This window comes from Eupeodes corollae, chromosome X, assembly GCF_945859685.1.
Source record: "Eupeodes corollae chromosome X, idEupCoro1.1, whole genome shotgun sequence".
Lineage (NCBI taxonomy): Eukaryota > Metazoa > Arthropoda > Insecta > Diptera > Syrphidae > Eupeodes > Eupeodes corollae.
The window spans coordinates 230,364-302,452 of NC_079150.1; the positions used below are offsets into that span (position 1 = coordinate 230,364).

A 72,089-nucleotide genomic window follows, 5' to 3' on the forward strand; every position below is an offset into this window, starting at 1 on the left:
GACGTGCTTGCGATGCTATTGTATCTGAGATACTCGACATCAAAATTTTCAACAAAAAAGGAGTCACAAAATTTAATGTACGATTCACCGTTGAAAAGGTACTCCTTCCTACGTGCTTGCGATACTATTGTATCTGAGATACTCGACATCAAAATTTTTAACAAAAAAGTAGTCACAAAATTTAATGTTCGATACACCGTTGAAAAGGTACTCATTCCTACGTGCTTGCGATGCTATTGTATCTGAGATACTCGACATCAAAATTTTCAACAAAAAAGTAGTCACAAAATTTAATTTACGATGTACGTGCTTGCGATGCTATTGTATCTGAAATACTCGACATCAAAATTTTCAACAAAAAAGTAGGCACAAAATTTAATGTTCGTTGTACGTGCTTGCAATGCTATTGTATCTGAGATACTCGACATCAAAATTTTCAACAAAAAAGTAGTCACAAAATTTAATGTTCGATACACCGTTGAAAAGGTACTCCTTCCTACGTTCTTGCGATGCTATTGTATCTGAGATACTCGACATCAAAATTTTCAACAAAAATGTGGTCACAAAATTTAATGTACGATGTACGTGCTTGCGATGCTATTGTATCTGAGATACTCGACATCAAAATTTTCAACAAAAAAGTAGTCACAAAATTTAATGTACGATGTACGTGCTTGCGATGCTATTGTATCTGAGATACTCGACATCAAAATTTTCAACAAAAAAGTAGTCACACAATTTAAAGTACGATGTACGTGCTTGCGATGCTACTGTATCTGAGACACTCGACATCAAAATTTTCAACAAAAAAGTAGTCACAAAATTTAATGTTCGATACACCGTTGAAAAGGTACTCCTTCCTACGTGCTTGCGATGCTATTGTATCTGAGATACTCGACATCAAAATTTTCAACAAAAAAGTAGTCACAAAATTTAATGTACGATGTACGTGCTTGCGATGCTATTGTATCTGAGATACTCGACATCAAAATTTTCAACAAAAAAGTAGTCACAAAATTTATTGTACGATGACCGTGCTTGCGATGCTATTGTATCTGAGATACTCGACATCAAAATGTTCAACAAAAAAGTAGTCACAAAATTTAATGTACGATGTACGTCCTTGCGATGCTATTGTATCTGAGATACTCGACATCAAAATTTTCAACAAAAAAGTAGTCAACAAATTTAATGTTCGGTACACCGTTGAAAAGGTACTCCTTCCTACGTGCTTGCGATGCTATTGTATCTGAGATACTCGACATCAAAATTTTCAACAAAAAAGTAGTCACAAAATTTAAAGTACGATGTACGTGCTTGCGATGCTACTGTATCTGAGACACTCGACATCAAAATTTTCAACAAAAAAGTAGTCACAAAATTTAATGTTCGATACACCGTTGAAAAGGTACTCCTTCCTACGTGCTTGCGATGCTATTGTATCTGAGATACTCGACATCAAAATTTTCAACAAAAAAGTAGTCACAAAATTTAATGTACGATGTACGTGCTTGCGATGCTATTGTATCTGAGATACTCGACATCAAAATTTTCAACAAAAAAGTAGTCACAAAATTTATTGTACGATGAACGTGCTTGCGATGCTATTGTATCTGAGATACTCGACATCAAAATGTTCAACAAAAAAGTAGTCACAAAATTTAATGTACGATGTACGTCCTTGCGATGCTATTGTATCTGAGATACTCGACATCAAAATTTTCAACAAAAAAGTAGTCAACAAATTTAATGTTCGATACACCGTTGAAAAGGTACTCCTTCCTACGTGCTTGCGATGCTATTGTATCTGAGATACTCGACATCAAAATTTTCAACAAAAAAGTAGTCACAAAATTGAATGCACGATGTACGTGCTTGCGATGCTATTGTATCTGAAATACTTGACATCAAAATTTTCAACAAAAAAGTAGTCACAAAATTTAATGTTCAATACACCGTTGAAAAGGTACTCCTTCCTACGTGCTTGCGATGCTATTGTATCTGAGATACTCGACATCAAAATTTTCAACAAAAAAGTAGTCACAAAATTAAATGTACGATGTACGTGCTTGCGATGCTATTGTATCTGAGATACTCGACATCAGAATTTTCAACAAAAAAGTAGTCACAAAATTTAATGTACGATGTACGTGCTTGCGATGCTATTGTATCTGAGATACTCGACATCAAAATTTTCAACAAAAAAGTAGTCACAAAATTTAATGTTCAATACACCGTTGAAAAGGTACTCCTTCCTACGTGCTTGCGATGCTATTGTATCTGACATACTCCACATCAAAATTTTCAACAAAAAAGTAGTCACAAAATTTAATGTACGATGTTCGTGCTTGCGATGCTATTGTATCTGAGATACTCGACATCAAAATTTTCATCGAAAAGTAGTCACAAAATATAATGTTCGATACACCGTTGAAAAGGTACTCCTTCCTACGTGCTTGCGATGCTATTGTATCTGACATACTCGACATCAAAATTTTCAACAAAAAAGTAGTCACAAAATTTAATGAACGATGTACGTGCTTGCGATGCTATTGTATCTGAGATACTCGACATCAAAATTTTCAACAAACAAGTAGTCACAAAATTTAATGTACGATGTACGTGCTTGCGACGCTATTGTATCTGAGATACTCGACATCAAAATTTTCAACAAAAAAGTAGTCACAAAATTTAATGTTCGATACACCGTTGAAAAGGTACTCCTTCCTACGTGCTTGCGATGCTATTGTATCTGAGATACTCGACATCAAAATTTTCAACAAAAAAGTAGTCACAAAATTTAATGTTCGATACACCGTGTAAAAGGTACTCCTTCGTACGTGCTTGCGATGCTATTGTATCTGAGATACTCGACATCAAAATTTTCAACAAAAAAGTAGTCACAAAATTTAATGTACGATGTACGTGCTTGCGATGCTATTGTATCTGAGATACTCGACATCAAAATTTTCAACAAAAAAGTAGTCAAAAAATTTAATGTACGATGTACGTGCTTGCGATGCTATTGTATCTGAGATACTCGACATCAAAATTTTCAACAAAAAAGTAGTCACAAAATTTAATGTACGATGTACGTGCTTGCGGTGCTATTGTATCTGAGATACTCGACATCAAAATGTTCAACAAAAAAGTAGTCACAAAATTAAATTTACGATGGACGTGCTTGCGATGCTTTTGTATCTGAGATACTCGACATCAAAATTTTCAACAAAAAAGTAGTCACAAAATTTAATGTACGATGGACGTGCTTGCGATGCTATTGTATCTGAGATACTCGACATCAAAATTTTCAACAAAAAAGGAGTCACAAAATTTAATGTACGATTCACAGTTGAAAAGGTACTCCTTCCTACGTGCTTGCGATACTATTGTATCTGAGATACTCGACATCAAAATTTTTAACAAAAAAGTAGTCACAAAATTTAATGTTCGATACACCGTTGAAAAGGTACTCATTCCTACGTGCTTGCGATGCTATTGTATCTGAGATACTCGACATCAAAATTTTCAACAAAAAAGTAGTCACAAAATTTAATGTACGATGTACGTGCTTGCGATGCTATTGTATCTGAAATACTCGACATCAAAATTTTCACCAAAAAAGTAGGCACAAAATTTAATGTTCGCTGTACGTGCTTGCAATGCTATTGTATCTGAGATACTCGACATCAAAATTTTCAACAAAAAAGTAGTCACAAAATTTAATGTTCGATACACCGTTGAAAAGGTACTCCTTCCTACGTTCTTGCGATGCTATTGTATCTGAGATACTCGACATCAAAATTTTCAACAAAAAAGTAGTCACAAAATTTAATGTACGATGTACGTGCTTGCGATGCTATTGTATCTGAGATACTCGACATCAAAATTTTCAACAAAAAAGTAGTCACAAAATTTAATGTACGATGTACGTGCTTGCGATGCTATTGTATCTGAGATACTCGACATCAAAATTTTCAACAAAAAAGTAGTCACAAAATTTAATGTTCGATACACCGTTGAAAAGGTACTCCTTCCTACGTGCTTGCGATGCTATTGTATCTGAGATACTCGACATCAAAATTTTCAACAAAAAAGTAGTCACAAAATTTAAAGTACGATGTACGTGCTTGCGATGCTACTGTATCTGAGATACTCGACATCAAAATTTTCAACAAAAAAGTAGTCAAAAAATTTAATGTTCCATACACCGTTGAAAAGGTACTCCTTCCTACGTGCTTGCGATGCTATTGTATCTGAGATACTCGACGTCAAAATTTTCAACAAAAAAGTAGTCACAAAATTTAATGTACGATGTACGTGCTTGCGATGCTATTGTATCTGAGATACTCGACATCAAAATTTTCAACAAAAAAGTAGTCACAAAATTTAATGTACGATGTACGTGCTTGCGATGCTATTGTATCTGAGATACTCGACATCAAAATTTTCAACAAAAAAGTAGTCACAAAATTTAATGTTCGATACACCGTTGAAAAGGTACTCCTTCCTACGTTCTTGCGATGCTATTGTATCTGAGATACTCGACATCAAAATTTTCAACAAAAAAGTAGTCACAAAATTTAATGTACGATGTACGTGCTTGCGATGCTATTGTTTCTGAGATACTCGACATCAAAATTTTCAACAAAAAAGTAGTCACAAAATTTAATGTACGATGTACGTGCTTGCGATGCTATTGTATCTGAGATACTCGACATCAAAATTTTCAACAAAAAAGTAGTCACAAAATTTAATGTTCGATACACCGTTGAAAAGGTATTCCTTCCTACGTGCTTGCGATGCTATTGTATCTGAGATACTCGACATCAAAATTTTCAACAAAAAAGTAGTCACAAAATTTAAAGTACGATGTACGTGCTTGCGATGCTACTGTATCTGAGATACTCGACATTAAAATTTTCAACAAAAAAGTAGTCAAAAAATTTAATGTTCCATACACCGTTGAAAAGGTACTCCTTCCTACGTTCTTGCGATGCTATTGTATCTGAGATACTCGACATCAAAATTTTCAACAAAAAAGTAGTCACAAAATTTAATGTACGATGTACGTGCTTGCGATGCTATTGTATCTGAGATACTCGACATCAAAATTTTCAACAAAAAAGTAGTCACAAAATTTAATGTTCGATACACCGTTGAAAAGGTACTCCTTCCTACGTGCTTGCGATGCTATTGTATCTGACATACTCCACATCAAAATTTTCAACAAAAAAGTAGTCACAAAATTTAATGTACGATGTACGTGCTTGCGATGCTATTGTATCTGAGATACTCGACATCAAAATTTTCAACAAAAAAGTAGTCACAAAATTTAATGTACGATGAACGTGCTTGCGATGCTATTGTATCTGAGATACTCGACATCAAAATGTTCAACAAAAAAGTAGTCACAAAATTTAATGTACGATGTACGTGCTTGCGATGCTATTGTATCTGAGATACTCGACATCAAAATTTTCAACAAAAAAGTATTCACAAAATTTAATGTTCAATACACCGTTGAAAAGGTACTCCTTCCTACGTGCTTGCGATGCTATTGTATCTGAGATACTCGACATCAAAATTTTCAACAAAAAAGTAGTCACAAAATTTAATGTACGATGTACGTGCTTGCGATGCTATTGTATCTGAGATACTCGACATCAAAATTTTCAACGAAAAGTAGTCACAAAATTTAATGTTCGATACACCGTTGAAAAGGTACTCCTTCCTACGTGCTTGCGATGCTATTGTATCTGACATACTCGACATCAAAATTTTCAACAAAAAAGTAGTCACAAAATTTAATGAACGATGTACGTGCTTGCGATGCTATTGTATCTGAGATACTCGACATCAAAATTTTCAACAAAAAAGTAGTCAAAAAATTTAATGTACGATGTACGTGCTTGCGATGCTATTGTATCTGAGATACTCGACATCAAAATTTTCAACAAAAAAGTAGTCACAAAATTTAATGTACGATGTACGTGCTTGCGGTGCTATTGTATCTGAGATACTCGACATCAAAATGTTCAACAAAAAAGTAGTCACAAAATTAAATTTACGATGGACGTGCTTGCGATGCTATTGTATCTGAGATACTCTACATCAAAATTTTCAACAAAAAAGTAGTCACAAAATTTAATGTACGATGGACGTGCTTGCGATGCTATTGTATCTGAGATACTCGACATCAAAATTTTCAACAAAAAAGTAGTCACAAAATTTAATGTACGATGTACGTGCTTGCGATGCTATTGTATCTGAAATACTCGACATCAAAATTTTCAACAAAAAAGTAGGCACAAAATTTAATGTTCGTTGTACGTGCTTGCGATGCTATTGTATCTGAGATACTCGACATCAAAATTTTCAACAAAAAAGTAGTCACAAAATTTAATGTTCGATACACCGTTGAAAAGGTGCTCCTTCGTACGTTCTTGCGATGCTATTGTATCTGAGATACTCGACATCAAAATTTTCAACAAAAAAGTAGTCACAAAATTTAATGTACGATGTACGTGCTTGCGATGCTATTGTATCTGAGATACTCGACATCAAAATTTTCAACAAAAAAGTAGTGACAAAATTTAATGTACGATGTACGTGCTTGCGATGGTATTGTATCTGAGATACTCGACATCAAAATTTTCAACAAAAAAGTAGTCACAAAATTTAATGTTCGATACACCGTTGAAAAGGTACTCCTTCCTACGTGCTTGCGATGCTATTGTATCTGAGATACTCGACATCAAAATTTTCAACAAAAAAGTAGTCACAAAATTTAATGTTCGATACACCGTTGAAAAGGTACTCCTTCCTACGTGCTTGAGATGCTATTGTATCTGAGATACTCGACATCAAAATTTTCAACAAAAAAGTAGTCACAAAATTTAATGCTAATAAATCCATAGATCTCTGGAAAAAATTAAAAACCATGTTCGATGACTCAGGTTTTTCTCGAAGGATCAGTTTATTGCGAAATCTCATTTCAATTCGACTTGAGAACTCTGATTCTATGACCAGCTACGTCACTCAAATCATCGAGACTGGACAGAAGCTAAGAGGTACTGGGTTCGATATCAATGATGAGTGGATAGCAGCATTGATGTTAGCAGGCCTGCCAGAACGATTTGCTCCAATGATAATGGCGCTAGAACACTCTGGAACAACTTACACCACGGATTCCATAAAAACAAAGCTCTTGGATATGGAACCAGAAAGCGGTGGGGCTAAGGGTGGTGCTTTTGCGAGTAGAGGCTGGCAGCAGCGGGGTAAGAAGACTGGAAAGAACGAGTCATTCAGCAATTCGAACACCAAAATGATAAAATGCTATAAGTGCAAGCAAACAGGGCACTTCAAGAGTCAATGTCCAAATTCTTCGTTCGCAGACGGCAAACGAAAACAGTCCAATGCTTTTAGTGCTGTGTTTCTAAGTGGAAGATTTAGTAAGCACGATTGGTACGTCGACTCCGGTGCTAGCGCGCACATGACTGCAAATAAAGACTGGATTGAGAATCCCTCTTATCAGAGTCACATGCGAGAGATAATTGTTGCGAATGAATCAAAGGTACAAGTGTTGTGTGCTGGAGATGTTAAAATTACCACTATAGGCAATGAATGCTCTTACGATATCACTGTGCGTGACGTTTTGTGTGTTCCGTCACTTACAACCAACCTGTTATCAGTTAGTCAGCTGATAAAGAATGGAAACAAAGTTAGTTTTAAATGTGATGCTTGTTATATTTACAACCAGCAAAATGAGCTTGTTGCTTCAGCTAATTTATCAAATGGTGTGTACAAACTAAATATCAGCTCTTATAATTGCTTACTAACTTCGACTGTGGCTACTGCCGAGACCTGGCATAGACGATTAGGACATATAAACACAGTAGATATGAATAAGATGAAGAGCGGGGCTGTTGAAGGTATGTCATACTCGAGCAAGGCCTGCATAAGTAAGATGACATGCGCGGTGTGCTGTGAGGGAAAACAGTCAAGGTTGCCATTTTCCCATGTTGGTACTAGGAGTACTAACGTACTAGATGTAATACATGGAGATGTATGCGGTCCAATGGAGACAAAGTCCATCAGTGGATCGATCTATTTTCTTCTCCTTGTAGATGATTATAGTCGCATGGCTTTTGTTTACTTCTTAAAATCGAAAAGCGAAGTGTTTAAATGTTTCAAAGAATTCAAGGTAATGGTTGAAAACCAGAAGAGCAGACAGATTAAGGTGCTTAGAACGGATAATGGTGGTGAATTCTGTGGCAAGGAATTCGATGCTTTCTTGAGGAGCACAGGGATTATTCATCAGAAAACCAACCCGTATACTCCAGAACAAAATGGGCTTTGTGAAAGGCTCAACCGTACCGTCGTAGAGAAGGCAAGATGTTTGCTCTTTGATGCCAAGCTTGAGAAGAGATTTTGGGCGGAGGCCGTCAACACGTCAGTGTACTTGAGGAACAGGTCAATTTCCTCTGGTCTAGAAGATAAGACCCCGTTTGAGCTTTGGACTGGCTGTAAACCAGATGTGAGTAATCTGAGGATTTTTGGTAGCTGTGTGATGGTGCACGTTCCAAAAGAAACGAGACTTAAATGGGACAAGAAATCCAAAAAGCACATCCTTGTTGGATACTCAGAAAGTGTTAAAGGATACAGAGTATACAATCCTCAAAACAACAAAGTTACAACAAGCAGAGATGTTATCATAATGGAAGCTGCCGTTGAAGAAACTGCAAACGTATACATTGACGAAAAACAAATCCCGAACGAAGAAAATTCAGTTTCAGTGGGGGACTTAGAACCAAAAAACAACAAATCTGATGTCAAGCTTGAAGACGATGCATCACTCCAACACGAAGAGCAGGAGGAAGAAGATGCTTATAATTTCAATACGCCACAGCATTCACCGAATGACGCAAGCGATTCAGAAGATTCCTCTGAGATCCCGGAACCTGCAACTATTACAGATGAAACGCGACCAACTAGAACGAGGCGTGAACCTGAACGTTTTGGTTATACAAATATGTGTGTTGTAAATTCTCCAGGCACAGGTGGCTGCATAACGTTGAGTGAAGCTATGAATGGACCAGATAGGGAAAATTGGATGCGAGCGATGAAAGACGAGTTGATGTCTTTCTACGAAAACGATGCTTGGGAGCTGGTGGATGCACCTACAGATGCTACAATTGTGCAGTGTAAATGGGTCTTCAAAAAGAAAGTAGACTGTCAGAACGAGATTCGCTTTAGAGCACGATTGGTGGCGAAGGGGTATACCCAAAAACCAGGTATTGATTTTGATGAGACGTTTTCGCCAGTAGTTCGGCATTCAGCTTTAAGATTATTATTTGCTTTATCAACTAAACTAGATTTTGACATAAGACATTTAGATGTAAAAACTGCCTTCTTAAATGGTGTTCTTGAGGAAGATGTATATATGTATAAGCCGGAAGGTTTTGAAGTTTCAAGTTCCAAAAAGGTTTTAAAATTAAAAAAAGCCATATATGGCCTTAAACAATCCTCAAGAGCGTGGTATAAAAAGGTAGACGAGAATCTTGAAGCATTAGGTTATAAAAAGTCTAAATTAGAACCATGTTTATTTACAAAAATTGAAAAAGATTCTAAAACTATTGTGGCATTATATGTTGATGATTTTTTTTATTTTCTCAAATAATTCAAGTGAAACAAATAATTTGAAAAATGTTTTGAATACTAAATTTAATATAAAAGACTTAGGTCAAGTGAAACAATGTCTAGGAATGAGAGTTATTATTGATAAAAAACAAGGTGTTATAACATTAGATCAGGAACAGTATGTGCATGAGTTGTTGAATAGATTTAATATGTCTGATTCCAAGATTGCTTTAACTCCAATGGAGGCAAAATTAGATATATCTAAAGGAGATAAATGTGAATCTAAATTTCCATACCAACAACTTATTGGCAGCCTAATGTACTTATCTGTTTTGACCAGGCCAGACATTGCTTTTTCAGTAAGTTATTTAAGTCAATTTAATAATTGTTTTACAGAAATACATTGGAATTATGCTAAACGAATATTAAGATATTTACAAAAAACTAAAAATTTTGGATTAAAATATATAAACGGAAATGCAGATTTGGAAGGATTTGTAGATGCCGATTGGGCAAGTAACACAGTAGATAGGAAGTCATATACTGGTTATTGTTTCAAGTTAAATAATTCTGCAACTTCGTGGGAAAGTAGAAAGCAAAAAACAGTTGCCTTATCGAGTACTGAAGCCGAATATATGGCTATATCTGAAGCTTCTAAAGAAGCTATTTATTTAAGAAATTTACTCATTGAAATAACACAAAAAACATGTATTATAAAATTGTATAATGACAATCAGAGTGCACAGAAGTTGGCGGTGAATCCTATCTTTCATAATAGATCTAAACATATAGATGTAAGACATCATTTTGTAAGAGAAACTGTTGCAAACAAAATAATTGAAATTAGTTATTTGCCTACAGCTGATATGCCCGCTGATTTATTAACAAAAAGTTTATGCACTCAGAAACATTATGATTTTATTGAAAAATTAGGTATTATTGAATTGTAATCTTGATATAGTGGGGGTGTTATTTTTATATCAAAATTACCCCACAATACCCTATTTTATTTATTGCCATCTATGTATCAAATATGTATGTAAAACTTACAGTCAGTATTACCAACTTATACCAACTTATGTATTATACCAAATGTAAATACCTTTATCTATTATAATGAATACTTAACCTTACTTGTAATAAAGAAGTCTGTGAAGATTAACCAACGTGTTTTTTCATTAAAAAATATATTCAATTTCACTATCCTCTACAGAAGAGACCTTAAATTTGCATTTTAACCCTTCCCTCACATACATAGCAACGCCCCCTCCTCGGCAACGCACCCTATCTGAACGATACAACTTATAACCCGCTAATGAGCATAACTGGTTTTGGAGATGAAATCATATTTTAGTCGTAAAATTTTCTAGGTGACACATTTTTTTTTGATTTATAAAAAAAACGTTAATTGGATTTTTTTTCTTCAAAAATATAATTGTTTTGTATCAAGTAACAATATATAATATAAAATTTAATTTAAGTATCTAGCGTCATTAGTTCATGAGATATTTAGGTTTAACCAAAATTGTCACCTTTTTTTTATTCTGCTATGGTAAAAAAAACCGCCCACGCAATTTTCTTTAGAGCTGGTAAATGGTAACAAAATGGCTTTAAGAATCTTTTTTTACTCCACTTTGATTACATACATACATACATACATGTGTTTATCTTTTTTTCGTAACTCGATTTTTTTTAAAAATCTAATAGGTACGCCTCCAACTTATAATATATGTATGTACCTACCTACATACGTACCTACAAATCTCCATTTGAGCATATGAATACCTACCTCTATGTAATAAATAATTAGTACCTAGCAAACATTAAACTAAGCAATATACATACCTCCCTGCCCTTACTTACATATGTATGTATGTACATTTGCAATGCATACTTCGTAGTAAAGTTTAATTCGTCCATTATCCCAATAATGTTTTGAGAAAAAAAAAAGAAATTTAAAAATAAACCCAATCAAACTAATAACAAAATTGAAGAAAAACACAACAAAACTCACAAATTATCAACATCATTTTCATTTTATGAATGAGATAGAAATTTAAAAAAAATACATTTTCTGTAGCGAACGTGATTTGGCCTTGAATGCCACACTTCACAGACATACCTAAACAGTTTGTTGTTGTTGTTTTTCAATGCAAATAAAAGGAACAAAAATATTCCGTTATCATCCTCGACCATAACTTTCATATACAAAGACCATAATAAAATGTAAGTAAATTTCCCATAAAATTTAAATCTGTAAAATTGGGTGTTGTATTTGATAGACTGATAAAATGTTTCAATAACTCGCCGTGCGATACTAGCGACTTATGAGCAATTAGTGTCGCCATCTAGAGGAGGATTTGCCCGGTGTCCCTTCTATTTGTAATTATTCAATGGTACCTTTGTGTATATGAAAACCATAGTACTCTCATGGTGGAAGTCGAATAGGGCGGCATCTACATATTTTTTGTGGAACGTCTAGCGAAGACATTAATGGAGAAATCGATTGCAGTCGGGAGACTTTTAAATGTTATAATTTGCAATAGAGAAAGACTATAGTGAATTCACGAAAGTCTGAGAGTCTGAGTGCGAGGGGAATACTCACTTTGAAGATTTAAACTTCTTTATGCTTGATTTGAAAACAAACTATAAGAAAGGTTTAGGTGACCAAATTTAAAAAAAAAATATTTATTATCTGTTATTTCATAACAATACAAAACCTAGATATTTACTTGCCTATAATAGTTCTAGTTATAATTCCCTAATACAATCCTCAAATCATCAAAAATATAAAATCTCAACCAAGAATATAAAATTCCTTTCTCACACGAAATCGCAATTCACCTGCTTTTGTCTTATCATCTTAATATAGAAAGTCTACCGTTTTGCGTATGTAAAAATATAACCAAACCAAAGTACAAACGCAATGAAACGAATGAGTATTCCTTTTGCACTCAGACTTTCGTTAATTCACTATAGTCTTTCTCTATTGCAAATTATAACATTTATAAGTCTCCCGACTGCAATCGATTTCTCCATTAATGTCTTCGGCTAGACGTTCCACAAAAAATATATAGATGCCGCCCTATTCGACTTCCACCATGAGAGTACTTTGGTTTTCAGATACAAAGGTTTCTCCACTAGACGTTCCACAAAAAAAATATCTAGATGCCGCTCTATTCGACTTCCACCATCAAAGTGCTATGGTTTTCATATTGAAAGCCAGAAGTAGGAAATTCTTGTAAGTTTATTTATCAAAAGCAATGGTGTGTGATTAAACTATTTCGTTCTCATCGAATGCAAGGGATTTTATAAGCTTTTAAATTGGATTTTAAACATAAAAGCTTTTAATTTTGAAATAAATTATATCACTTCTACCACTCATTTTTAATGACAAATTAATATATAATTATTCAATGCTTTTACCATTAAATAATTACAAATAGAAGTGGACACGAACATTGCTCTAACGGCTATGTGACTTATGAGCATCCAGTGAGTGCCATTAGTAGCTTTAATATCATCTTGGTATATGAAAACTATAGTACTCTCATGGGCAGACATTTTTAGGGCGACCGGATGCTGAGCTGAGTCCTTGGCTCTAGAATCGAAATTGGAGAAATTCAGCGGGAGCAAGAGAAAAATATTATTTCCATTCCCATAAGCAGCCAGCAGAATAAGGGAGATCATTTATTTTCCACCCAAAATGTCTACACAATTTCCTTCATTCTATTTGAGTCTATCCTTGTATATGTTTTCATATACAAAGCCTCCATATGAAGGTCGATGAATTTGTGTTTGTTTTTTCTTTATATCAAGGGACTTCTATATGGAAAACGGCAAAGTAACCGAAAATGTCTCAATATTGTGTCTAATAAGGGGATGAATGAAATTTTTATATGCTTACATCAGCTGTTAAGGATCTTTTACGGATTTTTGTTTTTATTTACATTCATAAGGCTGCTTCTCCTTGTGTACGATCTTTGTGTATGAAAAATGGTTTGTATACGTATTGTGTATACAAAGCTACGATGCGATTTTTGTCGTGCAGATCTTTGTGAAGAAGAAGAATATGGGAGTAGTTATACGTTTGGTTATAGTTATGTATGTTTTGGCGAGTGGGGTATTTTTAACTTTCCATAGGAAGTTATTGTAATCGGTCCGATTTGTCGAATTGAAAATGTTTACATTTCTCAACGTTTCAAGGTCCCTAGATTCGAAATAAAAGGTTTTTAGAGAGATGTATTTGCGTGCGTGTATACGTTCGTAAAGTCTCTTTTGCTCTCCATAGCTGAAGAACCAGAAACAGAGTTATCGACTCCAAATAATTAAAAAAAAAATGCAGAAATGGTTCTAAAAAAATTGAGTGGGTGGTTTCCTTACGATAGCAATTTCAAAATGTTGGTTAACCCAAAATATCTTACGAACCAATAAAATATCTACAGATTATGGCTTTGAGCATACATAAGATACAGTTAGTATCTTATAAGAAATATTTCTTTCGACATTCAATTAATTTTTCAAAAAAATTCAACATCCCATTTTTTCATAAAAAAATAAAATCTATGAAAAATAGTTCACACACTTGGATGTCACATTTATAAAGCCCTTGAGTTCTTATTATGCATATGAAGTAAATCCTGTCCCCAAACCCGGTTTGAAAACCAATCATTTCACAATGTCTACACCACATTCTGGTATTCGGACAAAAGTGAATGCACAGTTATCCGCTCCACAGCCCGATTTGACAAACAATAATACCCCAACGTCATTCGACTTTTTCCAAAAGTTTTCTCCATCTCAGATTGCAGCTGTTCCTAAAGCACCAGCTAAAAAAAGTGTTTCTAAGCGCCGGGAAAAACTGCAATAATTACAAGATCTCCTTCCAAGGCGCAGCTGAAGGCTGAGTTCAAGAAGTGCAAGCCTCTTGTTATGAAAAAGAAAAAAGCCTTAATTTTGTTTTAAACTACCAGGAAGGAAGAATCTTTAGAAAGCGAGATGGGCGAAGAGTGTCTTCACTGTGGACATTTATACTCCTAGCTTATAAGAAGATGGGTTTCCTGCCGATCATACGGTAAGGGGGGAGGATGATGTTGACGATGAATCTAGACACATTTGCTCCCGTTGCAACCCAATCTAGCTTTGCGGCCGTCATTCTCCGCATGTGTCCATTGTGCCCCGGTACCAGGGTAAAATGAGTAAATTCAATCATTTACTTAAATTAATTTAACATACTGACCTATTTATTTTTCTAATGTATGCTAAGGAAAGTAAACACATTTTTGCAGTTTTTATAACAAGAAATCTTTAAGGGGCCCGTTCATGTCAGAGCTTTCCCTACTTTTTCCAAGAAAAAAGCTTCTTTTTGGTTATAAGAAATTTAATCTGCTCAGAGTTATTATTAAATGAATCAATTAACGCTTTTGTATTGTATTGCTAGAATAAAAAAAAAAACAATATGCAGTGTTAACTAGATTTTATCTATTTTTTATTGAGACATGTGTATATGTTGAATTTAACAAAATTAAAACCCTATATTTTTGATTCTTATTCGTCTCGTATTTTTTTCACTATAAACACAAGAGCACGATGTAACTATAAGACTATACTAATTCGTAGTAGAAATAAACGTAGCTTTTATTTTGTATTGTGTTTTTAAGTTCAAAACCGTTTTAAAGGCTTATGTACAATTCATTTTTTATATTTTGTTTAATGAAAAAGAACTGTAGATTTTAACTTACACATCCTTATTAACTTATTAAGATGGCGCTACAGTTCTGTGGAAAATAGGCCCTAAATAACAAACTTCTCCATCTAGCTCGATCCATAGCTGGATGTCTCCAGTTTCACCCTAAAAGTTGGGTAAGGTCACTTTTCATTTGTGCGCGCCAACTGATCCGCGGTCGTTCTCTACTGCGCTATCCTGTGGGTGTGGATTTAAAGACTTTCCGGGCTGGAGCATTGCTTACCATGCGCTCTACGTGACCCCGCCATCTTAGTCGTTGGACTTTTACCCTTCTGGCAGCCCGTACAGCTCGTCGTTCCATCTTCTCCATCACTCCCCTCCTATGCATTCGGGTACGTAGATCACACAAAGAACTTTCCTCTCGAAACGACCCGAAGTGCGTTCATCCGCTTTTGTCATAGTCCAGGCTTATTCACTGTATAGCACAACGGGGATGATGAGGTTATTAAACAGCGACACCTTCATCCCTTGAGAGAGGGCTGAAACAGCGGTTAGCAAGAGTTGTTTTTCGTTTGACCTAGCGGAGCCTATGTAGGTGAAGTCCTTAACTACCTCAAAGTTACGTCTGTCGATGATGTTTTGACCGAGACGTTAGTGTTGTAAGTCGTTTCTTGACGACAGCATTTACTTTGTTTTGCCCTCATTAACCGTTAAACCAATCTTTACCGCCTCTGCCTAAATGTCAATGTCATCAGCATATGCTAGTAATTGGACAAACTTTTGTAAGATAGTGCCTCAAGTGTTGACGTGGGAGCTCTGCACTATTCTTTCAATTATGATGTTAAAAAAATCACTAGACAGCGCATCACCTTGTCTAAAGCCGTTTTGACATCGAAAGGTTCTGTTAAGTTGGTTCCAACCTTTATGGAGCAGCGTGAATTCTCCATGGTCATCAATGCCAAAACTAGTAATAGCTCTATACAGTTCTGTACATGCGACCTTGAAATCGATGAAGAGATGGTAGGTATCGATTTGATGGTCTTGTGTTTTTCCCGGATCTGCCGTTATGTGAATATTTGATCGAGACTTTCCTGATCTAAAACCACACTGATAAAGACCTATCAGGTTAATGACGATCGGCTTTAGACGTTCACATATTACGGCAGAGAAGATTTTGTAAGCGATGTTAAGAAGACTGATGCCTCTATACGGTGCAAACAATACTGAGGTTCCATTTCATCTTTTTCCGACTATTTCTTACAGATAAGTTCATACATACTCCTAACCAAATTATCTCGAGCTGCTTTGAAATTTGAAAAGCTTGACATTGAAGCCATCTGCTTCAGCGGCTTTGTTAGACTTCAACTTAGATTTGGCTATCTTTACTTCGTATAATTCGGAGAGAAAGGATTGTTGGTTTTCGTAGTCCATGTTGAATCGATCATCCTGCCTGACAGCGGAATTTGGTTCGTCGTCGCCGTTATACAGTCTGCAGAAGTGGTCCTTCCGTTTTCTCAACATTGACTGCGGTTCCACTAAGATGTTTCCAGCTTCAGTTCGAGGTTTATGTAATTGTAAATTTCGTTTCACCTGCTCATAAGACTTTTGAACTTCATTCCTGCTTTTGAAACTCTCAACATCTTTGACCGCACGCTTCACATGCTTTCTCTTTTTGCTTCTGAGAAGTCGGTGGTTCTCTCGCCTTTTCTGCTTATAGAGCTCGTGAGCAGATCTCGTCCTTCTATGCAGCACCGCTTTGCGTGAATGTTGTTTAGCTACATTTTCTTGCGGACATTCCACATCAAACCAGGTGTTCCTTGTTGAGCACTTCGAGAGAGGTTACTTGTAACTTGTAGCAGTTCAACGTTGTATATTCTCCCAGCATCTCCCTGTTTGTCCTTGGGTGTGCAAAACCCGAAGTGCTCCCTTGGCTACAATTGGATGATAGCTCCTTGGAAAGTTCGGACATCCATAAGGTTAAAATTATGTCTAACGTCGATCGCAATATGGTCAGTATGGTTGACGGTAGATTGATCTGGAGAGCTCCAAGTTGCTTTGGGGATGTGGAGGTGTGAAAAACGCGTTCTGGCTACCATGGCATTTTTCCCTGCAGAAAAATCGACTAGCATGAATCCGATGTCGTAAATGTTGTCGTGCAGACTGTTTCTCCCGATTATTCCACCAAAGATGTCTTCTCTTCCTACCTTGGTATTAAAGTCGCCCAGGATAATTTAAATTTTAATTTTAGCCTTGATGTTGATAATAATGAGGTGCTCGTGATGCACCTATAGCTCAAATTTTGTTGACTTAGTCTGGCTCTAATGAAAAAACAGCATCCTAATAAGCGCAGTTGGTTTTCTCGGTAGCAGTCACCATAGTTAATATCGCAGTTTTTTTCCGGCCCATCTAATCGTATTTCCTGGATTCTGATCTGTTGATGGACCTAACATTCCACGTGTATATCCGACGTTCGTTGTGATCAATTCGTTTGCGTGGGTTGTCAACATTAAATCCGTCCGTATCCGAGGCTTGTTGGTGCTTTGCAACTGGGTTTTCTTCGTGTGGTCAGGAAGTCACCTTGACGCCTAAAGGACCAGTTCTTTAATTTAACTCCAAGGGCGAGAGCCGGCATAACCGCTCCTTACAGGGCTGGACTCGAATATGTCGTAGATTCCCTATAAGGTGTTCACTAGGTAGTTCAACCTAAGTGTACCGACAGACCAGGGTACCTTAGTGAAAGCAACCCTCCTCCCTCTCTCGTTTGCTACCCCCAACAACTTTCTACTTGGGTTTGAACCCAATCTCCAGTTGAGGTACTAGGCACCCGATATTCACCACGGGGAGGTGAGAGAGAGATAGACAGAGGTATGTTCTAAGAAAAATCTGTCTACACTTGTGTCCTCTTGAATACACATGTCTACCATTTACACTCAATCTGAAAGCATGAAATATTAACTGAAAAATAATATTCGCAATAACAAGAGGCAAAACACGATATTATAAGTGTTTTTGAAAAGAAGTTTACTTTTGTATGTTTGTTTTCAATTCTTCTTGTTTGCTTCTTATTTTCATTGGTTTTATTTTTGTTTCTGCTACAAAATATAAGAACACACTCTTTTGTTTAAAGTAAATATGATGATCTGCCTTATTAATTGTTGTAATCGGTCATTGGAAGTTGGCAGGGAAGAGTCCTTTACCTTGAGCGCCCTCTTTTTGTCTCATCAGTCAGATTTCTTCCTGAAATATTAAAAATGCTTACACATTAAAAGACATCAATTTCAATCTATAAAAAAGGTAATTTATAATATAAATTAAAAATTAAATTACAAGGAAACTTAAAACGAAACAAGAATTATTTAGGAATGAGTACGATAACTCAGGCGACAAGATGTTATAACGGATTTTTTAGAACAGCTACAAAAAAGCATTTTTCAAGTATACTTCTTAATTGAGGGCTTCAAGGGGAAAGCAGTTGACTTACGCGGTGCGAAATATTATCTAGTTGCGTTTCTCCTAAGTATGCTTGGAAATCCGTCGCTCTGGATGACGACGAATCGATTTTTTTATCTGGACAAGGCTTTCGCACAATTTATGGAGAGCATCGACGATGACAATGACATAGTTGGTGAGGGAGGCCAATCCCTTGAACGTCCTCGTTCTAAGAAATCTACTGGAGGACGAATTTGTCACGTTGTAAGTCAGCATGACGGAAGTAATACCTCACTAGGCGGAAGATTTTTTTCTCCAAAATAGATGTGCTGCCGTTGGTGGCATCGGGAGATTCCATTTCTCCTTTTTCAACATTTTCTTTGGCTTCATATTTTTCTGACGATTAAATTAGTTGCATATAATAAATATTTGTTAATAAATAAGTTTAAATGTTTGGTTCAATAATTCTCACTTGCATTTGCATTAACGCACTGCTTCAAGCATACAAAAAAAAACTCTTTTTTGAAAAGCTGAGTTCACCCCTGAGACGAAAGCCCATAACACTTTTCCATATGAAATGGACAGGAGAACTAAGACATGCTAAAATCCTCTATATGCAGCTAGATCGAAAGAGAAAAAACCCCATGAGTCTTTTCTCTTGGTAGATATATTTTTGACCATCATATACAATGATGAAAACCATACTAGTTATATGAGCAGAAACTTTAAGCTTTAAGGACTTTGATGACCGTAATCCTATCTGTCATTCTGATTTGCCTACAGCTGAAATGTCGATTAAGACGCACTCATCTACAGCTAATATCAGTATAACGCACACGCTCACAGCCAATATAATATCAAAGATTCATGACAATGTTGAAAAAGTATAAACTGAAGAACAACGAATTTTAAAGTGCTTACCTTACATTTAATGAACAAGAGTTGTGCAACAATTAGTTTATGAGGGAATATGTATTAAATCTGATTCAGAATGTGGGGATTTTAAACTAAATCGAAAAAGTATAAACTTCTGTTTCATTCTTTGTGTTTTCTTACATTATATTAATATATTTTCTTTATCTAAGCCTTCATAATGACGGGTCGATGGCTATTTTGTGTGTTTAAATGGTAAAAAGTGTGAATTGCAGTTGAAAGAGAAGAGGCTGGATAACCTACATATATGGGTTATTGGAGATAATAAAACGAAGGTTTCAGTTCTCTAAAAAAAATATTTATTCAAAAAAGCATTTAAAAAAAAGTCGCGGGAGCAGATGGCTTAAATGCCGCACTCTTTAAAGCAGCTGGAGATAATTTGGAGCATGCAACAACTTATCTGTAAGACATGGTGGGAAGAAAGCATGCCCGATGAATGGAAAATCAGTATTGTTTGCCCGATTCAGAAAAAAGGAGACCCTCTAACTGCACCATCTATGTCTACTTAACGTCGTCAACAACCTGTGGTCTTAGACCAGGAAAGCAAACTGTCGGTCAAATATTCTATTTACGGCAGATCGTGGAAAAAACCCAAGATCATCAAATCGACACCCGCCATCTCTTCATCGATTTTAAGGCCTCATATGACAGCATCTACAGGGAAGAGTTGTAAAGAGCCATGTCTAGTTTTGGCATCCCTGCCAATCTAAAAAAACACAAGCGCTGATATAAACCGAAGAATAACTCTTGCTAACCGCTGTTTCTTTGGGCTAGAAAGCGATTGACATTTATTTTATATAAGACAATCATCCCCGTTCTGCTATACGGTGCAGAAGCATGGACTATGACTAAAGCGGATGAAAGCACCTTCGGTCGTTTCGAGAGAAAAGTTTTTCGTGTGATCTACTGTCGCATAGAAGGGGAGTATAGGAGAAGATGGAACGACGAGCTGTAAGGGGCTTAGTGGAAAGTGAACGCACCCAACTTGGAGCGCGAAACTTGAGACATCTAGCTAGGGACCGAGCCATTGAGGATCAGAAGTATTTATATGTATAGAAACATTTTAATATTTAAAAATAATTTTTGCTTGGTCTTACAAAAGAAACTAAGACATTTGTTTTGGTTTTAAGAGCTATGGGTAAAATATATCTTTCAAGTTCATACCTATAACCAATTTAGAATAAACATATTCACATGTCATCTTAAACAAATTTATAGGACAAAGGCTGTAATACGACGCACACTGATAACTTTATATTGTTGCCCTTTAAAATTATTATTTTTTCTTGGAAAGAACTAAATTGTTATTTTCGGAACCTTGAAAAGTATCTATAAAAGTAATTTAGCAGATACTAATTTTCGTATATTGTTTTTTTTTTTGTAAGCCAGCGGAGGCAACAATAATTTTCGTAACATAAAATAAGTATAAAATATATACTCAAACTGTTAATTTGGTTTATGTTAAAATTGTACTAGATATCAAAAACGTTATTCTTCGTTGTATACAATTATTCTGGAGGTTCTTTTATTCATTGTAGTAGAATGAAGTACCCAAGCAAGCATCATCATTTCCAGGAATCTTGAAATGTGGAGAAATGTCAAACTCTTCAAATCGAACTAATTACAGTTACTTGGAATGATAACTTAAAACAATTTTTGTATTGTGGTATTGTCACCAAACAATACCAACTTGTACTAAAATAAGATCTGTTGCCAAAACCCAAAGGAAATTAATTATGTTTTATGCTTATGTAAAACAAAATTTTGTATAGCATTAGCACTTCTGTTGGATTAATAGCTTTCCAATACTCAAAGTATGTATATCAATTGCCTATAATTGTTGGAAAAATACTTATTATACCTAGCTGCCTTCAACATCAGAAGTTTATTTCAGGTCACCAAAGAACTTTAAAATTCAACTGCCCCACTGCTTACGCATAATATCTTCTTAAAACATTTGTTTTTACAAATAACCTAACTTTTAAAAATTTTCTAATATTTGGATAATATCAACCAACCGTATATAAAAGTTATAACATTCAAAATGATGAATCATGAACGGAGGTAAGCAAAAGATGATATAATAACTATTAAAAGAAACAGGCTGGGACTATTTTACGTTTTGGTTAAATTTTTTGTTTAAGGGTAGTTTCATTTTATTAGCATCTACAGTTAATCTGTTATTGCTGTGATCATTGAATTCCTTATAGCTAACTTGTTCCTGCTATCATTCTATTATCCAGCACGTACAATGATGGAAAAAATAATAGAAGCATGTTTTGTCTTCATTGTTTTTAAAAAATAAACAGGAGAGATAAAAACTATGCAGATGGATTTTTAATAATTCATTGCTAAATGCAACAATTTATGTTTTTAATGTAATAATGGGAAGTAGAACTTTGATTATTATGTTGTTTGACACTAGAAAAAATAATTGAAACAATATTAAAAAGTACTCTTCTTTTAGCGAGAAGAAGAAGAATACATGCTTCCAATATTTGCCCAATTGAATTCATCAATTTGGCAAATATCTCCACGGGTATGAAGTACCTTTCTTTTTGAATTTTTGACCACATCTCGTCTTGATTTTTGGCTTTGATATCTTCGATCCTTCGCTTTAAGATACCCCAAGTGAGCACAAAAGTGCTCAATTGAACTCCCATTTAATTCGCATATCCTTTTTAGTAAATGGAAGAATGACTTAATACTTTGTGTATTTTGAGTTAAATTCTTTGTTCTTTGACCTTTTTACATAAATTTTTCGATCGGAACCGAACAAATCAATTTTCGTTTAATCCGACCCCAAAAAGTTATTTCAATAAGAATGATTGAGGTGTTTATTTGCAAAAGCAAGTCACAAACATGCCACTTTTCTTGGACTCCTACCAGTCGGTTTCTTATTATTCTGTCACTGGTCCCTGTAATTCAGTTTTGAGTTCTCTTGAAGAAAAAATGGTTTCTTCTAGCATATTCTTACCAATAGCGTATCAAAAGGCGAAGACGTTTTTCTTTTTCTTCCTCTTGTTTCTTATTTTCGGCTTGAATGTAGAGATGTTAATACATTTTTCTCAACACAGTTTATGGTTTTTGCAATTTCATTCTTCGTTTTTCTTTACGTTGGATTAATAGTTTCTATTATTTTTTCCAGGTAAAATCATCATTGACCTCAAACTTTTTATAGTTAAGTGAAAAAAAGTTTCTTTCCAACAACAATTTTACCATTTAAGAGCATTATTAGATACCGCTAAAAAATATGTAGAAAGACTAAGGACAAAAGACTCAATTGGTAAATCTCGTTTGAGGTCTGGAGTATCTTTCCCTGTTTTATATAACTTAGCAATATAGAATTGTTTGTTTGTAAGAATTTGTTTTATAAAAACGGTATGGGTGGCTGAAAGTAATTTAAAATGTGTAAGTCTTAAAACGGAGTGTATTGCATTGCAGTTTGTTAACACTGCATCGGGGACAATCTCAGCACGTTTTGGTCGATTGTTATCAAGATCAACACTACACATAAAATTGACAAAAGCTAGCCGAAACTAATTGGACTAAAGTTGCAAAATTCAGATATAGTAATTTCCGCTAAATTGCATCCCACTTAATTGATTTTCCCGCTTAATTGACCGAAAAAAGCGCGAATGCTATAAACAATCCGCGACAACATGTAAGTTCTTATTCTTAAATAGTAACATTCTATACTCTTGCCAATAAAAAAAGGTTGTATATGAATAACAGGATGTTTAACTCATACTCTAACTACCAAGAAATTAAACTTAGTTGTGTTAAAGAAAAAATGTTCAGGGTACAAATCAAAAGGTCTACCATCAACACCGTATTATAAATAAGAGAAAAAACTCGGACCTCGTCCCTTCATGCATAGAAATAACGGATAACGATAACATTTGATATAATGGGTAGTTTTTTAAAGGCTATAAGAAAGTTTTTGTAAAAAAAAGACATACAATTCAGAAAAAATAATGAAATCTTAATTTATATCGATATTACGGTCTATATAATTTAATGTTTGAAGATTATTTCATGCAAATGTTGACCTTAACTGCTTCTAAAATGGTCCATCCGCTTAGTCCAATTTTGGCATACCCTTTCCAACATTGCGGCCGGTATCTCACAAATAAATGCTTTATTTTGCGTCAATTGAAGCGAACTTGTCTGTATAGACATGAGCTTTAACATAGCCCAACAAAAAATAGTCTAAAAGCATTAAATCACACGATCTAGGCGGCCAATTGACCGGTCCCGAACGTGAAATAAAATGTTCACCGAACTCGCCTCTCAATAAGTCCTTTAAGAGAAAAAGACAGTTTTTAAAAAAATATATCTAAACTTTATTGAAACCTTATTTTAACAGTATCAGAATCAGAACTAAAAACTATATTAATGGTTGGAGTAGACGAAACCATGTCAAATCGAAAATTCTGCTTATTTACGTACCCATTCAGTCAAAAATGAGCTTCGGCGCTCGCTGGAAGAAGCGCGCGATAACCTTTCTTAAAAGAGCACGAATTTTGATACTAAAATTCAATAAAATGTATTTAAGATTTATTATAATTGTAGAGTAATGGCTTTTGAAAATGATATAATTTATGAGTGTATACATATTTTCTTGAGGTTTTAAGTTGACTTTTATAGCTCTTCGGACTTAACGAGGGAAATAATCCCCCCTCCCCCAATAGTAGGAAATGCTTCCATAAATCCCCTCTAAAAAAGACCGTTATTATATTTTGGCGCCAAAGTTATGGTACTCTCCCCATAGTCCCCAAAGATATTCTTAATAGCGAATTCTAAACGTGTACAAATATTTCCGTTCTTTTTCAGTTATGCCTTGTTCACAGTCTTACCAACAAATTATCACTTTAATTTGTTTTCAATACAAAAACAAAAATCTGCTGAAGTATCCAAATATCACCCTTAAAATCCTATAACTTTATTTTTGTTACTTGTGACAAAAAAATAGAAACATATTTATTCTAAAATATTTAATAACATAGTTTAATTAACTAATTAAGTTTAGATTAAAATATGCATTCCGCTAGACTGGCGGGGCCGTCAGTTACAGATTTTAATTTAATCATATATTTAATAAAAATGTTACAATGTATATACTGATGGAATCGATATTAAGATATAATAATAAATATATATGATCTATCGTCGATGAAGTTAATTAAATAAGAACAAAAATGATCTTTAGTAAATATAACGAATTTTTATATACGATAAGATTTTTTAATTGTTCCTTAACCAAGCGAGACATCTAAGTCTAAATTGTTCTACAAAAAAAATCTTAATCAACCTGAATATGTATTTCGGCTCATAGCTTTCTGTCCTATTCCAATCGCGCAGCATATATTCATTAACTTTTAACCAATGATCAAGTCATAAATAAACCATAAAGCATATACAGATTCATTCTTGAAGCAAAGATTTCATCTACAGATTTGTTAGTAATTTAACGATATGTATTTACAAAAATAGTAGCTTATCTGTTAAAACAATTGAAAATAAAAATAAAAAAATTTTAATGAATGTCATGAAAGAAAGAACAAACGTTCAGCTTTTTAAGAAGAAACCTTGAATGAAAGGTCACCAATTTGATATTGAATTGCCTTTGCATTCCTTAAAATCGTCTCTGATTCCTTCTATTTTTACGCATTTAAAAAGTGCAAGGCTTAGCAAAAGTTTTCTTTCTTTCAAAATTGATTATTTCCTTAATACAAAAACTTTTAAGATCTTAGTAAAAAAAGGAATCTACTCTTTAAAGTAAATTTGGCTTGTTAGATCTAGAATTGAGATTTTAACATGAATTTCAATAATATAAAAGTCCCAAAAAAACAGCAAAAGTGACACTTTCGTTAAATTAACGACTAATTAAAGACCTGGAGCAACACTATGTTTCTCCCCAACTTATTTTTTTTACCTTTATTATTTTTTTATTTTATTTTTAGAGAGGTAGCATTATGTACCTAAATGCATCTATATGCTATAATTTAAGAAACAAGCTATTTCTTTCTTCAATTTTTAAGTTTTCTTGACTCCTAATTTTCTGGCATCAGCTCCAATTTACGTGTAAGCACACTGAAAATAATATTGAGAGTATAAGCTCCCAGATATTGCGTCAGAAAAAAATACGCAAAAAAAAGCCAGGCAATTGTTTATATTAAATTTTGTATTTTTTTCTTAGGAAAAAAATATCAAATTCGTCTGGCAAAATTTTTCAATTTTGGCTTTTGAATTTGAATGCAAATTTTTGAAACGTGTCATAAATGAATATTATTTGATTTTTTGACCTTTTTTCTTTTTTGCTTTCTTGTTATTGTAGCCTGGCTCAATTTCTAAAATTTCTGCATGAAATGCACCTTTTTTTTTAAATTTTTAATAGTTCAATCTTAAAACTATCTAAGACAAAAAATTCATAAAACTAGTCTAATTAACCATAACTTACAACTAACTTACTGGCCCCATACGGACCTCTAAGTTAAGCTATAACACTTAATACTAATGCATTTTGGCCCTAAGATCTTTTTTACTTCAATTAAATTTTATTTATTTATAATTTGAAAAAAAAAAACTAACTAACTTAAAATAAAGTCCTTAATATAAAACTTAAAGCTAACTTAAACTACCTATAAACTAGTTAAAACTAGAACAGCCACAACAGCAAATCTAACTATCTAACATTTTTTGTTTTTCTTTTTTACTTTTTTTCAAAAAAAAATTTTTTTTAAATAAGTATGTAAGCCGGCCAAGGCTTAAAACCCCATCCCAACTATCCGCCAAAAAAACCTCTACACTATTGTATGTTAGGTTTTAAGAAGAGAATATATATACAAACAACATTTTTGGAATCTTGGAAGTATTTCATCGACGAAGTTAAATACTAAGTTAGACATTGCTTTATTTTACAACAGTACTCTAAGAGAATATAGTAATTGTCACTTTAGAAATTGAAATAGTAAATATAAAGTTAAGACGTTTATTTTAATTTTGTCAGCGTCATTTACAAAACATTTTTAAGCGGTGCCCAAAAACTTCTCTTTCTATTTAATGTGTAACTCCCCCACTATTAAAAATCTGGATCTGACCTTGCCCATTCTTTGATTCATAAAAGGCTTAGTAGAAAACTACATAACTAAAATTAAGATTTAATCACTTCAAGAAGTGTGCAATCGAAGAAGTTGGAACACTTCAAAAAGTACACAATCTAAAGAAAGCTTTGATTTGTGCAAAAAAAATATAGATATAAATTTAAAAACAATTAACCAAGAGTTAGCTGTGAACTTATACATGTGTAGTTGTTTCTCAAATTGAATAGGTAAGGTTAGGTTAAAGTGGCTGTCCGTGATGGAATAGGATACACTTAGGCACTTAGGCACCACCTTGTGGTGTCCCTCTACTAAAGAATCTTCCGGCAAAAGAGTTGCCAAGTTTTGAAGTAATTATTGTGAGTCAATATTAAATGAATCAACTCCCCAAGCGAATTCTCTACTTTTAGAGATGTTAGTGCAAATGTGCTTAAATTGTTTTTAACAAAAGATGCTTTTTGATATGTGATTACAACACGAACTTATACGGATAGATTTGGATTCATCCCCGAACCCGGCCATCACTAACTTGAACTTGAATCATTGATTGCAAAGGCTTAAAAGCTCTTTAGTTGAAATTAGCGCTAGAATTTTTAAGGACACCTTTTTTGATTAGTGAACAATATCAAGGACCATTGGCGTGATGGTTAGAGTATAGGTGTGTCAATCTCTGCCTGTACCAGCTATCATTTTTGGGTACTGGAATCGACAACTTCTCCAAGAGTAGTTTTTCATAAAAAGTTCTTTCGCAAATAAGCCGTTCGGATTCTTTACATGAACTGTGGGTCAACTACACTTCAGAAACTACAAGTACACAGGAAATGTTGAGAGTTATAAGCCACTAGACATTATTTCTCTACAAGCTGTAGCGCCACCTAATTCCTTTATTTATGTTGTACCTATCAAGGACCACCCTAATGTATATTTCTCCTCTTTTTTTCAAAATAATTAAACAAGTTAGCAAATAAAGATTTTGGCATTCCGTCTATTATAAGAAATAAAAACATTTATAGTCTCTTATCCTCCCTAAATCCTCACCCTAGATATGAATCTATGTTTATGAATGTTATATATAGTCAAAATGACAGCATGCAATTTTTTTGATTATGTCTTCCCCCGTGAAAGCAATTATTTCCGAATCTAAAGCTTTTATAATTTTTCTTCATCTCAATTTATTTCGATAATAATTTCCAAGGGTCTCAATGTATATATTGTATATGAAACCAACAAATACTTCTAAACACTACACTTATACAGTTTTCAGTTTACATTATTTTATGCTAGGAATATTTTTATACAATTTTGAGTGGAGGGGGGACTAAAGGGCGTTGACAAAGTAATGGGTAGGAGAATGATAATTACAGGAACAGTCCAAGAACAAGTTTAGAAATTATTTTCGTTAGAAGTTCTCTAGAATAAAAATATTGCCTTAATTGAAAGTCGATAATTTTTTTGCCATTCTTTACTGAGAAAACGATTTTTTAAAGACGCACCCGAACGGGTTGCTGAAGGGAGGTTTGAACTCATTCTAAGGAGTTCATTAAAAAATGCCAACCCTTTCAATCAATTTTGTTTGTGTGAGTGTAAAAAAATATATATAACACAAATTCATCCCTTGGCAATTTCTTGACCCTTATTTATGTACGAGTATATTTAGGTTTTTTGAGTAGTACATATGAATTGGAAAAGGATGACTGAGGATTAAAAACCAGTTTTGACAATCGTTATGTATTTTTATACGTTTTGCATATACCTAAATATCTACAAATAATAATCTTCAGGCATGAAGAAAACTTGAACATTTCAAACTAATTTTAAACACTTATAAAATTTGTGAAGATTTATTTTGCTTGTAATTATAGTCGTAGTTTAATTTATATAGGTACGAGGTGCAAGAATATTTTTTTTCCAACTGTCACTCCAAATTCGCTATGCCTAAATTTCGAACGTTATCTGATACCTTTAGAGTAGCCGCTTCCAGTGAACATTTTTTCACAAGAAACCAGCACCGATTGCACCATTATAAATTTGTATAGATATTGTTGATTGCTATGATTTATACCTTAACTATAAAGTGGCCTGTACTGCTATAACTATAACAGATAACTATAACAGATCTCTGACTCAATAATTTATAAAAACCTTGCAAATGTGTTTTCCTTTCTTTAAGTATACCAGACAAACATTTTCCTTGAACTATATAAATCTATATATATGTATGTATACATGCATAACAATTTTACGACGAAAGACCTTTGCGAAGATTCGTGTACCCCCATCATATGTAGATTCTGGGTTTGTTGGGGTTATAAACTCCGAACAACCGCACACACGTCTATCACACCTTATGTTAACATTATAATTAAGTTGCTTTTGCATGGGAAAATAAATATGTTGGCACTAGTACCTCGACTCTCCAATGTATCTTAAAATGCTAGAATTAGTAGATATTTAGATAAAATACAAATTAAAAAGAAAATATTTTGAAAATTATTTTAAAAATATAGAGTTGTAATACATACACATCTATTTGATTTCCTTAGGCAGGGTTTATGTTTACTGTGACCTTGAGATGATGCTGCCATTGATAGGAGGTATTAAATCTTATTTTGTTTCTTGATATATGAACATACATACAAACCTATGCATCTACATGTTATGTACGTAATGAAATATCGAAAGTATTTGCCTATCGCCTTAAAATTTATCATAAGTGTACCTACCTATGTATGTATATCCTCGACACAATTTAAGAGTAAACTGTATGAATTTAGTATCTATCCCCTCTTATAATAGTAGCACCCTCAGTTATCAATAAATTGCCTTTCTCAATAAGAAGTCTTAGAGTATTAACCATTTTTCTACAAAGTGTAAGGTCATGGCTCTTTAATTACGATCACTTACAAATGGAAAGCTTTATTGTCTCTAAATACAAATAAATTGGGTGGCGCAACAGTCCATTAAGAACCAGGGCCTAGTGACTTACAACTCTCAACCATTCCTGTGTGCGAGTAATGTTGTCAGGAATGGAGGGGACCTACAGTTTATATGCCGATTCCGAACGGCTAATTTGAGAAAGCGCTTTTTCATGACAAGAGTTACTCTTGGAGAATTTGTCAATTCCTCGCAAGAGGCAGTACCCGTGAAAAGACTTAAGATGGCATAGGCAGGGATCGAACCCAAGACCTCTGGCATGACAGTCCAACGCACTAACCATCATGCCACGGGTACTACTTATTGTCTCTAATAAATTAAAAAAAAAATCTCATTTCTTATTATCACCTTGCACACAACTATGTTGATAATTTATCAAGATGTGCATTCATCACTAGCTCTAGCTCTAGGCTTAGCTAAAGAGTTTTTCCTAATTTGTTTTATTAGGGTTACATAGAAATATATGGTTATTTTATTACATTGTTTTTATTCTTTTTTGTTTGTATTGTTATTTTTCAAGTACCTACTAAAATCAGTTAATTAATATTTTTTTGTTTTAAATTCTTCTTAATTTGTTTACATAATATAATAAGTTGGATTATTATATTTTGAATTAGTCTGTAACTATTAATATTAATTAAATGAGATATATGCTGTGTTTATCTCCAACGTCTTTTACTTAAATTATAATTGTATTTATTGTAAACCTACCAAAATAAATTAATAAATACAATAATACAATACAATATGTGGCCCTTAGTATTGACAGAGTTTGAAATAATTTGGCCAGGCTTTTGTTCTTAATTAACAAGCAGGTACAGCTTCTTTTAAAAACGTTCAGCACCGTAAATATAAAAAAATAAATATTTATTAGTTCCTTGTTGAAATATTTTTTCCAAACTGTATTCTTCGAGTAGTTAATTTTTCGGTTACTCATTTGCATAAAGCGCTTAAAGTAAATTTACGATCCGGGCTTGCAATGCTCTCACCGACCGACCGTCTTTACTGGCCTATGAAATGGGGGATGCGCAATAAAACGGGATAGTCGACTTCAGCATCACAAAATCAGTATCTATATAGTAAAAATCGCTGAACTTTCTTGAACTAACTAAGACGAAGCAAAAAAAAAGCGAAAAAAGTGGACGAATTAGAAAGTAAAATATAACTCCCGCATAAACAAAAGACCTTTTCTTGGAATACACGAAAAATAACAAAAACCCTTTCAAAGGAAAAAACACCACCACACCAGAATATAGCATCCAAAAAATATTAAGCGAAGGTAAGGGGGCTGATGAAGATGATGATGGCGATGATTTCTTCCAAAACTCATTGTCTTCTTCTGCTCTATTGCCAACAAACTTAAACTTGATGGTGATGGAGCGGAAGAATGGAAAACCATTTTTATTATTGCTTAAATTTTTTGTTACGACACAAAAAATAAATATATAAAATAGACCTCGTAACGAGCGATGGTACAACGGTGAACGGTGAAGGAGAAAGGAGGGATTTAACTTGGGGAGGTAAAATTATTCGTTCGAAATCGGCACTGTCAGTGTTCGTCCTAGGAAAGTAAGAAGTAAATAGTTTTTTTTGTTGTCTAATTCTGCCGCCCCACCCGCACTTGATTTTACAGTTTCTTATTTTTTACGTTTCCGATTAGGGCCACGGACATAAGAGAAAGAGATAGGTTTAAAGAAAAACAGAATTATTCAATGGAAAAGTAACCAATAAAAAACGCATCTGAATAGAACCATTAAAATGAAAAACAAAAATAAAAATAAAGAGAAAAGGCAAAGGCAAAAGCAAAGAATAAAGGAATATAAAATAAAATGGTATTCAAGGAGGAAAGAAGTCCCTTATCATATAGTACCTACGCCTCTGTATGTATGTGTCATCTTTGCTTATACTTCCAAAGCAAGTAAGAAGGTTGCTTTTGCAAAGTGTTGGGATAACTGTTAGGTTAGAGCAATAAAGAAGTGTAAAGATGTTTGTGCTGTGCGATATTTCCCGAGGAGAACAAACTGACGATGTTGATAAAAGGTAAGAATATTTAATGTGGCTGGTTAAACGCACGACCGGTAGAAATGTTGGTAGATTGATAGCTCGACTTTCGCCCTTCGCACTGAGTCCTTTATCTAGAGTAATCAATGGGCTGAATAAGGAAAGCAATGAGTGCAAATAGTTGCTTGGGTTAAAAGGACTGATATCGAGTGTTATATGAAACGAAATAAAAACGACAATCGAGCTTCCAAAAAGACTATAGGTTCAAATTAGAGCAATTAACATTAAGTTAAGAACAGTAAATGGGACAACCAAAGCTTTCTATGACCAATATAAAAAAACAACGATGTGTGCGTTTGTTTAATGTACATTCTGTGCGTCCGTTTGACATACTTATTTTAGTCTCCTATATCTCAAAAAACCCACAGAGATATTAGCTGCTTTTTACTATCGAGACTGATCCATATGGTTTATCTTTGAACGAGTAATACAATAATAGTTTGAGATCCTGGTTTCTATCTAGGTCAATTTCAGAAACCTAGAAAATAGACTGGGATGCGAACCACACTGATAACTTTCCATTCCGTCTTTCGAATACTCATTCAAATATTTCGTGTGAGATAAATAATTTAAAGTCAATATCTTTTCTTGTTTTCCTAATACTCGAGTCGAAAACCATTTCTTATAAGTTTTGTATGTTTTTTTTTCTAGGTTTCCGTGTTTTGTTAAAATAAATTGTCAGTTGATTTTTGCTAAAAAAATAACTAATTATTACCAAATAGTTTCCAAATCTATTTTTGTTAACGAGGTCTTTGATTTAAAACCACTTAAAAGGTTTTATTTTTTATGTAAACAAATAAAGATTTGATATTAAATCATTTTAAAGTCGATATTACTTGAAGATTTCAATTTTTTTTAATAAAACTACTAAATGTCGTAATAAATTTTTTTTATAAAATGAAATTTAATTTTTAAAAACATATTTTAGTCGAAAATCAATCTTTACAAAGTTTTAAAAAAGTTTTGTATGTTTTTTTTATTTTTTTGTAAAAAAAACTGTTCACATTCAATTTTTCGTTTTTTCAGATGTCAAAAACGTTATTCTTCGTTGCATACACGTAATTATGTCGGAGATAAAATAATTTTTCGTTCGTAAAATTTTTGAGCTGACATATATTTTTTTTCAGTTGTCTTGATTTATAAACAAAAACTTTACTTAATTTTTTTTTCAAAAACATACAAGTTTAGTATCACGTCACATTATATAATACAACATTTAATAGAAGTCGCTTATTTTATTTTATAGTGAAATATTTTGTGTCAGCTAAAATGTTCAACTTTTTTAAATTGATATAGTAAAAAACCACCCACGGAATTTATTTGAAAATCCTTTCTGCATCTTTCTGTATTATTATATGTATGTATAACAGAACTTATTCAAAGTCGATATCTTTAAAGTGAATGAAGTTGATTGAATAAATGCGTCTTTTTTGACTTGCAAAAATTGTTGATGGTATAGATCTAAAGCTGAAGTAGTTATCATAAAGTAAGTCAAATTTTCGGTGCCTGAACCCTTGGGTGAGCCAATTAAGTTTCACAGAGAATTTATATTTAAATTTCCATTCTAAATTAAAGTATACCAAAATAAATCCACTCAAAAATTGACTGAAAAAACCAGCACAAAAACACCTATAAAGCCGTATAACAATTCCGCTAAATCGAACACTACCCGCAACTTCAAACAACAAAACCGTAGACGACACAACAAAAACTTACTCAAATAAAAGAGGTTTATCCTGCACCTCCGCAGAGGTTTTTCCGCCACCAAAACAAACCGCTGAAAAATCCGGTATTAAAATTCCAGATAGTATGAATTCACTTCTGGACGAAAAACTTAAGGACTTCGCTACTTAAGCTTAATACCGATATTGACACTTTAAAAGGAACCAACATAGTTCTTTAAAATCAATTAGAGAAGGTTGAGACCCCATGTATTTCACTCGAGCGACATGTGGAGTACCTACCTGTCAAAAAGAATCTACGAAAGAATCTGAACTTACACTGTCCAGCTGAGACAGGGACTCAAGCAAATGAAAAAGCAAAAACACTGTGTGCACTCGCCGATACGCTCTCGCTTCGCTCCAGCAATCATAAATTCAAAAACGTTGTTGTCGAGCTACAAAACAAAGATGATGTTGGGCGCATTCTTAAAGCAATGACAAAGTTAAGAGGCACTGGTATTTCGATACACAAAGACTACCTGACAGCAGCTAGGGAAAGCAGGTGAAAACTCGTCGAAATACGGACGAAAATAATCTCGAAAAATAACAATATAAAATCCTTGCTTCGGGGAAATACATTACAAATTGTACGTATAGACGCTCACACAGGCATATCTCTAAAAATCTTTAATTTAGATTCTAGATACATACCGCGAAACGTCGAGAAATGTCAAAAAGTTCAATTCAACAAATCAGACCGATTACAATAACTTCCTATGGAAAGTAAAAAATAAAAGTTATCATTATGACGAGTAGGTGGATATTTTGTGTTTCAAATGGTATAAAATGGGGAGGTATTGTCAACTGTAGTTGAAAGAAAAGGTATAGATTATGTTTGAAAAGTAAACAAACATCAAAAACGAGATAACTGTACCAAAGTTTTATGTCTTGGATTCCTATATGGGTCATGGATTCACGGAACCTGGCAGACAGCGCGTGAGCCTTCAATTGGATATGGCTATTTTTTCGATTTGATATTTAATGTATTTTCCACAACAGAAATTCACAAACATTAAATTTAGCAGATAATTGTATATCAATATTATGATTATAAAAAAAGTAGGTAAAATAATAATCATGTTAAAACAATATTAAAATTGGGAGACTAGGAGTTAAAAACCGATGCCGAGGGATATGTGACTCTAAAGGAAGTTTTTGTTGTTTTAAAAATAATTTCAAGCATATTTGATGAAGTAGCATGCGATATAAGCGATTTCTCAATATCGCTAATATCATCATTTAAGCTGACTGAAGGCTTCTATTCACCATTAAAGTTAAATTTGCCTTGACAAAATTTATAAGGTGCAAAAGCAAGCCCTCGAAGTAGCGGGGGTGAACCAAGAAAAGCTGCGAGTAACAATTTTAACAACATACAGTGTTAGGTACTTTTAGTTGCTCGTTGTTTCTTTTGATTGTGGAAAGTTTACCAAATAACTCATGTATATTTGCCCCTACAATGATTGTACATGCGGCAAAAGCCGCTGTTAACGGCGAGTAGAAAATAATCACAACCTTAAGCCTTAATAGTTTCCAAACAAAACGGTTTTTTCAGTCGTACACAATTTAAATATTTGAAACTGGCTTATCTAAATTAAATTAAATTTAACTTTCCAAATTGGTACACACATCACAAGATCCGTCAGTTGTTTCGCTAAGATTTGCAGACTTAAACTTTGATCTATAAAACAATAAATTGTCGATTTTTTAAAATACGAAGAATTTTGTTATTCAAGAATTTTAAGTTAGGAAAAAATGGTTTACAATCATTATAACGCATAATTGGATGAAATAAGCAAACTTTTCGTTTTAAATTTCATAAGCTCCAACCAGACTCATTCTATTATTAAGTGTGTTTCTTTGGCCATTTTCTTATAAAAAAAACAGCTTTCAATTACGTTGTCTTTAAAAATTGCGTTTTTATGTATCTAGATACCTGCGTGTATATAATATAAATAGAAAAATAACCGTTGTTCTTTATTACGATATGAATGAAAAGTTGAGTTATTACAGTGGTGGTTGTAAAAAATGTTTAAATCTTCTGTCTCTCATTAGGAAAGCAATTCGTTTTATCCATTTCGTTTGGTATGTAAGTATACATATTTTTTAGTTTTACTCTTTCTTTCCTGTCATTTTCTGTTTAAAAAAAGTGAGATGGCCCATAAAGTAAAGACCCTCGTCTTTGTTTGTCCTTGTTTTGAAATTCGAATTGGAAACCTTTCGCCTTTCTTTTGATACAAAATTCTTGCTGTGTTGAGAAACTCAGAAACCATTTTCAACCCGCCACCACTGCATTAAACATAGAAAAAGTGATTTAAATTGGAATCTATGCCAAAAGCCTTTCTACTTTAAAACATGTCTCTAAACTGTTGATGTGTTGGAGGAATGAAAGAGGAACGTAAAGAGAGTAGTGCGCAGTAAAAAAAATATATATGTTAAATAGAGCAGACCCTTCTATTGTCCTTCGCGGGCTTTTATTTCATTTTTGATTTTTTGGTTGGTGTTGGTGTGATTTAAGCTTGATTGTACGAGTACAGTTACAGGGGTGGGATCATGTACTCTCGTTGTGGGATGAAAAATTAAAATGAAAGTAGGCATTGGGAATAAAAAATTGTACAACCGTCCATACATATCTCCTTAAAAAATTATTGAAGTGGGAAACCATTTGCAATAATTCGAAGATGAGTAAAAAGTGACTTTTAAAGTTAAAAAGTAAGAATTTTCAATATTTGCGAAGACAAAAATTACACATTTAAAAAAGGTCTAATAAATATTAAAAACAAATAAAATAGGTGATGCAACAGTCCGTTAAGAACTAGGGCCTAGTGACTTATAAATCTCAACTATTATACTGTTTTTGAGTAATGTTGCCAAGAATGGAGTGGACCTACAGAGATAAGCCGATTCCGAGAGGCTAATTTGAGAGCGCACTTTTCATGACAAGAATTACTCTTGGCAAAAAAACTTTAGAGGGCTCAGGCAGGGTTTGAACCCAAGACCTACGCACTAACCATCACGCATAGCGACCTACACTGCTAATTTCCCATATCTTCTGTCGATTTGTCCACAGGTTTTCTTGTTTTGTTAAAAAACTTGTCACTTGAATTATTCTAACAAAATTAAAAATGTTTGCATATGATGAAATAGTTTGATAGAAAACAAATATTAGTACAAATTGGATGAAAGAAATTAATTTGAAGCCAATGTTTTTTGTATTATTCAGATTTTAATGTTTTATGAAAACACTAACTGTTAGAAGTTTATAAACAAAATAACCGAATGGTGAAAACAATATTTTTTATAAAATAAAATTAATTTAATTTGAAGCCTATAGTTAAATTTTTGAAAAGATATTCGAGTCGAAAATCAATAGTTAAAAGCCAATATCTCAAAGTTTTGAAAAGCTATTTAAGCCGAAAATCAATGTTTACCAACTTTGAATAATGTTTTTTTAGGTTTTTATTTTTTATAAGAAAAGGTCATTCGATTTTTATCAAAATTTTACCTGATATCAAAAATGTTATTTTTCGTTGGACAAAATTGTTTTGGAAATAAAACCATTTTTTGTTCGTAAAATGTTCGAGGTGACAAATATGTTTTTTTATATTTTACCTTGAAACGTCCTGATTACGTCCTTAGTTAAAAATAAACAAAATCAAAAAATCATCGCAATTTGCAAAATAAGGGCATGCTAATGACATGAGAAAAGATCGTAGATACAATTTTGAACCTAAAACGAATTAAAAACTTGTGATTTTTTGTATTTTGGTAACTGTGGAACACTGTGAATTAAAGCTCTTAAAGCTACACCTGTACGCGTTCAATGTCCGGTTTTAAACTTTCCTGTTGAAATCCGGAGATCTTCTGTGGACAGATTCAAACTACTATTTGAAGTATTTTTGTATCAATGAGTATCTTAAGCAGCTCCTAAACTCTGGATATAGTTACCCAAAGTTGGCTTTACACAAATGAAATCAATAAAATCTTAACACCCGTTCAGTTTTCTTCCTTACAGCTTTAAATGTAAGAACTTACACACTAACTTTGTTTGCGTTTCATATCTTTTTAGGTATTAGATCCAGCTTAAAACATAACAATTTTTCACCTTTAATTGAAAACATTTTTGAGTATAAACTTTATGTAATGTGTGCGACATTGAAAAAAAGATTTCGAGAACAATTGAAGTTACAGAATTTACAAGATTTGACATACCAAATTTAAATAAATTACACCGAATAAACTCTAAAAACAACATAACTTTGTTTCTTTTTCAAAAAAAAACATAAATGTAGGTACATAGCTATAAATAAAAACAATATACAATTTGAACTTCCTTACCCGACAAACTCTGACCGAATGACCGATTCATATGAGTTAACCTAGAGAAAAAGTATACATGCTTTGCTTTTCTTCTCATATGTACATATACTCGTATGTTCGTACATATGCATAACGGGACACGCGCTTTATAAAACTTTGTGTAGGTATCATCCATTTCAATACCACCCGTTTGTGTTCTGCGTCCACAAAAAGGGTACACACATGAAACACGCATTAGCATTTGCATAATGTTCTTCGCAGGTTTAGTTCATTCAAAAAATACCTCTCAATTTATGTCATATGAAAAATACTGAAACAACCAGTTTTACCAGTTTGTAGACGCGCATTCATTTCATATCCTGTTTTTTCTTCCGCATTTCTGTCCGTCAAAAGGTCCATACTCTGAAACTGACCTAACCCTTTTGTTTGAACAATGACTCTGTGCTCCTTATTCACAACCCAACGGTGACCGACAACCGGTTTTCTTCTCTTTAAAAAGGTATGAAGGTAATATTCAAACATGTTAGAGATTTGCATCATTCTATTAGATTCAGGCAGTGTCCGTTTTTTTAATAACAATTACGCATGGGAAATGTTGTCAAGCAAGTTTCTGTAACCCTTTAATCTCATATGACCCGTCCGAGTGTGTACTTTGATTGTGTTCCTAAAGGATGGGAATAAATTATCAAATAAAAAAAATATTGTGAAACCCGTTTTTGGTATTACCGTTAATACCATTGAAATGACCAAATGGCAGTACCTATCAATTTTTCAGTTTTTCCTAACGGACACAGTAGACATCTGCCCTAGCACCGGCATCGCGCATCGCGCGCAAAGGTTTTGATGAAAGGAGAGATGGTTCGGTCCAGATTTTCTTCAACGAAAACAAAATTATTTTTTAATCAGTGAGATGTGACTCTACACACTCACAACCCCTTCTTTAAGAAAGGACGTCGCGAAATGCTGAAGATTGTAACCCCATGAGAAGGTAATGTATGCATGAATGTGATACAAAAGACGATACCACGACCGACATATACCTACAACAATAACAACGTCTCAATATCGGTTGTTTACATGAAGTTTATTAACATTAATAATGACTTGCATACTCAACTCATTTGGGATATGGGTATCTTCATTTTTTTTGAGGAACCATATTTTATGCTCTGTTTGTCCTTTTTTGTTTTGGATTATTATAAAATTTAGATTTGCATTTTATGTTCACACAGGACCAATGGTCATGGGAAAGATTCCATACGTGGACCTACATATGGTACATTATCGTTGTTATAGCTTAACCAGGTGGTCTTTCGTTTCGTCTAATTCCTCTTTATGAGTAGTTTGAATTGTGCAGGAATTTTCTGAAAAAGAGCAAATATTTAATTTAATTTATTTAAATCGGGAAGAAATCTATACAAAAAGCTAGAAACATTTTTTGCATTGGTCTCTGAGACCGCCAAATCATTAATTCTTTGTTTTCTTGACAAATATTATCCTTGCATTTTTTTTTACACTATCAGATCTTGGCGTAGAAGAACTTAATACGACCAAAAAATTGCCAACACACAAAATGTGCTCATCTGGTTCATCACTTAGTGCAGTGTTAGTAGTTATTGAGAAATAAAACGAACTACAATAACATAATACATTATAATAATGCAAAAAACAAACGTAAAAAAAACAACAAATATAAACAATAATTAAATTAGAAACAAATTAATCGAATATTTAAGTGCGTGGTACTTTGTCTTTAGTACATTTTTTAAGAATATCCTTACTCATTATGAAATCAAATAGGTTTGATTTCGTATTTAAAAGATTAGACTTACGAGTTAATGGCTCATGCATTAGTGCGGTATATTGTGGTCACCTCTATGGTAGTTTAAACTTATATAATACCTCATGTGCATTAATTACACCATTTAAAAGTTGTGAATAAAGACAATATCATTATTAACCCTCCTTTGCGATAGAGGCTCCTTATGAACATCGGATAGAGATGTGGATCTCGTAAAAAGGAGTCCATACCTGGCATATGCGTACTCAAGATGGGGCGGACCGAAGTAGTATATAGAGCGAGAGTAACATAGGAATCCTGAAATTCTTTAGACTAACGGTTAACAAATCCTAACATAGAGTTGGATTTTCTAGCGATCGAATTAATATGCTCCGTAAAATCGAGATTAGAATTAAAAATTTGATCTCTGAAGTTTACAGTACCGTAATAGATAAGTGTTTTCCATGCATCTTTTAGTTGGGTGCAAGCTCACGTGTCGACTGCCGAGTAGACTTGTCCTTTTTTTATGAGACCCTCCGACCGACGACGCAAGACGCGAATATAAATTAGTGTTACAATTTTTAGGTAGGTATTTAAATGTTGGCACATTACTAAGTGAAAAATATTATATTACTTTAAGAACATCTATTAATATATTACAGAGTATATAACATACATATACTAAACCTTTTTCAATTTGTTCAAGTATTTTTTGTGAGCGCAATGGATAAAAGAGGAATAATCAGGGCGATGTAATAAAGTGAAGTTTTTTTTCTTCTGCTTGAGCGTCGAACTTGTAGTTGTAGAAGCTGAGTAAGGTCGAAGATTCTCGAGAACTTTCTCCAGGTGAGTCCTGAAATTAAGGGACGTTTATATCCTCTACCTTTCCACAATCATTACCCCCTTCACATAAGCAAGGCATACAAGCCAAAGCTTATGTTACCAATTCCCATCCCACCTCTCAAGCTGTAATGTTGAAAAAGCTAGAAGCCGGTTCTCTCTCCCGTGCTCCTTCTCACCCTAGCTAGCTTAGATCAACTGCTGTTTACCGATCCTAATCATTCGCGTTATATCAGCATGAGGTTCTTAACATTAACTGACTCCTTACCCTATCTTTTGCTTCTAACCACCGCTTATCTTACTGGGCTGGATCTAAGGTGTTAAACGACCCATGCCGATGATCAGTCTGGCCGGGGGCCCAATTAAAAAATAGTTCAGTCTCTAACGGAGTATCCGGATACCTGGCGATCTCCAGATTAACTAGACTTATCTGTACATATAATGCGAATCTCTGTACAGGCGGATCTTTTTTTCTTCGCAATTCGTGGGACCAAAGATGAATAAAAACAAAGTAGACAAAAATTATGAGACCGGTATCTCTTCAAGACCGGACGGCAGTTTGGCGCTGAAGCCTGTTGGTGTATCTCCAAGAATGAAGCAGTGGTTATAAATGGACCCTCTTCTGTTGTTGGTAGCAACGAGTCAAAGTCGTGGTTGCGGGTATCGACAGTCAAGTGAAGAATCGCTGAACTTACTACTGGGTACTTACTTCTTTGGTAGTTCTCTAACCCCAACTTGCAACAGTCATATTCTTTTAAGTTTCAATAAAACTTATTTCATTTCATTCATCTTTTACAGTAGACTATAAAAGCAAAAGTACCATTTATTATATATAGTTACACTATAACAAGCTTATCCAAATTTAGATTTAAATTGTTTTAATTTAGAGCATTGTATGAAAAAAAACGAAAAATTGTATTTATATTTATTTATGAATTTAATTTTAAGAATGAGTTAAATTACATTAAAACCTTTTTTTTAATTTTAATAACATTTATAAGGATTTAACAAAAAAAAAAAGTAAATTTAAGTTGAGATCTTTTAGCCAAATACCTACAGATAACGCGATCAAATTGCTTACGTCCTCGAAGCTCTCGTTTGTCTAAGGGTAGGGTGTTCTATAGTTGGACAGCACAAACAAAGAATTGGAGCTCAGAGGCAGAGCAAGTGAATCTTGGTTGAATAAATACAAAAGAATGGAAGTAGAGAACACAATCTTGTTATAAAGATAAGATGGATCCTTTTTTGCTACGATGCCATTCAAAGTCCTTAAAGTATTGTAACTAAGATATGTACACGTATCGAATTATTTAGTTGAAGGCAACATTTAGGTTTCTTTTATATTCTGAACTATTACTGGCATCCTTAAGTAAAAATCGGGATAAGTAAAGTTTTTGCTAAGTAAAGTCTAATATCTTGTGGTGTATGCTTCTGTGTGGAGGAAAGGCTGCATAGACATCTGTAAATTTTTCCTATAATTTTTTGTATGTGACAATCCCAACTAAGTGTGGAATTAAACCATATACCAAGGTTCCTTACTTTGTCAACGTACTCGATTACCTAGTTGTCAATTTGTATGGGTGGAAAATAACTGAGATCAAGCTTATGTTTATAAATGATGTTCAACCTCAAGTTATTCTCCTCAGGCCAACGATAAATTATATACAAGTCTTCATTAAGTTCGTAAGCACCGCTTTCAATCATGCCCAATTCACAACTTAGGCAAATCTGGACAACGTCTGCATACAAATCAATGGGCGAATAATGCACCTGGTAGGTCATTAATACACTTGCAAAATAGTAATGGTCCTAGTATTTATCCCTGGGGAACTCCGGCATAAAGATCCCGCAATCGTGAAACATGTTTATCTACAACGACAGCTTGTTTTTTCCCAGAAAGGTAAGAAAACATTAAATCGGAAGCTGAATCTCTGAATCGGAACAGCCATTTTATTTTGGAAATAAGAACCCTGTGATTAACCGTATCAAAGATTTCGAGAAGTCAAGTAATCCTAAAAATGATACTTGATCATGGTAATAGCACATCTTAGATCATCAGTTACTTTAATGATAGCAGACACTCTGCTGTGATTTATTCTAAAACCGGATTGGTATCTTTTTAAAAATTCGAGATCTGGCTATAAACATTTTTTTCTTAGGCTTTTGAAATAAATGGAAGAATCGAAATTGGTGTGTATTCGGGAGATGTCAAGCGAGTAACGCTTTTCTTAGTCACAGGAATTCCTTTTGCAACTTTCCAGGTATGAGGAATAGAGCTTGTCGTAATGATTGTGTTGAAAATATGCATAAGGGTGGGAAGTCTGTGAGGTAGTATTATTTTAAAAAACGAGGGGTGCATTTCATCAAACCCCATGGCTTTAGATTTAGTTTTTAAAATATTGTCTACTTAATCAGCTTCTTTAATTGCCTGAAATTGAAAACCATTTAAGCTCGGATATACTAGTTCCATATCCTTTCCTATTTCTACCTCATTAAGAGATTCAGACTGGACTTTCTCAAAATTAACATTGAGAACATCAGGATTAATGTTTTCAGGGTATTTCCCTACTCCAAGATCTCGTATATTTTTCCAAAGTGCTTTAAAAGGTAGATCTTTCTTCACATGATTTGAATATACCGATGTTTTAGCTTCCTTTATTTTAATGCGTACTTTGTTTCAAAAATCACGAAAAGTATTATGAAACTCAGTCAATCGAAAACTTTTCCATAGTTTGTAAACAAGTCCCTTTGCTTCATCAGTTCCTTAATTCCAAGCGAAAACCACGAATTGTGCTTGTGCTTTACCACATTTGTTTTGAGCTTTAAATGGTTATCGAATAAACTACGAATAGAATTTTCTAAGAATAAAACCTGGTCATCGGTGAAAGCCATACAAAATATTTGTTGCCAGTTAATCTGAAATAGATCGTGTTCCAGTTGAGCCATGTCAATATTTTAAGATCTTGATATTTAATAGTATTAGCTACCATTCGGAGAACAAAATCAAAGGTAGCAAAAATTAAATTTTCGATATTATGGGTAAAGAATAAATCTAACCCATGCGCATATTGATTGTGCGGCAAACATACTACTACCTAGGTCGCTAATCATTTTCAAAGAAAAGAAAAGTAGACCCCCCACCAAGACATATACCAAGAGAGAAAAAAAAATCAAATCAAAAGGGGTGGCGCAACAGTCAGTTGTGAACCAGGGCCTAGTGACTTACAACTCTCAACCATTCCTGTGTGCGAGTACTGTAGTCAGAAATGGAAAGGACCTACAATTTAAGGCCGAATCCGAACGGCTAGTTTTGAGAAATCACTTTTTCATGACAAGAATTACTCTTGAAGGATTTGTCAATTCCTCGCAAGAGGCAGTAACCGCGAAAATTATTTTTTTTTTTAAATTAAGCTGGCACAGGCAGGGATTGAACCCAAGACCCCTTGCATGACAGTCCAACGCACTAACCATCATGCCACGGGTACCAAGAGAGAAACATTTATTAAAAGAAGTCGACGTTCAGATAATTGGCTCAAATTCACAAAATATATACAAAGCATCCTCTGGATGCGGAGGGTTTCAGATTGTTTGCAAATGCGGATGACGGCTATATACATCGGTAATCAGACCAATTTTAATGTACGAAGTGGCAGTATGGTAAACTACTTTGTTGAACTACCTAACTCAGTTGGTCAACGAGCCCACTCGAATATCAGACGTGGTAGGTCGAGCAGAAAACACTCTTGACGTGTTTCTTCTTTCAGTTTTTTATGTCTTCTAGGCACATCGTACCATTATGTAATATCAGCAAAATTCTCGTGTAAGAACTCTCCCGTTAAAGAAAGAGCTCCTAGGAGAACCGTTCAGCAATACGAGAAAGCCAAATGGGACAGACTCAATAATTACTTCAGGATCTATAACTGGTCACTATGCTTCCTCGATAGTGACGTTGACACCTGCTCTGATATGATCACAAGTTTGATTCTTCTGGGAATGAGAACTTTTATCCCAAAAGCATCAGACTTGAGGAAAACGCATGGTTTCATTCGAGACTATATAGAGGTTATTAGGGTGAAGAAGGTAAGTTCCCGTTTTTTTAAAGCCAATCTGACTGAGGAGAACCGGAATAAGTTCAAGCAAGCCGGGAAGGCCTGCAACGCCCATGTTCGACGGACCAAATTTGTACATGACCAAAAATTACGGCAAAAAATACTGTAATGTCCCAAGGCAGTACAAATGTTTGATAATTTGTAACATATATGAGGAATTCTTCCTCTTCCGCGTTTCCTATACGTTCGTTGTCAATAACACTCCATTTGTTAGCTCTTAGAGAAAGCTAATCTCTTTGCTAGGCAGCTCACCGACAATTTAACTCTGCCAGTGAGTGTTATGACTCCATCTGTACTCGAGTGAGTTAATGATTCTATGGGACCTTAAAGATCTCAACATTTACAAATCCGCTAGTCCGGATGATATCCCCTCAATTTTTCTGAAGAGGTGTTCTTCAACGCTGGCAAAAACCATTGCGTAAGCTTTTTCATTTGTGCTTCTCCTCAGGTCTCGTTCCAAAAATCGCGTTTGTCCAGCCTATTCCCAAAAAAGGCAAATCTTTTTCACCGTCTAATTACCAACCGATTGCACTTACGTCCCTACTTTCCAAGGTCATGGAAAATCTGATTGATTATCAGCTCAAGAAATATATCGAAGATCGAAAGCTCCTCAATGACCAACAATACGGCTTTCGTGTCAATAGGTCCACTAAGGATCTTATTGTTCATCTCACCAAAGAGTGGAGCAAATCTTTACATCGTTTTGGAGAAAATAAGATTATTAGACTTGATATTTTAAAAGCATTTGATAGGGTTTAGCATCAGGCTTTTTTATCGAAAATAATGGCTTTCGGTTTTCATGAATTCCTCCTTCATTGGATTAGTAATTACCTTTCGAATCGTACAATACAAGTTGTATTGGATGGATTCAAGTCTGAAAACCACAAAATAAATGCTTGTGTACTCCAGGGGTCTGTTCTATCTCCAACACTCCTTCATTTTTATTAATGATCTCCTGTCTAAGCTTTTCATCAACATTGTATAGTGGGGAATTTAATGCTTCGAAAACCTAATGCTGTCTTGTATCGTTAAGGCGAGATATGTCCCCCTTGCCATTATCTATAGATGGCACTTGCACCGAGGACACTGAATATCTCGATATTCCCGGTATGTGTGTCACCAACCACCTTTTGTGGAACAATCATATACTCGATGTCTCAAAAAATGACACAAGATGCTTGGGTTTCCTGAAGCGATGCAAGGAGTTTTTCTCCCCCTCTCAGCTGGCTGTTATCTAAAAAACCTATATACGTTCAAAGCTTGAGTATAACTCCAATATCTGGGCTGGTGTTCCAGCAACTTACTTAAGCCTCTTGAACAGTATTAAACGTAGAGCATTTAGATTGATTAGTGATATTACCATCATTTATAATATCAGTTACGTCACTTGAACATCGTCAAAATATTTCTAGTCTCACCCTCTTTTACCGTTATTTTAATGGCTTATGATCAATAGAAATATAGTCAGTTGCATTCCTCCCCTTTAACGGTTCGACCGTACTACTCGCGCTTCTAGGAATGCTCATCAATATACCCTCTAGCCCAACTTCGGTGGTACTGTCAAGTACAGAGATTCGTTCCTTAGCCGAACTATGCGTATGTGGAATGCCTTGCCACACTCTGTCTTTCCCAGCCATTGCAATATTCAGGAAATCAAAATCAATGTGCACCGACACCTCCTTCAACCCCTCTCTCCCTATCCTAGTGCTCACACTGTTTCTACATAATTAAAGTAGTATTATCCCCTTGAGTGTGCGCTTATTATACAAAAAAAAAACTAAACAGATAAGTATTTCAACAAGTAATTAGTTCAACGAAATTGTCACTTTTACTGTTCCTGGGAAATTTATATTCTTAAAATTCGTGTTTAAATCTCTAACAAAATAAGATGGTATTGCGTCTAAAAAAGTAAGATGGTATTGAAGACGAGTTTCAGGAATTTAAAGTAAACAAATTAAAAGATTTAAATTGTGTGAAAAAAAGAAAAGATTTTAGTTATTATTGACAGCAAACCGTTTTTCGGTGAATATCGTTAACTAACAAATCTTTAGATGAAATCGTTTATTGGTCAAAAAATGATATATTTTTGCTGAAAGATTGAAATAGGATTGGGTAAGTCCTCAGTAGTATTTAACAACAAAGTTTAAAGCAGTAAATAACACTAGAGACACTTACAAACATCCAATCAACTTAACACGTTAACTTAACACGTCATTCACACAATTTCCAAAAAAAAACTAGATATACACACAAGTTAATAATTTCAAAGCTCCAGCTTTAGCAAAAAAAATGCGATCGCTTGCCTAACGTACAAAATTATTCGGAATTAAAAATCGGTATACAGGGTAACTTTAAAAGTTAAATTAATTTGGAAAAATCACAATACATAAATATATGTATAGGGTCCGCCAAATAACTTATTTTCTTTGAAAATGCTACAAAAACATCGAGTGTAGCTTCGGCTGTGTGGCACATAGCACTACGTCCTGTTAAAACCAAATGTTGCCAATACGTCTCTCCTCCTTTTGTGAACGAAAATTCGTTCAACATGGTCCAATAACGATAGCCATTGACTGCAACGGCCAATCCTTGCTCGTCTCCTTGAAGAATATTTCTAGTTTACTTTTTTGAATTAAACAACTTCTTTGTACGTTGAACAAAAAAAAAGTAAAACAAATAATTTTATTTCAAAGTCAAAACATACATATTTCAGAAAAACATACTTGATCAATTATAATTAGAACAGTAGATTTTATATAAAGTATTTTTCATTTGCAACAATTTTCTAAGAAAAATGGCCCAATTATGCCTCTGGACCAAAATCCGCACCAAACAGTAACTCGTTTTGAGTGTATCGGCTTTTCAATGCATGCTTGCGGGTTTTCTGTGCCCCAAATGCGACAATTTTGCTTGTTTATATACCCACCGAGATCAAAATGACCTTCATCTGAAAAGATGATTTTTGTGGCAAAAAAGGCTTCTTCTCTAAGCGTTGTTCAAGAGTATGCACAACCATATTTATTCAGCGGAAAGATAAAATTAATTATCTGTCAAATCAGACATGAGCTTTGTGTTACCATTCACGAAATAAGCACTAGTTGAAAAAAAGTTTCATGGCGGACCCTATATATTTTTTGTCAATGCTGAAGAAAAAAAGGAATACAAAATCCTACCTATATTTTTTGTCAATGCTGAAGAAAAAAAGGAATACAAAATCCTACCTATTAAAAGCACGAGTATTACGATCAACTGTTTACGGGGAGCAATATGGCTGGCTATTTTGCTAGAGCATAGTCCGTTAAAAAAACGACCAGGTTCATGTGACATACATTAATAGCCCAATAAATTACTGTAACCAATTTTTTTAACATCTCTTTTAAAGTTATTATGAAATACATACTCTTTAATTTTCCACCAAAACCAACTACATAACAGATGAAGGATAGTAAATTGACCCTTACCAAAAAATTTGACATCTTTAACTAGGCCTTTTCATTTTCTACACTGACTAAGGACTTACTAGTTCAAGTATTTCTTGACGTAAGATTAGATAACCTTCTGTTTTTCTTTTTAAACCTTAATTTTTCTTGCATTCTTATTTTGAAATATTTATCAACTGAGATTCAGGCTGTAGTTAAGCAGCCTAAGCGCAAATTTGTATCCTTACTATGTCTTTGATAAAATTTTAGTTATTATCAATAAAGAACAAAAGAAGAAAGGTATTCCTTCCTAGAGAAAGTTTAGGGGTACTGCCTCTTACGACGAATCGAAAAATCACAGCTAAAAATTGATCCAAGAGGTATACATTAGCCTTGGAGTCCTGAGTAGGTATAGAAACGGGTTGTTAGTTCTAACACCAAGTAATAAACGCGGTCAATTTCCTTGCAGACATGTCTCCTTTAGTGCTTGAAAGCTTAAAGTGTCGCAAAACGTAATAATTCCCCAATGCCACTATCCATGGTTGGTATTTGCATCAAATAGCCTAAACAGCTTTCAGTCCTAGGTAATATGTGCATCAAAAAGCACTTGTTCTGGAGTGATCACATATTTGACATCGCCACAAATGTTTAGATTTTCTCCGACGATGCGAGAAGTTTTTGCCCCTTCTGATCTGGCAATAATTAACAATACTAGAGTACATTTTTCGTATTTGAAATGGTCATAATAACGTACTTGAGTTTCTTAAACTACTTTTAAAAAAGAGCTCTAAGAACGAAAATCGATCGTTCTCTTACTGAGACATTTGCTACTCTTGAACACCGCCCAAAGGTAACGTAAATGTCTTCCAAGATAAGCTGTTTTCAAGAACCCCTTTATTCCTGACATTTTTTGCACATAGGAATGGTTTTAAGTTATAGTTCATTAGGCCTCATGTTTCTCTACAAGCTGTAGCGCCACCAACTTTAATTTAAATTTTTAACATATTTTTAACTTTAATTTAAAAGGAAGACGAAATCGGTGAATTTATCCAAACCTAATTTTATCGTATACACATAAATTTAATTTAAAACTTTTCAATATATTTTTTTGGGATCGGTCCGAATACTAACAACTAGAAAATAAAAATATCTACAGAACTGTATCATTAGATTTTGAATGGAAAGATTTGTCATTAATATCAGCATTATCGCTACGAAACGATCAATATACATATAAATATTGATTCAAGTCATCGAATATATTCATATCCACAGAAAACAACTTAAACTTACCTACCTACCATCTACTTGGTAGGTAATTTTCTAGTATAATGTCAGGAGCGAACGCAGAAAAAAATTTCGGGGGGTTTCAAAAAATTAATATGATATTATTTTTTTATTTTAAATGGCAAGTGTTTTTTTCTTTTTCGACACTGTTTTATATATGTATGTAGGTACTAAGAAATATGTATGAATAAAAATTACATACACTTGCTTTAAATTACATATGACTTGCTTTGAGGATTGACAAAACAGTTTGACTTTGACTTTAAAGCTGAAACTTAATTTGTATTTGCATTATGCATGTGTAAGTTTGTGTGCTTTATTTCCTAGTTGCCGTTGTCGATCCCCTCATTCTTAGGCTGAAATCACACATACAAAAATAATAAGTTACAGAAACAAAGAGATGAGGTGAGTTTTTCTATTTTCACAGTTCTCTTCTGTTTGTTTTCGCATATTCAAATTTTCCGTAGATTGGTAGATTGAATTTTGAAATTGTCGAACAAGTTTTTCTTAAACTCACCATGAAAATACTAGAATTAGTGATTTTGAATGCGTTCCAAACCTTTAGACCGAAGACATAGGGTCATATTCATAGTTTCTTCATAGTTCTGATTTTGTCTTTGCTAAATTAAACTTCAGTTTATGTTATTCATAGACAATTTAAACCCATTTTAAAGTCTAAAAATAAACACGACGGAACCTATGTTTTAGCTGTCTCTAAATCTATTGAACGTCAAAAATAAAATTATGTTACGAGACATTCTATTTGAAAATTTAAAAACAAAAATTAAAATGGCAAAAGACTTAGAAGACCCCGAAAACCCTACCTGCGGTCGCACCCTGAAACTAAACGCTATGATTTTAAGTCTTGTGATTCTTTCAACGGCACTATTAATTTAACTTAAAGAAAGCAGTTGAAGTTTATATTCTTAAAATTTCATCCCAAAAATTGCAATTGATATCACTTAAATTGCGGTATGAAGCTCAAAAGTATACATTTGATAGATCAGGTTTAAGCAGCAAGAAACTAAAGGCAAAAAACTTAAGAATTTTTATACTTCGGGTATTAATAATGTGCAGAGCGTAAAACAACTTTTTTTCAATCTTTCCACCATCATTATTATTCAAAGACCATTTGCCTCTGCTATGTAAACCTATCTACAACTTACTCCCCACACCTACCATATCTCAACCCAACCGTATTTCAAGCGATGATGGTGTTGCGAAATTATTTTGACAATAAGAATACCTACAGCTTCTAAGAAAACCAAACGAAAAATGTTGGCCCTTAACTCTCCCTTTACTTATATAAAAAATTATGCATCTCTTTCTTTCATCATCAGCGAACAAGCAAAAGCGAAATATAAACACATAATGAGTAAGAAATCTCTTAAAATGAAAAGTAAAAAATGTATACTTTCCTTATAGCAAAAGTTAAAATGAAACAAAAAGAAAAAAAATAACAACAAAAAAATAGAAAGGACAATAGAAGCCAGAGGAAGAAATCCCAGAAGAAACCAACCCCAAATACTAAAAAGCATCAGCAACACAGCGGAACCTTAAAAACTGTAAGCAAATTTTAAGAAATGAGAAAAGTATAAAAAGCAAAATCTTTCCATGAATCGCCTTCATCAGGGAATTTGATGAAAGAACATTATAAAATAAGTACAAAAAATCGCGCGTTTTTTGTTTAAGCTGAAGGACGAATACGAGGACTACGACGAGAAACGATGTAAAAGAAAGAATAATGGCTTGTGATAAAGCAGCTAGCGCGTACCACCACCACCACCACCACCTTCTACCATTTCGAATTTTTACTTTGCTATTCTCGTCCTCGTCCTCGTGTTGTTCAACCCCAGGGTGTCTTTTTTTGCGTGATCAAAAATATAAATTGTATACTTATATACTTCATTCCTTTATGACCCGACACAGAACCAAATAACCGCCCGTATCCTGCATATTGTCCTCCTTCAAGACACCCACCTTTAATTTCTCATAGCACATTTTTGAAATAAAAAAAGTATAAAAACTGAATAGATGGACCTTCTTTCATTGTAGTTGTACTGGAATGGCGGAAGGATTTTTTGTAAAAAGGGTTGATTTTCGTTATGAAAACGGGCAAAGGAAAACTAGGACTTGCCTTTTAATTCTCTTAAAAACTTATTTATTCTTATGATTATAGTTTTTTTTACTTACACTTTTTTTTGTTTTTAATTTTCATCATCGTTTTTCTTTTGACGGCAGAACAGGGTTGCCTTTAAGTGAACGAGGAAGCGAAGAAGGACAGAAGAGCTGCTTTACAAATAAGTGTGCATAAAATGGTGGTTGAAAAAACTATATTGGCGAGGGAGCTTAGAAGCAGTTGATTATTTTTAAGATAAGTTCTCGATTTGTGTATAGGTAGGGTGTACGGGTATACAAACAAAAATTGATTTTCATGGCGATTATTTTTTGTTTCTATTTAAGAAAAAAAAAGATTCAAAAATTTAAAGTTTAGGTAGGTAGAAATGTTTATATACCCATAGATATGTATGTAATTAGGAAAATTTAAAGAAAATTGATTGATGCTATTGCTTTATTATTCTTAAATTGTTTGGAATTGTTATGTCCTTATGAATAAATAAAATTGAAGTATTAATAACTTTAATGCGACGAATGAATTACAAAATGTGATTCTATATACGTTTGAAGACATATTTCCACAAAATTTCTTAACAAAACGATAGCAATATAGTTTCTATTTGATTTATGAAGCATACTTTTACATTTCAATATCATATATTAATAAATTTAAGAAAACAAATGTAGTATTCGTCGTGAAAAAATTGTAGTTGATACGAAGTGTCAAATTTTATTCGCGTTCTACGTTATCAACACTCGCAACGAATAAAATAATCGCGCGTTCTTAACCTAAAAAAGTCATTCTTGTTTCGATCGTGCATGGTGTTCGGCTATGTATGTATGTATGTATATGTAAAGAACTTTTCTGCATATTTTTCCAGCAGTCTTATTAAGGAAACATATTCTCCTTTAATTTTCCGATTTGCATTAAATGGATGCACATGAAATCTTTTTCTTGTTTGGTTTATTAACAAGGACACCAATAACTTTTTTTAAACAAACATAGCTTCAACCGAATTTTCTCAATCGTTTGTTTTCAAAACAAAACTCAATAATGATAAACACAAACAAAAACAATTGTCAAAGTCAAACTTCATTCACGACGAATTAAAAACTCTCATGTGAAAGAAATGTTAAAATCGATGAATATTCGTTCACTCGTTGGTCGTTGGTCGTGCTCATGTGAATAGTGCGTAAGAACAATCAAAAACTTTTTTTTCGTACATACTTAAAGTAACTAAAGTCAGCAAGACTTTTCAAAACCGACAAAATTTTGGTCACAATAATATTTAAATTCCAGTTCTACACTGATGTCGTTGGATCTATTGTTGGTTTAAGACTTGAACTAAAATTAATTTCAACTAAAAAACGTCCAATAAATGGAAGTACAGTATATAACTTCAATATTCAATATTCAAATTAATATTGCAGATGTAAGGGTTTTATGCTTTTTGGGAACTAGATCTGGCCACTAGACAAGATCCGATGAAACTTTTGCTAGTATCGTTCTCGTCAAAATCGAAAAATTTCAATTTAGTCAAGGCATCATCGGTTTCAGTCTCGTTTAACAGAGTTTCGTTATCGTTATGCCTGCCAAGTTATGATTTAAAAGTCATCCTTGTGAATTTGAACGCAACAATAGGTCGGGAGCCGTTATTGAAGTACTAACGTGTCGGTATGGTCTTCCGAGGGCGGATAACCTCACGAAGTCGGATATACTCAACAGCAATACCAGTAACATCTTTGGTCATACCTTAGGGGCAGTATGCAGAAATAGACTGGTTCGATGATGAATGGAAGCTAGTGACTGGACGTACGGTTGTTGCAAACTGAGAAATGCAACTGTCTCATCGATTGCATGCACGCGAATAGAATACAAAGAGCTCAGAGAACAGAAAAAGGGTTTGACAGACAGAAAAAATCAGACTTTGAGACAAATTTGATCTGTTAACTTCAAAAAAGCTCACAGCGAGGTCCCAACAAGGCGTCGAAGTTCTTCCACTTTTTCCCAGCAATGACCGCCACCTAGCATAGATGAGGTCAAAAAGTCTGTGAAATGGCTCAAGTAAACAAAGCCCCAGAAGCTCATGGCATATCAACGGAAGTGTGTTAACATGGTGGGATAGCTTTATATACATGAAGAAATGCTAGAAGACTGGCAAAAAGGTACCATCTGCACCATGCACACGAAAAGAGATGTCGCAACGTGCTGCTACTATACAACGATCACGTTGTTGATTGAAACCTGTAAAATACTCTCCTTTATACTACAAGAACGGATAGCCCCATAAGTTCAAACTTCCATAGTCTATATTTGGATATTCCAAATTATCTCCTGTCCATAGACTTCATGCAGACTGAACAAGCTTTATACAATTCTTTTATCCAGCTGATAACAACATAAGGGAGAAATACGCGGCCGGTTGATCAAAGCGAACAGCACAACTCTCTGTCAAAGCTTTTTACACTGCCAACCACTAGTATGAGGCCACACATTTTGGAATGGATTCTCACATTAATCAAGCTTTTAAATTCCCTAATATCATAAAATAAACTACTCAAAAATTTTACCAAAAAGTCACTAAAAATAGACCACATGCAAAATTTTAGAAAAAACGAACGAATGAATGAAATATTTACATTTAATGGTTTAACAACATTTATTTATTACGGTTTGTTTTACAGGATTAACAAAAAGCTTCGATCAAAGTGTTCTTGTTTTCGAATTGTATACAAACTTCTTAAACCCTTTTGAAAAATCCAATGGCCAAACGTTTATAATTATGTTAAAGTGTGGTGAATATAGGGAATAATGCAAAAATTCCACATCTTCTGATTTAATACAACTTCTGAAAACCCTCCAAAAATGGTTATCGTTTTTGGAAAATAACCGTTCCTGCAAACATTTATAGTTTTTCCCGTTCATTATTGTGAACAAAAAGTAAAAGTCCATTGTGCCACAGTAGATTATAACTGGTCTTTCCAAAATATGCTCATCCTTTCTCAGATCATGGAAATACAAGTTGCAACCAACTAACAGAAATATTATCATGCTTTCCTACCTGCTTTTCTACAGGACAATCTTACTATGGCGTAAGACGGCACTCTAAAGACTTGGCGCCCGCAACTGGATGGCACGCGATAGGGATAAATGAAGAAACTTCTTGAATGACATTAAGACCGGATCCCGGTTGTCTAAGCGGACGATGATGAAATAACTTCTTTGTGTTCACTTATAACAATAGTATAGATTCTTATTTGTTTTAATTATATGTTATCTTTTATATAAGATTTTTTTTTACTACGTAAAGTCTAACAAACGAGAACAGTGTAACTTGCATGTTGATATTTTAAGAGGCTTCGCAAACTTTTTCCCTTTTAATATTGCAGTTTGAACACCTATCCTTCAATAATGCCTCGAATAAAACTACTTAACAAAATTACTAGAGTGCGTGTTAAAATACCTTTCGAATGTAAGTAATTCACGACATCGTCCACAAAATTGTTTAAATATCTAATTTTTGGATTTCAAGTCAGAAAAAGTCTTGAAGCTCTTACATGCATTTACATTATTTGAATGTGGTATAAATATGAATCATTACAAGAACTTTAGTTTATCGCAAATATTCCCATATACACTCAGAGAAGATGAGTGAGGCAAAATTTGATGGGGCTATGGTCAAGAGCGTGCAGGAACAAGGAGATTTTAAGGACATTATATTAAATTTAAGGAAAAAAGTAGCGGGGGATTTTGAGATATTCAAGACTACAGTTCCATTTAAAAGCAAATAGAATCATATACTATTCGAACAGTTCAACACACACAAATTATGTACATATTTGGTATCAAATAAAATGTGAGCTTTCTATTTTTCAAACTCCCGCCTTAAAATTATGATCCTAATATTTTCAACTTTTGAGATAATCTATGTAAGTCTAAGTACTTTTTTGCAAAGCAGTCTTTTAAAAAAAAATTCCAGGGGCATTTTTTCACATTGAAAATATACATTCTTTATAATATAAGTATATTTTAACAGGAATTCTCCTATAAAAATATTGTTCACAAGCTCTTTAATTTATTAAAGTTAAGCTTTCTAAGGCGATTTTCTTGATAATTGTCGGCTGAATATTAAATGTTTACATATCAAATTGAAGTAGTACCCGTGCCATGAAGATTAGTCCATTGGACTGTCTTGGGTTCTATCCCATCTATGACATCTACATTTTTTTTTACACTTACTGCCTCTTACAAGGAATTAACAAATTCTCCTAGAGTAATTCTTGTCATGAAAATTGCCCTCTGAAATTAGCCGTTCGGATTCGGCTTAAAACTGTAGATCCCCTCCATCCCTGACAATAATACTCGCACACAGGAATGGTTGAGAGCTGTAAGTCACTTGGCCCTAGTTCTTTACGGACTGCGCCACCCAATTTATGTATTTAGGTCAGTAAAAAGTAATAAAAAGAAAGGCAAATGTCAAGTGCACTTATTAAGATTTACTGATTTCTATAATCTTTGAGAATTGGCAACAAACACCATTAAAATTAGAAAATTAGATAAAAATGCCAAAAAAAGTTTTATGGTTAAAAATGAAGTGTATAAAAGTAGAAAAACAGTCCCCGGGTGCTTTATTTTATAGATACGACCACAACTCAGATTATAAAATAATAAATATGCCTGGCAGAGGTCGACGAAAAAAAGATGCATTGAAACCAGCATACCATAACCTTCTACCGATTTCGTCAGCAAAGAAAGCTGATCTTCTAAAGCTTTGCGACGCTAGCTTCATTCCATAAAAAACTATTCCATATGGTATAAAAGTTTGCTAACAATCGATTCGCAGCAGCCTGAGAACTTACCAGGGCCTGTAACTGACGAAACAGATGTTAAAAATTAATTATTATTTTTATATTACTATACAATATATTTGTTTTTTTCTTTAAATTAACATATTTAATTTTTCACTATCTCCTATTAAGTTAACGAGAAAATCACAGCATTTAGAAAAAAAAAAACCAAAATGTGAATTATAAAAAGACAATATTTTATTTACTTCCAACTTTTAAAGAACATAGATTGATAAATAAATAGATATTTGATACTAAAATAATTAGAAGGTTTGATTGTCAACCGACGATATTGAAATTATTTAACTAAATTTCAATGGAACATCTTTGTTAAAAATGTAAAACGATAGTGAGAAAAAAAACACGATTTAAATTTATTTATAATATATTGTTTTATATTTAAAGTACCATATTTTGTGTGTTGTTTGAAACAAAGCATAGGTACAAGTTTTAAGTATGGTAGGTATACACTATACAAATTGATACCGTAGAATTCAATTATATTTATATTTCCGACTAATGTAAAAATTTACTCTCTACTCTCTAAAGGTATTATCTGGTTATTAGAATACAATACATATTGTAAAATAGGTTCTAAAAATTATAATACAAAAGTTCTATACTTAACCGTTTACTTTTCTATTACTACTCTTTTCCAAAGCAAAAAGTATCCCTACTATCCGTTTACCGTTCCAAAAATTTCGCCTGACATGGCATTTGAATATGCACAGCTAAATTCACCATTGAGACTGTAAGCTAAGCAAGCAACTAAAATTTATCTTCCGGTTGCTTTTATTTTCAAACCATTTAAAAGTACAGTTGGAGTAAAAAGTATATAGGTTAAGTGTTCATTCTATAATGACATGAACTCTTTTTTTGAATTCTTTATAGCGAATTTCATAATTGAAATAAAATGAATTTCGAAAAGCATAAATTCATATTTTTATAATTCCTCTAAACAAAATATTTAAAATATCAACTTATATTTACAATGGATAGGCCCTATATTGAATGATATCCTAGTTTTTCGAACTTTTTTATAGGTCTAATTATTTTTGGAATACAACATTATATATGTATATATATGTAATGCGGTATCCACATTTATATCAACCCGAATTTCAGTTTAAAATCAAATACGATATATATTATATATATGTATATATAGATAGCAACTTAAAGTAGAAGTTTATATAGTTTACTCTTAAAAAATGTCCTGTTCTTAATTCATTTCCAATAGCCTTTGAAGCGACCGCGACCTACAAGCAAAACCAGGAAGAATTTCATTTTATCCCTTTTGTTTTGTTTGAGTAGACAATTCACGTCCATCTTAAAAAATCCTCCTTTATCCTTACTCTCTTGAGTCTAAACCTGCAGGGTTAATAACTCATTTAATAAAAATTGAAATATTACTCAAGTACAATTTGGTTCTTATTCTGAAACTCTCTTAAAAAACTAAGCGTTATATCTCTCCGAAAAAAATGTCTTTTTGCTCTTGCTGGAAGTATTCGTCTTATTGTTTTATGGGGAAATATAATGTCATTGAGTGCTAAAAGTGCTTAAAGTATTGAGTGAATGTAAAATAAAAATCTTCTTTTTCTTGCAACAAAAAATTTCACTTTTTATATTTCTAACTACACGATTTTATTATTAACTCTACGAACAAATTTAATAAGAATTTTTTCGCAAGGAGTAAATATTGCAAAAAAACCTTGAAAGGGAACACATCTTAGAAAAATGTATTAGAAACAATGTAACTCAAGCAAATTGTCGTACTCACTGCCACCTTGCAAGGAATTCATTCATTTCGTAATTTGGTTTTGCATCTTCATTCAATTTCACATCATTCCTATTGAAATGTTTTCATATAAAAATAACCTCCTATATATCTTTTCTCCTTCTCTTAAAATCACAGTACTTAAAATTAAAAATTAAATTTTTATCCGACACCTAGTGAGAAATAGGAGAACTAAGGTATTGTAATGTCCCATTTCGGAGTAGATGGCACTAGTTCCACATTTTGGTGAAACCTACAAATTATTTCAATGTGCATGAACTAAGGAAAAGATTTTCGAATTTCGAAAATTTTAAATTATCTTATGGGAAATATATCTTATTAGCATTATTTCTACCCCATATTGTCTTAATTCATCTCCGTACTTTGCTCATGGGTGGCGTATTCTTTTTTCATTTTATATTCTTGTTCTATTTATAAATAAAATAGTCTTCTCCTTGTAGGAGACTAAGATAATTAATTTCATATTTTTCAATATTGAAGTTCAGTGTAAGGGAAGGTTTTACAATACTTTTTTAATTTTTAAGTTCCAACTTTAGTTATTATATTTTTTAGAACAAGTGGCATGATGGTTAAGGCTTTCAATTCCTTAATCATCGTACCCCAAAAATGTTATTATGTGTGATTCTGTAATCAGGGATTTGAATTTTAAAAATTCGATCAATTGATTTCTTTTCTCTAAATTATAATAATACATTAGGATGGTAGCCGTTTTGATTTCTATCAGTGTTTTTTTTTTCAATTTTAGTCAGTACGACAGCCCCGCATTTTTTTTCCCGCATTTTTTTTCTTTAAGGGGGTATTCTGGTCTAGAGACATGAATTTTAGGTAATTTTTGAAGTGCTGTAGAAAAAAGCAAGCAACAATCAAATTTTTTAAACATTATTTATTCACATTAGAAGCATACAAAAAAAATAAAAAAGTAAAAAAAATCAAAATAAAAATTCCGTTAGTTATTAGCTGATGGAGTGGTGCGTCTCAAAAATTTGGTGCGTGACCATACCCACGATTTTAACTCTCCTAGAAATCTGAAATCAAAAACTAAAAAAGATTATTAATCTACAATAATGTCGCAATGTCTGGAACTACGGAAAAGTTACAAACATATTTTTTTACAAAATGGCGACAGCTTAAAGAAAAACAAAAAAATACCACTTTTTTAAACATTCTTCGATTTGTTAAAAATAGTGAAAATGAAAATTTGGGGATGGCCGTAGTTCCGGACCTAGACAAGTCCCTAAAGAAGACTCTCTTAAAATTTCAAGTAAATCGGTTCGGCAGAACCTGAGAAATCGTGGGTATCAGATTCAAAAAGACAGTTCTGAGAAAAACGCGTTTAAAGTACCCCATTATGTTTTTTGTTCGATTAGTTGCAGCCCAACCGATTTGGATGGCTGGTCAGCAAAACACTTATTTCTCCGAAAATAATTTGAATTTGGGAAAATCCTCTCGTAGACATATTCTTAAATAGTTAAACTATGAAAATATCAAAAATACAATCGATTTTTTTTTAATTTCCAGACCAGAATACCCCCTTAACACAACTAAGTTGAATTTCTTGGTAGTTATTGCGAGAGACAGACATCCTATTATTTTACATATTTCATTTTCATATATATTGGCCAAGGTGTAACATTTGCTCGAAATAAAAATGTTAAAAAAAAGTTATAGTTTTTCTATCTAATAAATAATAAAAATTAATGGTTACTTAGAAAACTATTATCCATTTTAACTTCGGTTACCTATAAGATTGATGTCGATTGCTTGCGGTATGTTTTGGATTGATTTATTTTTAAGCGTATATTTTACAGTTCTGTGAGTCTGAAGCATTTTTGTTAATTTAATTTGCTAGTTACATTTTTTTTTTTCATTAACCTTGTTTTATTAGTTTTGATGAATTGAAAATATTGATATTAATCGACGACGTCTCAAGGACCGTAGAATTTAAATCAAACATTTTTAGAGAGATGTCTGTGTGAGCGTGTGGATGTATATACGTTCAGGATACTATTTCCGTCCTCCATATCTCAAGAGTCAGTAGATTAGATATATCGGCTTCAAATTAGTTGTGTTATACATTTAATAACACTTTACAAAAAATTCCTTTGGTGTTTTTTTTTTTTACTACAGCAATTTACAAAAACAAAACGTAAACGTTTTTGTTGACCCAATTCATATGGCGAACCAATAAGAGAGACTGGAAATAACGGATTTTGTACACGATATAAAAACCAAAGAAAAAATATTATTAAAAATTGGTTTTTGACTGGAATATCTTGGCAAACATCAAAGATATAAGCTTCAAACTAATTTCATCTTAAAAGAAAATAATAATTTCATCTTAAAAAAAATATCGTATTCAATATTCTGTAACATTTTTTTTGTAAAAATTTAAATCTACAAAAAAAAAATGGTAAAACTTGTTGTCTTATTCTCAATATCGTGAATAGATAAAAGTATTGACTTTAAAGTGATTTCGTTACATATTCAATATTTTTGTTACCGTAAGATAATAGTTTTAGAACAATCCAATCTGCATTTTTTATATAAGAAATCAAAACATTAAAAAAATTCAGCTAAAATTGTTACAAATTGGTTTTCGACTAAAAAGTTTAGGAACAAAAACAGTTATTGAACCCAAACTTATTGTATCATATGGAAAATATTGGTGCTAACTTTTAGTAATTTTTTTAGAAAAATTTAAGTTTCAACTCTTTGTTACTCCACGCAAAATATTTGTATTATCATTTTGTTAAAGTCTAAGGCATTCGGGCACGGATAGGAAGTTTTCAGTGTTTTTTAAATTTTATTTTTAATCTTTTGAGTTTTGTTTTGTCCAATCAGATTTGTTATTCTTTAATAAACTAACAAAACAATCGACGCACCTCAAAACACCTGGCATACAAATAATCATCTTACGCCAACATTTTAGCAAACGCTTTTTACGGTTTGATTTATTTTGAAACCAGAAACCATTACTTTGTTTATTATTCAACTTGTTAGAGGAAAAACTCAAGGCAAAACAACAGGGGATATTTCTTCAGGAAAAGGTGTTCTAACTGTTGAAATAAGATCGCTTTTAGTCTAGAAAAGACTTTTTAAAAATGTAGTAGGACGTTTTTTTTAGCATAGCCATTTTAAAGTAGAGGCTGGATTAAGATATCACAATATTCATAGAAAACGTATTAAATCGATTCAACATGATTTCATTCGCTTTAACCTAAATGGTGTTCCTTGGGATGATCCTTATGATCTGCCTCCCTATGAACATCGTATTCTGCTTCTTCAAATGCAATATCTCCATCAAAGGCGTGTTAATAATGGCTTAATATTTCTTCATCAACTCATTAATGGTGAAATTGATGCACCTTATGTGCTATCTTGTGTTACCTGCGTACATTTGATTTTATACATATTGACTTCCATAGAACTAACTATTGGAAGAATGAAGCTTTAAGTCGAATGAGCTTTTTATATAACTTAAATTGTTCATCGATAGATTTAAATTTTAATAAGGTTGGATTGAAATCATTGTTTAGAACCAGTGGAGCACTGATAAACTAGCAGCACTATCGTAAATGTTTTTATTTTATTTTTTTGTTGTGTATGTTAAATGTTAATAACGTTTTTTATCTTGTACGTGTGTTAGGCCTTAATTGTAAAATGTTCTTACCAACAACTAACACATGTACTTATGATGAGCCTTTGATCGTAGTTTGACGCTTGCTATAAGCTAACTACTTTCTAAAAATTCTGAAGTGTAAAAAAAAAATGTGAATATTTTAATTAATTTTTTTTTGAAGTAGTCAAAAATAGATATAGTTTTACAAAATATAGCCCCATGATTTGTTCTTGGTTTGTCGTGGATTCGTGACATAAAAGATGTTTAAGTTGGAAGGCTTAGGAATTATATACATTTTTTCTGAAATAAATCTGAAATTCTGAAGTAGAAAAAATTAGGATCAGAAGATTTCATGGGTACTCATAAAACCTGGTCTACAACTCTAGCTTGAAGTTTTTAAATACTTACATATAAAATAAAAAAATCATCACATGTCACTTATACGTTTAATTATTGCGTGTAAATGTATTCTTGTCTAGCTGAGAAAATAAGTTGTTTGACTACCTAAATTTCTTAATAGCGCAACAGTAAATTGAGAACTAGAGCCTAGTGACTTACAACTCTTAACCATTCATCTATACGAGTAATGTTGTCAGGGACGGAAGAAACCAATTTCAAGCCGATTTTTAAAGGCTAATTTGAGAAAGTATACCTTTCATGACAATACGTGAATAAACGATTAGATGGCATATTCAGGGATTGAACCCAACACATCTCACATGAGAGTCCAACGTACTAACCATCATGCCACAGGTACAGGTGATAGTTTCAAGACTTTTGTCGTGCGATATTATGTCATCATTCCTAGCAAAATTCATACAGTTTTGAAGTGCAAAATTGGGTTTTATTTAAATCTTATAGCATTCTTTAAATGCAATACCCATCAATTTTGTTTAATACAAAATAGTTTTCACGACCTAAGGTTGTTTTGAAATGCCAAAATTAATAAAAAACAAAAATCATTTGTTGAAAACCGACAAAAAATGTGATGTTTTCGGAATTTTATTAAAACACCAAACCAAAATCTTATCATCATCATATTCAGGTTGGACATACATACATCATCCATCGCCTTGAATCTTAAACGCAAATTCTTTGAAATGTTTTAAAAATAGTCTTTTACGTTCCACCCTTTATTACTTCTAGTACATGCATAAATGCCGCACTACCATTTCATTTATATCCAAACATCTTATTAGAGTGAGATACACTTTAAAAAAAAAAAAATCTATCGGACTATCCTACCTCTACCCTTTTCCGATCCCACATTATTGTATTAACTTTGTTAAAAGCCCTGATAACTTTTAAACAGTGTGCTCCCTCACTTCAAAACCCTAAAAGTTTTTATGCAAAACATTAAGACACCGCCTAAAAGGTATTAAGCCTCTATTCCACCACCATTATCTTTTCTTGAGATGTAGATATAATATCTACCAGGACTTGCAATACTTTGTGATGTCTTAAGCCAAAAATATTCTCCTTAGAATCAAACCCTCACCACACACTTATACTGTACTTCTTTGGCGTATTTTCATATAGTGCTGAGAAAAAAAGAAATAATATCTTATCTTTTTTGCAGGTCTTTTTGGGAGTGTATGAGTGTATGTACATAGGCAATTTGCAATATACAAACTAGATAAACAAAACTATTTCTTCTTGCGCACATACTCCGATAGAAAAAACTTTCGCCTGATATTTGCGACATTCCCTCCTTGAATAGTGAAAATAAGTGTGTGTGCTATAGAAATAAAGATAAAGCATACCTATATATATATATATACACACGAAACTACCGAAAATCAGGATTCTTTTGATTGGTCGCGATATCCTGTATAGCAAGGAGAATATCGCTGTTTTCACAGAATGCCTAGATTTTCTTGCTCCTCGCATAGAGAAAATTCATCAGCGGCGCCGTCAAACAAAAAATCCTTCCTCGCCTATTTTCATTCCTTTTTTCCTCTTTAAATGTACATAGTGTGAAGGAATGAATATATGTATAAGAACAAATTCACGCGCAGTCTATAGCAAAAAAAAATCTAAGCCAAAAAGACTAAGTCAATATTTTGGGCGTTCATTTAAGAAAAGGTTAAATAAGAAATAAGACTCGCGACTACATTACAAACCATTCAAGCTTAAACTTTTTTCTTTTTTATATCTAGAATCCAATATGCAAATGGCTTCCAAGCACATTCTCATATGACGCTTATTTCAATTCCTGCGCGTTTTCTTTTGCAAACATTTCCTTTTACCTTCTTAGTCGTAGATGTTTTGTTTTTTATTCAAGAAGATTTTACCTCATAGAAATAAGCGAAAGGCAGAAGAAATACCAGAATAAAGTATAAATAAAACGAAAACACGCGGAGAACCTTAACCAATAGGGAAATTCTTATAAGAAGGATTTCACTCTTATTGGTTGCTCCCGGTAAAGGGTAAAATTTCTGTCTGCAAAAACTTTTACTATACTAACCTTCATAGGTACACATCACTTTTCAATAAAAAAAAAAACAGACGACGAGGACGAAGAAAAACGAATAGAGTAGAAAACACCAGCCATCGCTGTTCTTGCGTGTATAACTAAATCTTGGAAGGTTTTCATCTTATTTCAAATAAAAGTTGTACCTATTTCTTTGAGCGGTTGAGCGCAGCGGAGCGAAGGAGAAGGAAAATTTGTTTGTTTTTTGATAAAATCTTATAGGTACGAGTAACATGAAACAAAATTCAAGACAAGGGACACAAGTGATACTTGCATATGATTAGAGTAATTAAGAATTCTTGAGACATGGCACTCCATATCTACATGTATACGAGTTTTTTATACATTATGTACAAACCTCTTATTCAAATATACTTTTTAAAATACACAAATTTTTATCACACAAATACCTATATAGAATTAATATTAAATAAAAAACACTTTGAATGTGTCGCCATCGTTATAATTGAGGTTCTTCTTCTTATCGAATAGTGATGATTTTGTTATTATTATTTAATTAAATAATTTGTTTATTTATTCATTTATCTATTAATTTGTTTATTTATTTATTTATTTATTTTGTTTCTATTTACTTGCTATCAAAATCAAAAATTGTCCTGTGATATTTTTATACAATTTTTAGTATTTATTTTTATTTATTGTATGTATTTATTTTATTTACTCATATTGTTTCAATTTATTCAAAGAAGAAAACATAAATTTACACTAGTAATAATTAATAATACTACAAATTAAAATGATGTGCTTTCAATGAAAAATCATACATTTTAAAATCTTGTTGATCTCTTTCTATCTCATTCAAATTTGTAGATGTTTTTTTCTTAAGGGCCGGCTTTATCTTATTCGGATTTTGTATATTTTAAAAACAATATTTTCTGTAAGAAGAACTTGTTTGGAGGTAATCAGCCCTATCATGAATTCCATCGTAATCGGAAATTTGTACGAATCCCGAAAAATTATATCATGAAATCCGTTCGTATTGCAAAATTGTATGAGATTTTCCACTACGAACGGATTTCATGATACAGTTTTTCGGGATTCGTAAAAATTTCCGATTACGATGGAATTCATGATAGGGCTGATTATAAGAAAGAGTTGAAAATGTTGCAGGAAAGTAAGTCCCCGGGAAATGAAATCTAATTAAGGGCCCAATTATAGGTATCATTGAAACCATTCATTGGAGTTTTGGCAGGTCGTTTATAGGGATTATTAAAAATGTCTGTCATTGTAACAAAAAATCTTGATTGAAATCTACCGGAAAATGTTTACTGATACAATTCAGTGGAACGATTTGTTTCACTTTTGAACATTAAAGTTTAGGAAAATAAATGTCCGCCCAGAAATTAAAAAAAAAAAAACATTTTAGCGAAAAATAAATGCGCAATTAAACATCTAATTGCATTGTGTTAATATTTTCTAACGCTAAAATTAACTTCGAAATATAGTTACTCTCTGGTATTTTGTATATGGTATCTCGATAGAATATTAACTAAACTAAATCCATTAAGCAAAGTGGAAAGGTGGGAACGATACCCACTTTCTTATGAGATTTTAGTACACACTCAAAAATATGAAGTGGGATTTCAAACAACAATTTAACAAAAGGTTTCAAGCTAGAGTTAGTTATTATTGTCAGAGTCCTTAATTTGGTTTTATTTGTATGAATGCAGTCAAGTCGTGCGTCGCTCAATTCAATTTAAGAAACAAATCACTTGCTTTTTATTTGATTCAACTGTTGCTTTTCAAAATTCTCACACTTAAAATGTAAAGATACATAGCTAAGCTAGCTACGTGGAAAATTGTAAATAAATAAATAAATACGCACTCTGGCGGCCAAACAGTGAAGTCACAGGTATGGTTGGCCCTGGCTCTTTACGAGCTATTTCGCAACTTAATTAATTTATTTTGTTTATACCTTTAGAGATTTGGATTGTGCAGAATTAAAGTGCTTATATTGGGTTTTGGAAAGAATCCCAAAAATCATAATCATACATATGTGTTTTGTAATAAGCTTCTGGACAAGAATCATCGTTGTATCATGTGCTGCATACCAACAATTTTATACTTCAATGTTTAATGACTTTAAATAATATCCTAATTACTTGTAATATGACCTTAGCTTAATGGACTGCATAGAGCAGCGACAATTTTTTAAGGAAGTCTTGAAGGAAAGTGAACAACCAAAATATTTCTTTTGTTAAATCCATTACTAATTATAAATTAGGCTTGAAGGACCAATGAAAATGATTCCGGTATGAAATAAAAACTACGTCTTATTTCTGTTTTGTCCTTCCACTGAACTATTTTAAATGTATTTATAAAAAAAGATTAAAATTGTTCACATATCTAGATTGCTTATGTCAGAAGTCGAATCAATGCTAAACGAGAAGTAACAACATTTTTATAATCTTATAATAGGTGGTTAAAAACAACTATGTATGATATGGCTACTTTTCCTGGATTGTCAAACCCTTATACCTACATATATGTGTTCAGTTTTTGCTCCTAAGACCACCATATAAGAATCCTGTTATGTACAGATCCAAATCCATCCCTTTTTACGAAAAGAAAGGGCACGAATCGACCAGAATTTCACACCTACGACGAATTTGCGCTAAGATTGAAAGCTACGACGGCATCACTTTACGCCTGTTTTTTCTACGAAAATTTTTGGCATCGAATTAAACCAATATTTTCTTTCATCTTCCTAAAATATGTTGGAATCAATTCTGTGTTTGGCTGTGGAACGAAATTTTATTTTATGAACACAATTTTTGTACTCTAAACTTGTTTTATTTGTTTCAGGTCTTTCTCTTAAATAGGTGGCTTGCGCCCTTTTCCTTGCATGTTTTAAAAGTTTAGTAAGTAGCACCATGACTTTGTGTAGGAAATTAATAATTATATTATTATTATGTAATATTTTTCGATAAGCTCCACATAATTTAACTACCATTATTTTTAAACAAATTAACGAAAATCAAAGAGATGAACAAGGCTTGTATACATATGTTAATAAAGTTACTTACTTTTTTCCATGGAATATATATGTAGGTAAGCTTTCTAAAACAACCAAACATCTTTTGAATATTTATTTTATAAAATAATAATAATAATAATAATAATAATAATAATAATAATAATAATAATAATAATAATAATAATAATAATAATAATAATAATAATAATAATAATAATAATAATAATAATAATAATAATAATAATAATAATAATAATAATAATAATAATAATAATAATAATAATAATAATAATAATAATAATAATAATAATAATAATAATAATAATAATAATAATAATAATAATAATAATAATAATAATAATAATAATAATAATAATAATAATAATAATAATAATAATAATAATAATAATAATAATAATAATAATAATAATAATAATAATAATAATAATAATAATAATAATAATAATAATAATAATAATAATAATAATAATAATAATAATAATAATAATAATAATAATAATAATAATAATAATAATAATAATAATAATAATAATAATAATAATAATAATAATAATAATAATAATAATAATAATAATAATAATAATAATAATAATAATAATAATAATAATAATAATAATAATAATAATAATAATAATAATAATAATAATAATAATAATAATAATAATAATAATAATAATAATAATAATAATAATAATAATAATAATAATAATAATAATAATAATAATAATAATAATAATAATAATAATAATAATAATAATAATAATAATAATAATAATAATAATAATAATAATAATAATAATAATAATAATAATAATAATAATAATAATAATAATAATAATAATAATAATAATAATAATAATAATAATAATAATAATAATAATAATAATAATAATAATAATAATAATAATAATAATAATAATAATAATAATAATAATAATAATAATAATAATAATAATAATAATAATAATAATAATAATAATAATAATAATAATAATAATAATAATAATAATAATAATAATAATAATAATAATAATAATAATAATAATAATAATAATAATAATAATAATAATAATAATAATAATAATAATAATAATAATAATAATAATAATAATAATAATAATAATAATAATAATAATAATAATAATAATAATAATAATAATAATAATAATAATAATAATAATAATAATAATAATAATAATAATAATAATAATAATAATAATAATAATAATAATAATAATAATAATAATAATAATAATAATAATAATAATAATAATAATAATAATAATAATAATAATAATAATAATAATAATAATAATAATAATAATAATAATAATAATAATAATAATAATAATAATAATAATAATAATAATAATAATAATAATAATAATAATAATAATAATAATAATAATAATAATAATAATAATAATAATAATAATAATAATAATAATAATAATAATAATAATAATAATAATAATAATAATAATAATAATAATAATAATAATAATAATAATAATAATAATAATAATAATAATAATAATAATAATAATAATAATAATAATAATAATAATAATAATAATAATAATAATAATAATAATAATAATAATAATAATAATAATAATAATAATAATAATAATAATAATAATAATAATAATAATAATAATAATAATAATAATAATAATAATAATAATAATAATAATAATAATAATAATAATAATAATAATAATAATAATAATAATAATAATAATAATAATAATAATAATAATAATAATAATAATAATAATAATAATAATAATAATAATAATAATAATAATAATAATAATAATAATAATAATAATAATAATAATAATAATAATAATAATAATAATAATAATAATAATAATAATAATAATAATAATAATAATAATAATAATAATAATAATAATAATAATAATAATAATAATAATAATAATAATAATAATAATAATAATAATAATAATAATAATAATAATAATAATAATAATAATAATAATAATAATAATAATAATAATAATAATAATAATAATAATAATAATAATAATAATAATAATAATAATAATAAATCCGGTTACTAGGTGAAGAAGTTAGATTTTAATTATATATTATTATTATATATTATTACGAAATACTAACGAAAATATATGTCATAAGTGATTTTTTTTCAATACAACCGTTACTAGAAATTACATATTTTAAATAATGCTAAGGGCATAACAGGTATTTTATATTTTTCTTCAATACTAGACCAGTTTAAAGCAATTATATATTTTTTCATTCGACTTGTTACTTTAATATTTTAAAATCAATTTGTTTTTTCTTTTATATTCAGCTACGACTTAACTTTAATTTGAAACCAGTCTCAAATCAATATTTCGTTTTTTCTTGCGACATATAGAAACTTTATGGTAAGTATTGAATTTGTAAAACATTTCGAACTCGAGATTTTAATCAAACATGACAAAACGATGGTCTTTACGAAAAAGGTGGGTTCTTCGATTCCGTAGGTCTGTTTGTTAGAATGTCCTCGCCTCTACAGCCCAACATTCGGTCGATTGAGTGCCTACTTAAAACTTAAGATTAAGCAGGTTCGTGTTAGGTTTTTCCTTACGTTTTGTTTAAAGATACAAAAAAACAGTAAGTACAAAATTGTTGGCCAAAAATCGAAATAACTAATGCTGATTAAGTTTTCTCTGAAAATTTGTTTCTTAACTTGGCTTCTTTCAACAAATAAAAGTATTTTTGTTTTTCTCCAGGAGGAGAACAACCCATAGACTTGTTATTTTTTTTTTTTTTAAGTTTTCTCAAAAACTAATACTGTCTTATTTATATTTATTAATCAAAAATGTCATTGTTTTTTTTTATATCGAAAATGGATCATCATTTTTTAGGAAATCAAACAACAAACGAACAATAATAAGCTCTTAATGACAACGTACTTAAAATATGTTTAAACTAAAATTGAAAAAATTGTTTATACAAATTATTTTTTAAAAACAATCCACTTTAACGATTTTCGAAAAAAAAAATAGTAAATCAAGTTTTATTTTAAATAATTAAAAAGAATTTAATATTTTAAAGACAGTCTTATTTAAAGGTACATTTTAAAACATAAAAAGGTACAATTTGTTAACAGAGTCTTTGAATACAGGAGCAAGTTCGTGCAACCTATGCTTGAAATTTATTCATATTATTATTAGACTCAAAAAATAATTAAAAAAAAAGTTTGAACGTTTAATTTAGAAAAAAAATTATATTTATATTAATTTAATAAGTCAGACCCAATTTATGTTCCTATGCCAAAAGTTAAAATTTATATGCGTAGCTGTATTTGAATAACATATATGTACCAAAGATACGTTTAAAATTACACGGCACTAATATGAATGCTTAAAACGTTATGTTGCGCCATGCTATAACATTACTATATTTGATTAGACACTGTTTATCTACTGTCAATCAGTGATTATTAATTTAAGACGACTATTTATATAAATACAATCCAAATATTTGTTTCACTTATTTAATATATTGAACAAAAAAATCAAAATTAATCTATTTCAATGAATATAATTTCTTGCATCTATACTCCATTTCATTTTGTTACCTTTATTTTAACGCATGGAAAACACGAACACAATTTAACCCGACCGTAACTTTCCAACAAGAGAATAACATTCGTTGATAAGCTTAGAAAAAATGTAAGTAATATTCAATAAAGATTTTTCTTTTGAACTTATGAATGAAATAAACACAAAAACAATGTTTTTAAAATGTCCTTGCCTATGTTTGCCAATAGCTAAAGAACTCAACTGACCACGTACCTTCATGTAGCAACAATCCCTAACCTATCTTTACTATACATATAACTTTATTGAATTAATTTCATAGACTTGAGCTCTTTTGCGAAATGTTCGTTCGTTCGTTCGCTCGTTCATTGCCCTTCAGAATGAAATAGAGAGTCGGCCAACCCAGACCTCATAAACATTAGTCCATGCCATTCGCATCATGCCAACGAAAATAACCGACCAATTGAGTCCAATTCAATGGAGAAGAGAGGAAAAATATCCTTTAAATCGACAAATACGTGGAGAGATTACTTACCCTTAAATATATCTTGTGAGTCTTTTTTGGGAAATGCATTTCATAAGGACGATGACCATACATGCATACTTTTTGTAAAACTGAGTACATTAAAAAGAGAGGGCTATAATTGTTATTTATTCACGTGTAGAGTTATAATATACGTGCATAAAAGACAAGAACTCACTATGAACTCAAGTATATTCTTAGTTTACATATTAGTTTTATTTAAATACTTTAACGTGTTGCATCAAATCTAAGAATTATTTAAGAATCAATAGATTTTTTTCTGATAAGCTGTATGAGGACAGTGGTAGTAGGGGAATAGAGTGACGTGTTTTCCTAGGTGTATGATTATGGATCTCTTTGGCACTAACGTTTTTAGGTATGAGAGGAGTGATAAAGTAAATTTGTAGAGAAAACTTCAAAATTACACTGGAAGACATAGCAAATACAACTATGATTTCAAGTACCTCTTCCCAGAAATAAAAGAATCGAGCTAGTTAATGAAACACTAATATCATTTAAATAGAAAAACTAGTTTCTGAGATACAGTACTTCCAAAAGCGCAAAAACCATAACTGACTGACCATCAAAATTATAAAGCACTTCCTAGATATTGTACAAATTCGAAACTTTGTACGAACGGTATACCTGATGAATGCAAAAAAATCGAAACATTTAGTTTGCCTATTTAAAATGCATAAAAATTGTGCACTAAGCGGCGTAGTATCCACCCAATTTTCTTAAGTTCGGTGTTTTTCACCCGCTGTCTGTATACCTATTTGTTGTGAATTTTACATTATGATTGTTATAAGGTGTACCAAAAGGTTTAAGCAAGTAGGTTGGGTTAAGACA

General features: G+C 32.1%; 1 long non-coding RNA gene across 1 annotated transcript; it reads right to left on the bottom strand.

Annotated features, from left to right (window-relative positions):
- Positions 1-18,453: 18,453 nt before the first annotated feature.
- Positions 18,454-37,847, bottom strand: LOC129953408 (uncharacterized). The gene is made up of 3 exons (XR_008782519.1): positions 37,719-37,847; positions 18,810-19,153; positions 18,454-18,565 (listed from the first exon to the last, which is right to left on the bottom strand). It is a non-coding gene; the product is annotated as an uncharacterized LOC129953408 (long non-coding RNA).
- Positions 37,848-72,089: the final 34,242 nt, after the last annotated feature.